Source organism: Aquila chrysaetos, chromosome 17 (genome assembly GCF_900496995.4).
Source record: "Aquila chrysaetos chrysaetos chromosome 17, bAquChr1.4, whole genome shotgun sequence".
NCBI classification, from domain to species: Eukaryota; Metazoa; Chordata; class Aves; order Accipitriformes; family Accipitridae; genus Aquila; species Aquila chrysaetos.
Window position 1 is genome coordinate 8,299,720 of NC_044020.1, and position 61,085 is coordinate 8,360,804.

Below are 61,085 nucleotides of genomic sequence, written 5' to 3' on the forward strand. Positions count from 1 at the left end.
CCTCCTGTAAAGGACTGGGCAGGAGGGGCGAGGTGTTGCTGCCCCAGCCTTTGCTTCCTTTCACAGACAGAGGTAGACCCCATCCAAAGGGCTCCAGGTGGCAAGGAGATGCTTTTGTCCTTCAGAGGGTGCTACAGCAGCCTCAGAGGTGCCCTGACAAGCTCCTTTCTAAAGAGCGAGGATCCTGGAGTTTTAATCACAGTAACAACTGAAGAGGAATTGAGAAGTAGAGATGTGTGTGGATCTAGCAAGGAACAAGCGTAAGCGGGGAATAAAGAGTGGATTAAATCAACTGCTTCCCAGAGAGAGAAGACAGTTAAAAGAGGGTGCACACTTTTCATTTTGATTGATCCCAACAAAAGTAATTTCTGTTTCGAAATCAAAATGTGAAGGAAAATGTCACAACAAAGTTATCTAGCCTAAAAAGCTGTTCCTTACCTTATGTTATTCCACACTGAGCGGATGCCGTAACCTCAGGAGTACTTCTTTTATTTCCAAGTTTATATCCCAAGGGATAGGTTTGCACCTTATGAAGATAAGGAGAGCACAGGGCTCTGGCAGCCTCCAACTTTTTATTCCCACTCTGTCTCTTGGCCCATGCTCCAGGAAAGTCAAGGCAAATTCTACGCCCAGCGTCAATGATTCCCTTTAGTTCTGCTGCATATTTCTTATGTTGCTGCAAGTACATCGTTACCTACAAAAGGCAACTGTGACTGCATCTACATCCACTTGTCTCCTTTCTACCCTAAACCCTGAGCCCCGCAGAGCCTTTTCCTTTCACAGGGCTGCTTGTTCCTTCAAAATCCAGGCTGAATGCTCTCCATGGAAAAAGGACATTTTGCACCCATGTCTACAATAAGCAGAACAACATACCTGAAACAGCAGCTTGGTTTTTCATGAAATTCAGACATATAGATTATCTAATAATTATTATTGCTCACGAAAGGGTTTTCTCATTTCTCCGTTTGGAGACTTGATAGTTTTCAGAAAGGACTATCTGAAAGAGACATCATCAAATTGGAGAACCCAAACCCTCCTGTCTAAAATGTCGCTTACTGAGGCTACAAGTAAGATTTAAAATATTTCTGTAAATGAAGGAAGCTAGGAAAAATGATTTTCCACTTTGGAGCATTTTATTTGTTGTCTACCCACAACACTACTGTGCATAACTAGTTGAATTGCTGTCACAGTATAGGGCCAGCATCAGCAGAGCATACATAGCTATTTTTTTTTAAATTATTAAAAATTTCAGGATCTAGTCCTTCAAAAGTGCTTTGACAAAAATGGAAAAAATTTACTTTGCAAAATTTTAGGAAGCTTAAATTGGCAATGACTCTTTAATTGGTTTTAAAACATTTAATAAAAGTTTTATGGTACAATCCTACCCTGGGGCCACCATTAATCCCTTATGGCTATGAGAGATACCAAGCAACCTATGAAAGTTGGAAGAGAACATTTTGTCCTTTGTTTCCCACCTATTACTCTTTACTAAACTAATTACAGAAGATTTAATAAATCATCTCAGAAAAAGTTGCTCCAAGCTCCCCTTTCTTGTTATGACAGGCAGCCCCATGACTTATTCTGGGTTCTAGCCCCAGCTCTGCCTCGACTGTTTTTCCAGTCTTATGCAAATGAAGCATTGTTCGTCTGCCTCCATTTCCTAATCCCAAATGGGATCGCTACCATTTGATTTGCAGAGATGCTACACAACGCCTCGGAGAGAGGAGGTTTAACATCATGCTACCTCATTGCACAAGATGACATGAGGCACAGAAAAGTGGTAGGGTAGAAGGACGGGCCTTTCATAAAAGGCAGCTATTTGGGCATAAGCTTGAATAAACCTGACAGTGAAGTTCAAATGGGCAAGGTGGTATGGAAGACAAGCGATAGGCTGGTAGAACTTGGCAGAATATGACAAGCGTGTTTCACAATACATCAGGAGATTTCCCAATCTGTCAATGTACATGTGAACATGAAAAATTCAGTGGCAATGTGGAAAAAGAAAAGCGGATGATGAAAAAATAAATTTTTTACCTCCGCTGCAAAGCAGACAAAAAGAATGGCCATCGCAAATTGAGAGGGTACCAAGAGGAAAAAATCACCCTGTGGTCAGCGTGCAGCACCTTGGTACTAAACATGGAATGAAGAGTTGAACGCAGCCGTAAGTCCCGCCAGCCCCAATAAAACCTCTTCATAAAGCACAGACACTCCAGTGGGACTTCGCGCCCTTTGGCAGCACCGCTCTGCCCCCCCCAGCGCTGCCCTCCTCCCCGGCTGCCGAGACGGTCCCCTTCCAGCATGCCAGCTCCAGGGAAAGGACTAACCCATGCAAAGACAAGCTCATCTGGCCTTTTAAAGCACTCTGGCACACTTTAAAAAGCATGAAGGTGGGCTAAAATGCATCAACGGGATGCTTTAAAGCCTACTCTTCTAAATTCCTTGCTCCTGCGTGCAGAGAACATTGCACGCTAGCAGGCTGCACCAGCAAAACCCACAATAACTTCTGTTTTTAAAGCATCCACAGGAAATACTTGCAAGCAAAGAAACCAGCAGGCTCTTAGACTTTACCTGCGGGGCTCTCTTTATAAGCTAATAGTTTCCTTCTCCTGACGTTGGCTCTGGCCCAAGTGAGATGTACTTCAAAGGAAGAGCCTCCCCGGTAGGGACTTGAAGCTGGAAATGCTGCGATCAATGGGGACTGGCCACTTTGGGACCCTCATCTCCAAGCCTGTGTTGCTTTCACCTTTTTGAACAGTAAAAGATAAGGGAAAGAAACCGCGAGTGCCTGTTTCCTGCTATTTTATCTCAAGACCATTTGCCAGGTGGTGTGCTGTGGAAAAACATTGTGCGTTTTGCACGCTGTCCGGACTGCAAGAAGATGCCAGCGTGGCTCTGTTGCAATTAGTTGGATGTGTCTGCTTGTTGCTGGAGGCAAGGAAAGAAACAACATGTCAGCAAGTCTCTTAAAGCAGGTAACACAGAAAACAGCTGTTTATCCAGCACAAGTAAAATGATCATTCATCAGAGCTGAACTAAGACCTCCTGTACAGCCCTGAGGTGGACCCACGGGAGCCGTGTGAGGTTACGTGTCAGGTAAACATGGGAGATGGCTGGAAGGGCGCTGGTGTGCTGAGGTAAGCCCCTGACCAAGCTCTGTATTAAAAGGAGAGAAGAGAAATCTCACGTTTTTGGAACACGATGAGATCCGGTGGTGTGTCTTACTCCATCCCAAGAGCCTGATTTGAAGTAAGGGACTCAGATGGGGCATAGCCCTCTCGGTGAGTCACTCCCACTGAATCAGGATTTATAAAAAAAGCAAAGCCCCAACTCCCAAAACACCTTAGTCGCATGACACGGGCAGTATCAACATCTTCCCACGGTGGCTATCCCTTTTTTTTGCGCGAGGAAGAGAGGTGACACGGAGGGAGCCACCACCGCTCCTCCGGCCCCGTTGCCTCTGTAAAGCGAGAGGGGCCGGGAACGCACGACCACCTCTCCTCGGGCTGCCCCTTCTGCCACCGCTTACTCAGAGCTGAGCGCAACGCGCGGGGTATTTTCCACCAGCATCGGATGGGTGGCACGGTGGAAATCATCGAGACGGGGCTTAGATTTGCAGGATGCCAAAGGAAAGGGCTTTATATTGGACAGGATCAAACAGCAGGCCAGAGTAACTGAGGTGAGATATGAGGACACTTACTCAGGGCCAAAGGTTAATGCCTCCCCACATGACAAGGGGCGGTATCTGAGGAATCCAGAGGCCACCATGCAGCTACTGACCTTTGCCCGTGGATCTGAGAGACAGTGCTCACCAGCTGCAGGGTCCTACATGTACCGTAGCAGAGACAGTCTGGAGCAGAAACTGAGATACTGTTGCTAGAAGAAAGTGATAACATCAGTAAACAGATGGGGGGGGGGGGGGTAAAGCTGGCTTCTGGCTTGATTTGTCACAAGCCCTGCTAACACCAAACTCGAGCGTGAGGACAGTGCCCAAGAGACAGTGCCTATGTAAATGACACTGGTAAAGAACTAGAGGATTACCTTTCCAAAAGATTAGGAGGATTACTTTTTCAAACAGAGCATCTCTTTCCCTCTCCCAACAGCTCCGGGTCCTCCACAGGGCTTTTCAGCCCGTCAGTAGCGCTCCCCGGATGCTAACAGAGCAACTCGGCACCTGAAGCGGACCCCAAAGGGAAAACGGGCACATTTTAGGGGCCGTACTGCTAGTGCCGGCCACCCTCCCGTCGTGCCATAGGAAACACGGTGACGGTGTATCAACAGCCCGGCTAATTTTGCCTCTGGTGAGATTTTGCTTCCTCTGCTCTCCGTCAGCTGTGGGGAGGGCAAGCTCTTCTGCGCGGCGGCCGCTGCCTCTGGTACAGCGTCCACCGCAGAGGCGTTTGGCTACTACGACCCAAACAAGAGGGTGGCGGGGGGGGTTAAAAACTGCTGAGCGGCCGCTCGCTGTTTGTACAACCACCCGCCCTGGCAGAGCACCCTACGGCACCCCGCAGCACCCGGCCGCGGCAGCGCGCGTTCGAGGTGACACGGGGACAGGGCCGGCCGGGACGGCCGTCGCCGGGTCGTGCCTCGCCGCGGTGCGAGCGCGGCTCCGCAGCCGCTGGGAGCGGTGGGAGGATAATCCGGAGCAGCTGCTGGCATTCCTGCTGTACCCCAGGAGCGATCAAAGCCCAGCAGTGGCCTGGCTTTTCCAGTGTTACCAGGAGCAATGGAACAGCGTCAAGGATACCTAGGAATTTCCCTTTTATCGCAGCTGTAGCCACAGAGCGTTTATATGAAGCAGAAGGGATAAGTGACCCAGCTGTCAAGTATTTTCCTAATTCTCTCCGCAGGCAGAAGTGGTAGGCGCATTCTCTCCCCGTCCTCATTCTCTCCCCGTCCTCATTCTCTCCTTAAGGATCCAGCAGAAGTGCTGTACCAGTGCTGGAAAAGTGGGGCCAGATGAGGTCTCTGGAGGTCAGGTACCGCTTTGTGGGTCTTGCAGCGAAGAGATTCACTAAAAGTGCACATATGTTATACTCCCGTTACTACGCTGTAAGTCAGACACAATTTGAAAGCAAACTTTGGGCCTTCAAAGAAGGACTTACCAAGAACAAGTCCTTACCAGACATAAAAATTATTTAAACAAACAAGAGCACATCACTTAAGTGTTTCATTGTTTGCCAAATGGTTTACACGCACCAGTGGGAGCTAGGGATAAAAGTGTTTGCATTAGAAACTGCTAAGAAGGCCTATTATATCGCACTTCCCAACAAAGCCCAGGCTGTTATCCCGGCTGTGATCAGCCTCATTGTGCAACAAACGCGATCAAAGGGAAAAGATCACAAATGCTTCCATATGAGAAACCCCTTGACCACTAAAGGCGGGAATCATGCAGGCAGTATAAGGTACCACTCATCTCACCGGGTGTCCTTGAGAACTATAACGTGACATACATGATGATAATTGGAATCTGCGAATAAAGAGTAAGAAGATGCTACAACATTTTTTTTCCAGAGCAGTGTTTTCCAGTTCAGTTTATACGGTTTGTTTCCGCACTGAAAAAGTAGCAAGAACTAAAAAAAGCTCACTTCATTTATAGTCCCCCTACAAAACACTACACAGACCTTATTTCTTAAAAAGTGAAACTAAAAGTTTTTCTTGATATGTATTAGTTTATCATATTTAATGCTAAAAAAGGAAAAGAAATATTAGTCATGCCACATGCTACCAAAATCTCTAAGCTAAATACTTGAAAATGTATATTATAAATAGATATTCCACATGCACAACAGACACATGCTAGTTTATGTGAGTTATGAAAGGACTAGGCTGAAAATATGCAGACTTCAAGACCGTGTTTTAAGAAATTTTAACTAAAAACACATGCAGAGTATGCATTCTAGCAGATAATTACACATAGAGTGGAGCACGGCTCATACAGAAAATAGAAACAGTGGAGCAACGTGCACTTTTTTATCTAATAGAGAAATAGATGTATTATGAAAGTACTTCCTATTTTCCTTTTTAAAAAAGCTAATTTTCAGGCACTACAGGTCACCCACCTCTAGAATCTCACTAATCTAATCTACAATGTGTAAACACAACCAGATTTACAAGATCCAGGAGAATACTATTTTTAACATCCTCCCTTATCCAAAACAACAGCTTGCTAAAAAAAAAGAAGGGGGGGGGGGGGGGGGGGGACGACGTAAAAATCTCAGAGAAAACATGAAACCTAGAACATGACAAGGCCAGTCCTTCTCAATTGACAATTCCTTCTTATTCCTATCTTTTACTCTCCAAGAACTGGGGAGGCTATATTTAAAGGCCTCACACATTTTCTCCTGTTCCCAGGATACTAAGGAATGTGAGATAAAATGAGTAAAAGGGTGACCTCTTTACTTTAAAAGGTTGCTGACAAGTTCTGTTCAGGTAAGGAGGCTGTTAAGTACTTTCTTTACCTGAGATTTCTGCAAGTTTTTAACAGTAAGAAACCTCAGATGTCTGATCTACTTTTCCTGTAAAATCTTTTATATCATTTTTCTTCATATTTTTTAATCTACTTTGTGCACGGATACGGGACGGGGAATACATTTAAGTATAAGATGCTGCTTTTCAAATACCTGCTCTTTACTTGTCTGAGATGACTAACGTAGCTATAAAACTCTGCACCATGAATCCAGGAATCGCAAACCTACCTTAGCTGCTTTTGAAAGTGTTTTTGTGTACAAGCTTTGTCGGAGACGGCGAACTTGATAGGATGGCAATTCTCGTTACTTGCTAGTAAGGCCAGGCTGAAACCTCATTGTTTTTGTTTCCTAGAGAAAGAACTGAGATCACATCTGCATTTTATAAAAGCTCCTGAATAGTTGCTGATCAACAACAACCAGCAGCCAAAGCTTTGCCTCTAGAAACTTGCATTGTTTTGCAGTTAGAGCTGCTAGATAACTGTGTCCTCGTAAAAAGTCTGGTTAAGTCATTTAAGCTCTGAAACCAAGAACTGTACTCCCTTGAACAGCTAGCAGAAATTGTTACGAACAAGAATTGTATGCAACAGGCTCCGGGCTGCATAATTCGGCTTCCTTTGTTCTTTAAAGGATACTCATCATCAGCTCAAAATCTGCTAGTATTTCTAGCTTCTATGAAATAAGGCTATTTTGAATTAGTAACTCAGATGTAAATGGAAAAAAATGCATTTTCCTATCTGTTTTCTGGGGTTTAATATAAAATCTGCAAAGGCATTAAAACAGTAGGCTAGGGAGCTAGAGCTGCTGTGGGAATTAAAAAAGTCGTGTGTATAAAAAGCGTTCACACTATTTGCTGTGGGTTAAGGCACAGGGGTTTGGGGAAGGACTTGTAAAACCCTCTGCCTCTCTCCAATTTCTCTGACAAGCACGTTGGCTGAATTTTATAAGGACTGGTCTAGCAGCGAATCTAGAAGAGAGGTGACTTTTGCCTGTTACCCCACGGCTGTCTGTCACCCCAACCCCACCGAGTGCTGGGGGCTCCTGCCTGTAGCAGGGCAGCGGTGCCTGGGGCTGCCCGGCTTGCCTCGCCGCGTAACGGACCGCTTTGCCCAACTGTTCCTAGAAGCAGGAGTTGTCCTCCTGCCCAAGCTCCCTTTTCTGTGAATTATGGCAAGTCCGTCAATCCTTCTTTCCCAGTTGTCGTTGAGGGCTATCGTATATCGGGCTGGTGTACTCCTGCCAGAGAGGCTCCTTACGCTTGCTCACTTGCCCAGGACAGGCTCCGCAGACATGGTCGTGCTTTGCTTAGCTCGGGATCACGCGCAGCTCAGGGCAAGCATTGCTCTGATGCCAGAGCACATGTGCGAGCTGGATGTGCTCTGAGCCTGAAGCAAAGGAGCGAGCTGTGCTATAAACCCCCCTGCAAGCTGCTGGATTGGGAGGAATTATGGAAAAGTGGGTTCTGGGGTAGACTTGGAGCATGGGAGCTCAGGGGAAGGAATCAGCCGCTGGGCAGCATGGCCTCTTCATGGGATACTAGTACGGGGCTGGGAATGGGGAGCTGTCTGAATGCCCTCTGCCACATCCGACTCTTCTCTACTCACCCCGTTTCCATCTCTCTCCATGCTTTTGCTCCTCCTCTGTTGGAAATACCGCAGAACAAGGGCTATGGCTCAGAGATGCAGCAGTCTATTCCACATGCTGGCATCAACTTGTCCTCCTACAAACACACAGAGCGTGCTTAGGGATGGATGGCATGCAGAGAGGAGATAAGAGCTTCTCCTGTAGCAAGAAAATGGTAGCCAGTTACATGGGAACAACAGGGACGCATGGAAGAGGTCACTGGGTTCCCTTCCTCCACATCACATGTAAATACCCGCACCCACAGGTACCCACAGCTTACAATAACATGTGGACGGGGTCTAGCAGGACCAGGTTGCCCGCAGTAACTACAGCCAGGCAGTAGTTTGCCCCACGTTCCCCCCTCTCCCCCAGATGAGAACCCAGACACCTTACAGCTAGCTCTTTGCATTGTGTTGCCCGGGTAAAGCACAGGCTGTTGGGAAAGCTTCAGCCGCCCTCAGCCCACCTCCCAAGGAGCATTTTACACCACAGCACACTATCTTTGTCCTGCAGGATGTCCTAGCTATCTAGTAATTTTGGGGCAGGGATCAAGTGGGCTTGCACTTAGTCATGAGCTGCTTGGCACGAACCTACCAGTAAAAGTGGCAATTTTTCCATCTTCACTGGAGACCCTTGCAGATATCTAACCTGTAACACTAAAAGGATCTCTTGGTAGGGTGTTCTCCAGGTAGGTCCTCAGCCTTAACAGCCACTAACCCTTTCTCCAAATGCAAACTAGTGCACACCTATTGATTTCAAGAACCCTGCAAAGATAACTTATCACGATGGATCCATTAACCCCTCTTGGAATTGCATAACCTGCTGAACTATTACCGTGCACAGAAAGCTAAGTGGGGTATTAGAGGAGATAAAATAATCTGCTAGGCAAAGGACATGGTTATGGCTGAGGAATAATGTTCTCCGAGGGCTTAATTTCAGGTTGATCTAGGAAGACATAGAAGACCATACACTTCAAAATCGAATGGGGACAACTCTGCGTAGACACAGCTGCAGGACACAAAGTAGCTGGCTCAGGACAGGGTCCATCTCTGCAGAGTGGTGTAAAGGCATAGCCCTGAGTGTTTTATGAGGGTCGGAAAGGACAGTAAGTGCTGCAGGTTGAATTTCGTGAAGGGCATTGTCCTGTTCTGGGATATCAGTGATAGGAAATACATACATTTTTTCCACAACAGAGCAGAACCAGACCGTGAGGAACTTGAGCCCATTCACTGTAATCTGGAACTCATGCTGAGGCCGAGGAACTATTCACCAGTCTCCTGTCTGGGATTTTCTTCATTCCTTCCTTGCCCCTAGAACAGTGGTTTTCAACCTGTGGCCTGTAGCCTTTGGAAAGGAGAGGTGGAAACTATCCCCGGCGGACACAAAGTGTCCTTGGTAACCCTGAATTTGGGGTTTTAAAAAAGGGGTTTACACCTCTGTGGGAAAACTTCCAAGACCTGCCGCCCCAAAGCGTGGGAAGCCCGTGCCCTGTTGCTGGGGGGGGGGGGGGAAGGACAGGGCAGACACCCCGGCAGAGGCAGGGGCTGGACCCGTCGCCGGCAGCTCCGAGGGGGGCTCCCTGGCAGCGGGCAGGACCCCCCCCCCCCCGGGTCCCCTATCCAGCCCCCCGGGGTGCAGGACGCCCCCCCGGCCCGCCTTGAATTTCCCACGAAGCAGCCTTTGTCCTGCGCGCAGCTTCTGCCGGAGTCACCCCGCGGGGGTGGCGGCAGGGCTCGGCGGGGACCCGGGGGGGGGGGGGGGGGGGGGTGTCCGCGGGGTCCGCGGGCCCGGGGCGGGCCGGGGCAGGGGGGGTCCGCGGGGCCGGGGCGGGGCGCGGGGCGGTGCGCGGCGGGGCGCGGTGCGGTGCACGGGCACACGTGGCTCAGCCCCCCAAAAAGGCACTCCCCGCCGGCGGGAGCGGGCACTTCGTACCTCGGTCCCTGCAGAGGCGCCGTCGGTCCGGTCCGGTCGTTGGGTGCCGGTGCGGCCGCGGAGCGGCGGCTCCCGCCCTGTGCGGAGGCAGCGCCGGGCTCGGGGCAGCCCCTACCTGCCGGTACTATGAACCTGACAGCCGAGAACCACCGCGTCCCGCTGAACGACGGGAACAGCATCCCGCTGTTGGGGCTGGGCACCTACGCCGACCCCCAGAAAGTAAGTCCGGGGGTGCCGGGACGCCCCGCTCCGCTGGCGGGGGCAGGTGGCGGCCGCCCTCGCCGCAGACCCCCCCGCTCTCCGAGCCGGGGCTACTCGCCTGTTCTGTTCCCCCTGCCTTTCCTCCCCTCCCGGCTATTTCTCTTTTTTTGCGCCTTTCCCCGTGCAGAGCTAAAGTCCGAGCTCTCCCGTGAGCAGTACGGGCGGCGCGCAGAGGAGGAAAAGGTGGGGAAAAAAGAGAAAAAAAAAAAAAATAAACAAATAAAATAAAATCCCACCCAGCTTGCGGTGCGCTGCTCACCGCACCCCGCTCCGCTCCGCGCCGGTGGGCGCACGGGAAGGGGGCGCGGGGGGCCGGGGGTCGGGGCGGTGGGAGCCCCGGGGCCGCCGCAGCCACCGGGAAGGGATGCGACACCCGGCGAACTCCGGCTCCCCGGCAGGGCGGCCCGGAGCCCGCGGTCCCGAGAAGCCCGGAGCTGGGGGGGGGGGGGAACGGGACGGTGCCGCCGGGTCCCCCCCGGGCAGTCCCCGCTGCCCCCTTCCCCCCCCCCGGCACTGCGCCGATCGCAGATAAGATGAGCGATTTCGGACCGTCTTGCAGCTGGCCCCGCCGCTTTCCAAGGAATGTTCCTGAAACAAAGACCCAAATTCCTGCATCCTGATTCCTGCGGCTGCCACAGCTGACTGCCAGCGGCCAAACCACTCTCAAATATTCTGCATCCTTCGGGTTTGCGTGACCCGGGCAGGCATCCCATCTAACTGTCCCTGGTTCGGCTGCATCGAGGCTGTGGAAGCACACCTGATGCTTCTTCCCTCTGCGCACCTGGGAGCACAAAGGCAACTCGCTAGCTGCTGCCTTTCGCTCTCTTAAACTGCCCGATCTTTCAGCGGTTCTTTTTTTGTTTGTTTGAAGAGTAGGAAAACAGATAGCGTGGCCAGAACCCTTCTTGTGTAATAGCATCAGAGTTGAGATGCAATATTTTGTGTACGACTCCACGTACCGCAAGGTAATTAAAAATACCTTTTTAAAGAAAACGCTCGATTAAAGCCATTTAACAACCACTAATTAATTGTAATATGGTGTATTAATAACAGTGTCAAAGATCTTCAATAAACACTGCTGCAGGCAGTGCATGAGTGATGCAGAAAGGGTGTAAGAAATCCCCAGGGCTGCCGATCCCCTCCGGTTAACAATGCTGGTTTACATGGGAAGAATTAGTGGGAATCTGCAATTTCAGAGGCTGGGCACTGTCCCCCACATCACTAGAGTTTCTGGAGATATTTTCAGCTAGTGCGTTCTTTGAATAATGGTTAGTGAAACAAAATTAAGCTCTCTAACAGGAGTTTTAATGTAGCATAGCAGAACATTGCATAATTCAGTGACAAAATAGCTCTGAGCAAACTTGAAGCATCTCTCTCCAGACTTGTATATCGTGCCCCCAACCCTCAAGTTGCAATCTTACAGTAGTTTTAAGTTGAGAAAAACGAGGCTGCCAGCAGAAGGGGTGCTCCTGCCTCGCTGCACTTCCCGCCTGCAGCCCGGATGAGCCGTGGCCCGATGCCGTGGCATTAGCCAGGCTCAGGCTGGGAGCTCCGAGTGGCAAGTAACCTGCCGGAGCTGAGAGGGGAGGCAGACGGGATTCCCCTTTTGGAGGCAGCTTCTCAGCCACGCTATAATCCTGCTGAGAGTTCATTCTGCAGAAATTCAAATGTCCCAAAATCAGCACAGCAACAGTCCTGCTCCTTCTGCCCCTGCCCTGACAAAATCCCGCTGCCTCCTTTGCCCTCCCGTGGGTCGAGGTGGACGGTGAGCCTTCGCACGGAGCTCAAACAGCCAAAATGAATCACTTTTAGGTAGGGCTGGTTTTCAGCCGAATCAGCCCCAGGTAGTGGCTTTTTTGCTTTTCGCATGTATCTATCTATCTCCTTTGTTTTCTGGTGACAGAAGAGGGGATGACAGGACGATACCAGCAGGGCATTGCTATGGCAACTCCAATTTAGAGCAGTTTGAAACTGCTGTGTAACTGCACCCTCAGTGGGGATGGGTGCCCGTACCCAACCACCCATTCTCTCTCCCTCCGCGTTTGTAGGAGTTTGATGTTCTGAGCTGTCTTTCTCTTTCTACACGGTAAACATGTTAGAAAGTTGTAGGTGGGAGGAGGAGCTGAGAAGAGGTAGAGAAAGCAGCACTGATAAGGCACTTGCAAAAGTCTCATTTTCGCAGAAGACCAGGTGAAACACAATGTTTATCTGGAGGAGCCGGGCTGAAGTTTTACGCTAGGATTAGGACCGCGTATTTGAGTCAGGGAACTTGTCACAGAGGACAGCTGGGGAAACACAGTAGCTACAGGATTTGTTGCAGAATTTTTAGCAGCTACTGGTCGGTGATGGGGCAGGATGTTTAAATAGGTCACGGCTTAAAGCTTGCCCATCTCAAAAAGGCTGCTTTGCTGACAAGGGAGGGGGAATGACGACACTTCTGTCAACACCTTGCGGTGGCAGCGAAGTGCCGCTTAGCTGGGACAAGCTGCTCTGCTGAGTGCTGACTTGTGCCTGGCGCAACTTCCACCGGGATGCCTGGCGAGGTTTCTGTCCTGTTCCTCCTACCTAGAGAGTTGAAAGGCTTTGTGGCAATTCGGGACCGTTTCAAGGTTTATCTTAACGAGTGAGGCTATAAACTAGCACTGACATGTTTCCCTTAAAATGCTTAGCTGTAGCCTTTTGTGGCTGAATTGCTTAAGAAGCAGCATCTGAGCCACCCATTTTCCAGCAGTGGGGGCAGGCAGCTGGTGGTAGCAACAGTGCCAGCCGTCCCCAGCACGCTATTTCTGCTCATGAGTCAGATCTCTGCGACTTCTAGTCATTTTGTGCTTTGATATAAAATACAGAGCCATTCATTTGTCAGATTATTCATCTTGCTCTTGGAGGCAGATTTTTTTTTTTTCTTTTCAAAGGTTATTCACCCTGGCACCTCCATGTCAGAGCAGCTTGTCCAAAACAAATCTGTTTTCTCAATCTCGCGCTATAGCCCAGTAGCTCGTAATGAGCCCAGAGTGTTCTTCCTGAAGTGCAGGAATGCGCTTGCTGGTTAAGCAAACCAGGCAGATCTAGTTAGCCACGGAGCAGGGAAATCTGCTTCTGCGATGGTCGGTTACAAGAAAACAGAGGCAGGAGGCCAGCTTTCATGTTTCGGGCTTTGTCTGGATAAACTGCACAGCAGTGCCTTCAGAATTGAAATGTGTCAGCAGCTTGCCTTGCTCGTCTTAAATAAGTTAATTGTTCTCCCAAAAACGACTTTGGGAGATAAGTCATGCTTCTCCAGTTGTGAAACACTGAACAAAAAATAAATATATCGACCGAAACTTGGTCCCATGTACAAGTTTACTGACTCAACGAAGTACATCATTCAACTGGAGCAGAGCTGGACTGCTGTGGAAAAAGGTCTATTTGATAATCAGATTAATTTTAATGGAACACTCTTTCCCCCTAGGTGCAAGAGAGCATTTCTTCTGCTTGATACAGGTCAGGATGACAAAAGTTCAGCTAATTCTTTGAGTCTGAAAACACTGGTAGTGCAATGTTGGGCGTTTCTTTTTGCTTTACTCTCCTAGCACAGCAAGAGCGAGCAACGAATCCATTTGCTATCAGCTCATCTGCTAGCAGAAAGACCAGTCTTCACTGGGTCATAGAATTAGTGATACATTTGGGTTGTTCATCAAGAAAAGCACTTAGAAATATTTTTTACTGCTTTAACTATTGTTTCCTAGCCTTATTTTTAAGGAAAGGTAATAATTGTATAACCGAAGAGCTTAGTTTGCTTTTTGGTGCTGATTTGGTTGAAGTTGGTTTTGCGTTCTCCTTCACACACACAGGGAAGGAAATGTATAAGTTGTATCAGAGTCTTGCCTACATAAATTAGGCTGTTTGTCCTAGCAAGGATGGACTCAAGTGAAACACTGAAAATCGCAGTCACTGACTCCTTCCCCTATTCTGTCCTCCCTTCCCCAAATATCCCCTCTCCTCATGGGTTTGGGAGGGAACCGCAGCAGGAGCAGGGAATCTGGACTTTCAGGGCCCTCCAGAGGGCTTTAAAATTCTGCCTCTGTCTGGCTCTGCGGATGCTTCTGGCAAAGCCCCACGCGTGGCAGGAGCCGCTCTGCCGAGGCTCCAGCAGATGTGCCGTGACCAGCTTTCCCTCCCCGAGGGCCCCCCGAGCCGTTGACCCGATTCTCCCAGGTATTAAATAGATGGGGGGGGAGGAGGGAGAGGGCAGCCCCACAGGGGAGGGTGGAGGAGGACAGGCCCCGTGATGAGCCTGTAGCACGGCCCTGTGCCCCACAGAGCTGGATCAGCCCCCCGCCGCCTCCCAGCATCGACGCTCAGTTCCCAGCACAGCCTGGCGAGTGGGACCGGTACTCCTCTGGAAGTGGATGGGGCGTGGGGATGAGCAGGCTTAGAGGGGAAAGGTGCTAAAAACACTCCTAAATCCTGGAAATCCTATGCCTCGTTAAAATTGCACTTGTGCCTGCTTCACTTTATAATTCATCCCTGTCAACACAGCTAAGATGATCAGCCCAGTACCTCCACATAAATACTCGCTGTCTCCCTGGAAGGTCAAGGGGCCTTGGCCGCAGCTCCTCTCCTGCCTTCCTGTTTTGACTGAGGGAGGAGAGGGCTTGGAGGGAAGGTTGTAGCAACCACACTGTACACAGGCGCTGCTTCTGAAACATTAGATTGGGCAAAGCGCTCAAGAATAGCACTGGGTGAGGGTTTTTGGAAAGTTGCGACTTTTTGCTAAAAATGAGGTTCTGAGGTAGCCAAATCCATTCATAAATTGGAAGCAGTTTTGTGGAATAGTTTCAGGCAAAACAAATGGCAAAGCATTTCATTTTGGGCACTGGCAGTACAAGCTGAGGAATCAAAGGATTATTAAAGCAGTTGGAGGTAGCAGTTGCCTTTCCTTGAATAGCCCGCTGGTGAGGGAATCCACACAGGCAGTGGGAAACCAGATTCAGTCCTCCTCTCCGCCTCCGGGGATTAAATTCGTATCACACAGCCCAGGGAAATAACGTGATCGTGGGGGCATGTGATAGCTAGAGAGAGGCAAGAAGAAACATGCACAGGCTGGAGCGGGAGGAGCACTCTCCCCACGGGAAAGCGTGCTGCCCACCAGCCCCACAGCTTTGGATGCTGAAGAACTCGGTATGGCATCCAGCCAGGAGGGAGAGAGACCCGTTTCCCCAAATCCTTAACTACCACAAAGTAACCCTTGTGAGCGCCCAGACAGTCTGGGTTTTGTTTAAGAAGAAATTGCTGGCTTGAATCAGGGGGAGGAAAAGTTCATCCAGGGCTCCCTTATCCAATCTAAGTGACCAAGTAGAAAAATCTGTTTCGGATAAGTAAAAACACTGTTTTGGCACCCTGAATTACTTTTTACACCCAAGCTAGAAGCTGAACAGAGTAACTTTTCGTTGTACAGGCCTAACGGCCCCTAGTGCTCTCGTAGGACCTTTTATGCCAAAAAGTTCCTCGCACAAGGATATGCAAGCACAAACTATTTCAATCGCTCTTAACGGTGCAGGCTGCGTCTCTGCTGCAGGCTGCCTGCCTTTGGAGCTGCCGTAGGCTATCTTTAAGTCAAAAGAGGTAATAAGTGACTTGTGCCCATGATGCTATCTGGATCTCTGAACAGCAGTAAGGGTGGATTACACACAATTTAATTCCCTCTGTTTTCCTCCTGGCCATCACCGGCTTCTGAAACATGATCGGCTGGAGACAGCAATGATTTCAGATGACTTTTAGAGAAAGTCACCTGGCCTGACCCAAAGCTATGAAATGGATCGTGTATTGAAAGTCCCAGGAAGGAGTGACACCTGAGATCTCTGGAGGCAGGGTTGAAGCTTAAAGGCTTCCACTTTTTGTTCTCTTTCCTACGAATTTCTCCTTCTCTGACTCAGACAACTGTCTTACTCCTTCCTTCTGAGGTAAACCTCCCACTCGGCTTCTAGATATTTACTTGAAATAGATAAGAGGCAGTGGCAAGAGCAGGAACTGCCCTAACATGCAAGTGTCCTTACAGCCTTAGCTTGCTTCCCACGACAAGCTATTAAAATAAATATATTAAGAAAATACCACAGTCCTTTTAACGTGAACAGTTACACATGAAAATGTGTTTGAACTCAGCAAGTACTGAGTCTGAAGTTAGCTCTGTAATGAAGCGATCTTTATGAAGCTACATGAAATCACCGCAGATGTAGGCCAGGGAGATATTTTGCCTTTTTCTTCCCTAAACAGAGCTGGGGGGAGTCACCTGGGATATTTGGCTATAAAGCCTCATGTTTATGCCCTGACCATAAGAAGCTAAGAAAGTTCCCAGAACGAAATTGTTTTTTTTAAAAGTTGTTGGGCTATATCCCCTGACCAGCATTTCCAAAGGACATTGTGCCCCTTTACAGTCCCTTTTGGTAACTGCCACTGGCTTTCTCAAGCCATTTGCTTTTTAAGCAGGAGTATTACCTCATGTGGTACGAATTTTTCTTGTCTTCAGGGAGCGCTTTAGAGCAGCGGAGTCACAGCTGGCCGACACATAGCAACACGTGGCCTTTCAGGGTTGGGATTTCTGAGATGTTTCAGAGGGTGGCCTTATGTTCCCTTGGTCTCTGAGGATATCCTAAAAGCATACGTCCAAGCTGAGATCTGTACACTTGAGGCAAGGGCAGAAGGGAAGGAGGTACATTGCTGCAGCCCAGGAAGAGAACTGTGCCTGATCTGCTACACGTCCTGGAGGGCTCCTTGCCTGCCTGTTAGTAAACTCTTTGCCTAGCCTTTGCGCTGAACGATATTTGTCCTGAAACCATAAATCTGTAGCCAGACCACTCACTGACAAAGTCGTGACTCAGTTTCACGCTAACCTAACTAAACCATATTCAGGTGGCGTGCCTTTCCTTTGGTGGCTGGTATCCTGGTGTTGAGTGATGCCCTCGTTTCTTAATCTCTCAGATTTTACTCCTTATCCCTCGACTAAGTCACAGCTACTGTCAAGACCCAGTTGCCAAGAGAGGATAAAGGCAGGATTTCTTGGTATTGGTCCCCAGATGCCTTGAGGAGGTGCAGTAGCGGGCGTCAGCTTTTAGCAGGTAGCAGAACAACATGGCTTTTGGGCAGGAGCATGGCTGCTCGCTGGAAACATGATCAAAAGCACCGTGAGTAAGAAGATATAGGAGGAGTCTGCGTGAGGATTCAAGAAACTGCAGCGACTCCGGGCTCTACGATTGTCTTAATCCATCCCTGCTGTTTGCTACAGAGATGGCAAATATGCCAGAGGGTGAAGGATGAACAGATGAACACTTGTGATACTGCTTTCACAGATTGGACTTCTTACGGCAAATAAGTGAGGGTACAGAGTAGAAGAATGCACGAAATCAAAAGTGTCTCAAATTCTGCTTTCATCAATGACTTTTGCTAAAAGCTTAACGTTGCATGACGCATTTTAACGTTCCCTTTCATATATGCTTTGATGGCACATTTACCACCTACAAAAAAACAGAGTTTGTTTATCTTACATTCGCCTTTTCTCCTCTGCCATACAAATTTTCTGTTCTGCCGCTGGAACAGTCTTTCCACATTTCTGTGCCTTCAACACTTCGTCTTCTTGGTGTTCAGCCATGACCTCTCCTCCCCTGCCTGCAACCACCTCTTGATGCCTCAATTCTTGCTAGCTCCCTGTAATCTCTTGTTATACAATGGAACATTTTTGGCTTGCATAAAGGCAAGATTGCATCTTTATCTCATTAAGAAAGGAAAATTAAGTCATCTAATTAGAAAAAACAGGTAATCTGAAAAGGTAGCTGCTTTTTTCTGAAAAGCAACAGGATCAAAAACTCCTAGCTTTTGTGTACGAACTGTACTTTAACCGTTAGTGTCGGATTTTAAAGTAGGATTTGACAAAATTACTTATCACTCTCTGTCAAGCTGAAGGAAAGATTCTTACATGCAACTTTCTTGAGGACACAAGCTCTGTTAGTATGACTTTGATTTGCACAAAACCCATGGCTTTAAGACACTGTTGAATTTGCAGAAATGCTCATTTACCTCCATGTATCTTCTCTGCTGAAATCTCTGTGGTTCTTCATTTCTATGAATCCTGAAGCTTAATAGAAAACAAATTGATAGTATGACTAATCTCTACTTTGTGCCAGTGGCTTCTGTGGTGTTTCCAGCTATGAACACAATTAGCGTGTAATCATGTGTGGCAGATTAAAAGCTGCATTTACTGAAATGGTCAACATGTAAAATTCCTGATGAGGATGGGCCCTGCCTTGTAGATGAGGGTGAATGAAAGACTAACTTCCTAGCTACAAAGTTCATCAACCTATGGAGGACTTCTGAGCTAAATGGGCATAAAATTGCTAGTCCTGTAAAACAGTGTATTTTTTAGTTTGCTCTGAGGAGTAGATTGTGCTCAGAATTACTCCCCCCCAAGCCTGAGCATGCCTTAAATTATAAGCCTTCAAAAAAACTCTTCTTAAAAAGATAGTACCTCTAACCTACGCTGACATCTCAGCTGCTATGTGAAAACATTTTCAGACAAGTCCAGAACAAAGAGACGGAGGACTTCTACTAATGAAACCATTGACAGCCAGATAATCGCCTGGCCCCGTGCAGCGATGCCTGCCTAATCCAAGCAGAGGCGCTGGCTCTTACAGCCAACCTGGCACCGCGTCACTTGGCTCCTGAACGCGGTACCGACACATGCGGTCTTGGACACTGCAAGAGTGCTCCAGAGGAAAATGTTCCCAGAGCAAGCTGACATTTAGGAGATGACAACTTTGTCTGGGAGTCGGTACAGCTTTCGGATAGTGGATATTAGATGCCAACATCACCCACCGAGCTACATGTCTGGCTATAACATAGGGTAGAATTGCGTTTAATCAGCCCAGATCCAAAACTAATAGAAGATTAATCCAGATAAGCTTTTAGGACAGTAGCACTACCCAAAACCTGTCATAGGGATTCTTGTTTGAAAAGTAACCAAACAGAAAGCAGACCTTTTCCATTCCATAGCTGTGTACTGCAGTGACAAGCGCTAGCTGTTTCAATATACCCCTCTTCCAAAAACTGCAAAGCTAGCTGTTACCAATGCAATAATACCAAGGCCAAATACTGGCACACAAAAAAATTTTTTTTTTTTCTCTTTTCCTCTGGCTTTCTAAACATGTTGGATTTTTAACCCTGCTCAAGAACCACAAGGAAAGCCCTCCTAAGTAAATAAAAGTTATGAAGATTGTTTTACAGAAGATGAGACAGGGAATCACTGGCATTGTTGACGGGGGGAAAAACTGAACCTCTACGAGTGAGTAATCTGAATTAACACAACTGAAAGATACGTTTTTTGGCCAGAACATTTAGAGCCCAGTTTTCCAGACAAACCTCCATTTTCTAAAACGTCCCTGACTGACTCTATACGTTAAATATGGCCGTGCTCTCCCCTGTGTCCCTGATTCCCCGCAGTTCTCTGAAGAACAGCGTAAGCATGTTCTTACAGTTCATGCGGGAAGCTAACATCTGGGTTGTGTCTTCGGTTGACCTAGGAGGCCGCATTTGTCAAAACTTGACAACACTGTGCAGAAAATGCCTCTCTAGGCTTCATCAAAGCCAACTTTTGTTGGTTCAGCTAACTAGGTGGTGGAATTCCCCAAGTTTTACATCTGCCTTTGCAAACACTTCTTCGAACTGGCGCCAGAAACCTCTCCCCTTTAACTCTAGGGAATGAAGTAGAAGAACTACTGGCAACCTTTTCTTTCTCCTCTGTTATTGCACAAGCTGGTGCTTTATCTTTCCCTTGTACTTCATGAATCCCTGGAATAATATTTCTTGTCTGAAGGGTGTTTTGATAGCGTCCGCCCTTCCAGTTAGATCCGTACTTTCCAGGGCTGGCCGGCTGACTATTGTGTCCTCCAGCTCTTCAGGAAACTGTCCCAGTTGACCCCACGGGCACTGCGAGCACGGGACCCAGGTGTGCACATCATTTGCTTGGTTTGCTTTAATCCTCTAGCTGCTGACAGAGAGGCACGGCAGCCCTTTAGCTTAGGTTTGCGTTAAGTGAATTTGCATCAAGTGAAAAGTTGCGGCAATCCTAAAACTGAGGATTCTGCAATCAAGTGGTAAAAATAACTCCAGCAGCCTCTGCCAGCTACAATAATAAGGCTTTCCTGAAGAAGCTTTGGCTAGATCCTAGAATAACAATGTCACAGGAATTCTAGAAATGCTAAATCTACAGTTACGCAATCTAATTTCTGTTGTATGGGCAATCAAACCTCACGCTTCAGGCCACTGACAGGACATAAGGCTAGAGGAGAAAGGCATCCCTTGTCCACGCTCGTTCACAGCGTGACACGAGGCAGCAAGCGTCACCGTTCCCCCCCATCTTCTCTGGGCGCATTTGCTGTCCTCCACTTTCTAAGGCAACATACCGCACAACATAAAGCAAAGCTCTGGGCCGGCACAGCAGCTCGTGGCCCTCGGCTGTGCTCTCTACCTCTGTTCTCAGCTCTACCTGCTTTTGCAGAAATCCCTTCGCCGGGTTTTGCTTCCTGGACGGCGGCTGCCAGTGCTTCCGGGGGATGAAAGCCAGGTTTTCCTGTGTACGAGAGAGAGGGATGTGCTGGCCGTTGCATTTTCCAAGAAAGAGGTGTACAGTACAGCTTCTCCTTTACAAGATTAAACAATTCTAAGAATGTACCCTTGTGTGGCTTATATCCTCTGGCTTTGTAAACTCAACCTGTGCTTTCCTGCAATGCCTTCAGTACACATGTTTTCTATGCTCTGTTCCTAACATCCTAAGCCAGTCCTCTTTGCCAGTTTGTCCGGAAAACAGGCAAATGGAAATAAGCAATTTGGCTTCTAGAAACTTGCATAAGAATCTGTGTGTGAGTGCCGAGCTCTGGCGAAGGAGGCTCTGAGCCCAGGAATGTACCTACTTTCTCCTTCCTGTATTTAGCTGACTAAGATTCCTAAACAGCGGCTCCACATCTTAAATTATAGGTTAGGACTGGAGCGCTTAGCCCACAGTTTGGATCTCTTGAGTAATTCAGCTGCAGCTAAATTCAGATTTTTCCAGGAGATGGCCCTGTCTCTCCCAACACCTCGAGCTCTTCCTCCCAGGATCGTTATTCCCAGCTGAGGGGCTGGATACCATTTGCACTAACCAGGTGAGGTGCTCGGGACTAAGGTAAACGGCTCCTTCCTTGAAGTGCTGCTTCCTCAGCTCTCACATGCTGCCGAGACCGGTGCGCCTCTGAAAAGCTGCCTATGTGAAATGAGGCAGAGCAGAACCTGGGAGCCTGAGCTAGACTGTTTTCCTTTACTGTATGCACTAATAAAGAATAAATGGCACTAGTGATGTTAAGACATTTATAAAAGCAGTACCTATGGTAGCTGTTCACATGGTTTTGCAAGATTACAATCTGCTGCTAATGTGTCCTGTTACCTCTGTCTTTGGAGGTAACCAGAATACCTCTTTATCAGCTGGAAAGCTGATGGAAATTGCTGACCAGAAAAGGATGCTATAGAAAAAACAAAAGAATTGGAGGGCAGCTGAAAAGCGACACTAAATAACAGTAATGAGTAGGACAACCACTAACACTGCTAAGCAAATACTGTTCTACTTGAGAGGGAACAGTAAAATTCATGGGTATGCCTGCACAAAAAAATATTCTCCTGTGGCTTGGTCACATGCAATCACGAGCAAAACTGAAACCGTACATTTTCTATGGTAGGGAGAATAGTTTTCGACAAAATGGGATGTGATGGAAGGTGTCTGGAATAAACATTAAAAAATAAAAAAGTTCATGGTCTCAGGGGAAAAAGAGAGCAGACCCTTTCAGACAGGCAGAACTGATGAAGGACATTACTTTTTCAGACTCATAAAATGTGGTAACTGGCCAGTTGGCTACTTCATCTATGGAGAAAGGGCCAAATTGCTGCTTCCTTTCTTTCAGTGAAGGTGCAAACGTGAGTCTGCTCCCCTGCCCTTCTGCCCGATTCGTTTACCATAGAGCCTGAAGGCAACAGATACTGGTTTAATCTGTCATGCGTGGTGGTAAATCAGCAGGTTTACAAGCTATTGATTGATAGAGGGAATAATTGCGTGTGTTGTTTCCTTAAACTCTATGATCTTAAAAATAACCTAGATGCTATTGAAGGAGTTATTAGTGACTGAGCGAGTGGTTCTGATCAACCAAGCAGTTTTTCTTTTATCATAAAACATGTAATAAATTTAATACCTTTTTTGGCACAAATTAGTGACTGACTGTAAGAGCACTGAAGATAAAAATCTGACTTGCAGTGTACAAGTGGTTATAAAATTCCAGTCCTTGATCAAAGTAGCATAGTTGCAGGGAACACTGATTAGAAGCTGAAACATTAATTACAGCTAAGGATCAGGCATACCTCTTATCTACGCTTAAATAAAAAGTAATAAAGAAGCAGAGATTTGTCTTCAGGCCAAAGCGTCCTGAATTACTACTGACAAAGCACAAAGACATTTCAGTACATCATCTGGCAGGTGCTGCTCTAAACGTGAGCCCTGCTTATTTGGGAATGGTGCAAGAATAAAGGCCTACCTGAAATGAGCAGACAGCACAGGTAACCACATTTTAGATAACGTGCGCTAGTGAATATAACCCGCAGCAAGGAGGAGGAGGAGGAGGAGGAGGAGGAGGCACTGCACCGTCAGCTGCTCTGACTGAAGTGCTGACCCTTATACAACACCACGAGATGTAAGAGCAGTCATAGCACAAACTTCTACCTGCACTTCAGTAAGAGCTGGTTTTCAGATGGTAATCTCTGATCTGGTCACTGCTAGTTAAAGACACTATTTCCATGAAAGACAGAAGAGATTAAGACCCCTCAGGCTGAGCAGCAGGGTAGAGGGGAAAGATACAGATTTGTGCCTTCTGTGATGGAAAGATGGGTGAGCAGTGGTGATCTGAGTCATCCAGCTTTGATATGGCCTGTCAAGAAACAATGGAATAAGATACGACACTTAAGGCAACGCTTCTAAAAAAGTGGCAAAACCACAACATGACTAGCCTGTGCAACTCATCAGCACAGTTTACCACAGCCCATTACTGCAGGATTTGGAAGGATTAGATATGTGAAATGCTAAAAATGATAGTTTCTCCATTAAAATGAAAATAAACATATGGTATAAAGTTTCCAGACTTGCAGATGTCCCAGGCCTTCAGCTGGGACAGTTCAATAGAGGCAGGATTTTCCAAAAACTGTTCCCTAGGTTGCCTTGCATTTTTATATGAAGCACCTTAGACCAGAATCTGTCAGAACTAATATACCACATCAGATGAAATGAACTAGTGCAATGAAAACATTTATATTTAATGTAAACCCAACTCCAGCCATTGGTAATCAAGGCCTGATCCAAAACAAGCCTCCTCAAGCCCCTAAAGAATAAGATTATTCCTTGAGATGGAGGAGTCTTTCACAAGATTATTTGTACAGATGTGTGTAAGTCCCATGCAAAAGACTAAGAAATACATAGAAGTTCAGCTCTAGCATAAGTTAACTGATTCAGCCAAAGGCAATTGCAGTAACTGCAAGCTTTCTCATTTTCCTCTATTCCACCCTCCTCCCAAATATGCAATTATACCATTCCCCGGTATGTGAGACTCTACCTTTCTTCATCTTTTCTTTCCGCTTCTGTTACTGACCAAACTGGCCCTGGTGTTTGAGAAAAGGTGCAACTTAATAATCAACATTTCCTTGCTTGGTTGAGTTTAGTTTACAGCTTCAGGAAACAACTGGGAACAGTGTTCATGCAATCTCTCAAGAGTGCAAAGAGAAGAGAGAGAAAATGCTAGGATCAGGTCCGCACCCTGTTTTCAGGCTCTTCAACAAAAGGGAAAAAGTTAAAAAAGAAAAAAGCTTTTATTTTTAAAATCTGTATTAAGGTAATGCATCACTGTACTCTAAACATTCTGCTTTCATATACTTGAATGATAGAAGTCAAATAGGCTGAAGCAATCAGAGTCACACTGTTTGAAAAATCAGGTTTCACAGAGAAAACACTGATTGCACTTTTAAAAATATATTTCTCTTTTGGATAACTAGTCGTCACTTAGACTTGAGCTCACAAGACCTTTAAGCTAAGCCCCGTTGCTCTGTGCTAGTCAGCCCGAGCTTTGCAACTGCGGCTACAGCCTCGTGCAGCTCATTGCCGAGACGGAGGTCTGAGGTTGCTGTCATCAGTAACTGCAGCCTTGTGGTACCCGTGTCAGAGCTTTTTGCCTGCTGCCTTCCTCAAATACTTCCTTGCAGGTTCAGGCAGGGACAAAGAAGCAAACATGTTGGAGGTTGTCACCGCTCCGTGCCTCGCGCTTCTGTAACGCTGCCCGACATGCCCTGAGTGAAAACTAGCCATTGACTGCGCCTGGAAGGCTTTTAGCTGCCGTGGTCTTCATTACATCCTAATAACAACTAGGAAAGGGCCCTGGCAGGGGCCGAGCATGCCTTTGGGAGGCTCCCAAATGAAAGCAGCAAAGCATTCAAACAAGTGTTTCATTGTCTCTCTCAATTAAGCAGACAATACTACATCGTCACTGCTGTAAATACTTTAGCGTGCCAAATTGTGCCGTTTTGCCTCTCAGCCCTCACTCACGTCTGTAATAAATCAGGGCAAGCGTGAGCAGTTTTACATTTTAAGTAACCTTTAGGCACTGCATGCTGGAGCAGAAAGTCCCCCCTGAGCCTCAACAGAAGTTGGTCCAGTCATGTCCGATAGCAACCAGCCCGGATGGGACACTGAAGAGCAGAGCAAGCAGGCTGGGATATGGTCCCATTACCCCAGAATAATCTGCCACCAGCCTATAGCTCTGGGACTGAAAGACAGAGAGGTTGACCCCCATTTGTCTTCAGCAGTCCTTCATAGATCTTTCTTCCACGAATGTGGAAGGGCAGACCAGCGTCCTTAGTCGCTGCAGCAACCTGTGGAAGTCGAGTTTCACATCTAGTTCAGCGGATGATGGAAGAACAGATGCTTATTTTATGGCAAACTCCTGGACAGCCAAGCCAGGGGCTGCTGCAAAAGGGCAGCTTGGAGGGACAGGAGGGAGACTGATTGCTGTGGTAAAAAGTGGTCCTTCTCAACAGCACCTGTTGCCAGTCCTGCTTGCCTTTCCTTGGCATCAGCAAAACCAACAAATCTGACATCCTCTTTTCATACTCTGTCTCATTTCCAGATGTCTCTGGCATCTGTTTTCTTCATAGGAGAAGCAGTATGGTCTTGGCCCTTCACTCAGAGGTAGCAAAATTCACCTCTTGCCATTTGGTGCTGGCACACAGCAGCACAGCAGAGCAGGTTGACTGACCCCATTCCAGTTTTCCTTTAAGCAAATCAGATGTCCCTGTTCCAGCAGAGCAATGCCTATGAAAAGGGTGGGAGAATAGTGTTGCCACATGTCGCTGAGAGCCCTTCACTACTACTCCTTAGAGCTGCCCTCTCGTTACGCAAAGTGTGGCAACAGTAAGATGTTTTCATTACAATTTCAGTGACCAGTCAAATGACTTCAGTGACCAGTCTTATGCTTTCTTCCTTGGTTTGGCCTATGTGTATTTTGCTTGCCACATTGGCTAACGGAAAATATGACCGTTCTGAAAAAACAAGCTTACTCTGAATTTCAGCACAGATGAGTAAACATAAGTGCAGCAGACAGTACAAAATTGCCACTTGGACTTAAGAGGTTTCTTGGGCTCATCTTAAACTGAAGCAGTAAGATGTATACAAATGCACAGTAAAGCACCTACTGGTTCTTAGCCACATGGTAAAGCAACTGTCCAGAACTGGGAATACTAGTAGACAGTCCTGAGTTATCACCCTTTGGATTGTGATACTACCAATGGTAAGCTGATTTGAGGAAAAAGAAGTCAAATCCAAATTCCTGCTCTGCTGAAAGCTCTACTGGGCCATTAGCTATTCAGACAGACTGATCAGGCAGGTCGCTGACCAGCTCTGCTCAACCAAAAGCCCCTCTTCCACTTCAGTAGGGGATTTTATCAAACGGCTGCTGTAGGAAAGCCCTTGCTCTCTACATAAGAAATTCTGAAATAATTTTCATATAAAATACATTCAATTCTCCTTTCTGAGGACTCTCGTACTCTCTTTCCCAGACACACAGAGAATTTTTTTTGCTTTGCTCCATTTTCCAGTCTAGTTCCAAATTCATGACAGTTTTGGAGAAAAGTGCACAGCACATTCTTATTCAGAAGTTGAAACACAGGTGTCTGGGGAGGTAAGGGATGGTTAGACTGGATGAACTACAGCACAAACCTTGTGCATATCTCAGGGATGCTACAGCATTGCAGGAGAGGCTAGCAGGAGGCTGAAACTATGTTTATTCTTTTTCTTCTCCCATTAGACTCCCAAAGGTTCCTGTTTGGAGTCGGTGAAGATTGCCATTGATACTGGTTACCGGCATATCGACGGTGCCTTTGTCTACTACAACGAGCATGAAGTGGGACAAGCCATCCGGGAGAAGATTGCTGAAGGAAGGATCAACCGAGAAGACATTTTTTACTGTGGCAAGGTGAGAAGCTGCGCTCAGATTATTTACAACAAATCCAGGATTTCTGTGAATGGGCCTTCTTAAGAATGCTGGTGGTCAACATCTGGCATGCTTCCAGATCCAACTTTATTTTTCTTTCCTAGTATTACCACAATGCCACAGAGCTTTATGAGCACTAGATTTCCTCTTAAGCACAGGAATCACTGTTGTTCTCAGTTTAAAGCTCTGTTGGCAACGGGAACCATGCAACATCCATTCTGTCTAGTACTGTAGGTACCTGCAAGTTTAGACCATTGCTACACTCAGTGGTGCTGCCTAAGCTGTTACTGTCCCACGTGTTGTGCCGGCATGCCCGTTTGTATAGTCACACACAGAGCCCGATCTGGACAATGAGCCTGCAAATGAGTTATTTTCTGTTAGAGCAACTCCCCGTACAGGTTTGCTGTGAGATTGCACAATGAAAGGGGTGGGAACAAGCACGTGCATGCAAGTGTCTGTGTATGGGAGAACAGCAAGTGCTTACATCAGTACTACTGCCAGAAAATTACTCATCAAACTACACCCTTAGTTACTGTATCACCTGTCATTAAAAAGTTCTATGATGATGAATCAACTTACTTGGAGAGAAGATGTCATCACACTTCTGCTCTAGAGCAATGAGGCTGGAGTAATGCATGAGCTAGTTAATGCTTTAAAGTCTTAGCTGTAAGAGTTGATTCTCTTGTAGAAGAATGAAATTCCGTGTCTGACAAAAGCTGTTACAACTACAGTGACTACATCCCAGGTATAAGAGAGAGAGAGCTCATTGCACATTGCAGAATAAAGATCAGATGGCCCCAGAAAATTCACGGTGCCTGTCCAGTTTCTAATGGAGTTTATGGCCTCAAGTTCCCCTTCCTGCAGTGCTTCTTTGAACATATCAGCTTCATATTTTCCCTTTCTCCTTTCCCAAATAAGACATAATCCACAAAAGTTACTCAACAGCCTTGGAAATAAATACCACGATTCCTAGAGTGAAAGATCCCATGGGATAAAAGGCCCATTTTACTGTGAGAAATTTAGTTAAGCATTATGATCTGGGAAACTAAGCTTTGGATTGGGTAGTTTGCAGACCAAGTGGATTTTCAGCAGCTATAGACCAATTTCCAAGTACAGCAATTTCCAATCTGTAAAATATGCAACTCTTTTCCAAGTTCCTTGCTTGGTCCTACTGGTAACAACCTTGCCATCCTGAGAAAAGCTTCACGTCATCAAATTTTCCACCTTTATCAGGGTAGTCTCTCAGGCTCTCATATGCCAACTATGTTGATTTGGATTGGTCAAAACATTTTGTTACAACTGCTTTATAGTTTCATTACTGCAAATTACCAGTAATATTTCAAATCAAAACCACAAAGTTGTGCCAGAAGGTTAGAACCAGATGTCCTAACAATTTTGAGTCTTTTAACTTTCCCAACTGCTTCCCCTGCAGTTTATTTTCCCATATAAACCTTTAGGTTCTGTGAAAGTGCTCTCTTGGTAAAATTTCCAAACTTACTTTATTTATTAAGCCTTTCTATATTCAGTTGTCTGATCTAATCACTAGATGATTTTCCTAGTTGATAATAACTACTTAAACATTGAGCCCTCTGTGAAACTACATTTGATTTCTTGATTGTTAAGTTCAGTTGTTCCCTAAACTGCAGATCCTGCAAGCCACAGGGCTGCAACGCACAGTACCATGAGAGTCAACGCCTGTGGTTCCAGCTTGTTTGTGACTGTGAGATGGGACACACGTCGATTTATCTTTCTGTTGTGTCTTGTTTGTGCTTGACAAAACTTCAGGCACTCAGGGTGATAGTTCATTAGAGCATCTCTGTGGTCTTTAAGGAGTTCAAAGGCAGAAGTGGAAAATATTCTGCAACCAATTCAATCCATCACAATCCAGAATTTTCACAGGTTTCACTGAACATTTTCACAGCAGTTCTGAACTCCCTATGAGGAGTGGGACTGGATGTCCCTTGCCTTATGAGCTTATGCATCTTTAGCTTTACGTACCTCATAGACTTATGTATCTTCTGAACTACAGGCAGGTATCAAGCCACGGGTAGATACATCAGCCATTGATTGGTAACTGACTGATATGAACTGTTGCATCTTCTGGGAAACACGGCAGATACAGCAGACCATTCTTGTAAGCAGTCTGCACAACAAAAGTTGGTTTTGTTTTCAGCCTTACTGACATCAGAAGTACTGAAAATTCCCGAGACCCTTCAGACTCAAGCCCCTCCTGCAGATCTTTCCTTAAACAAAGATGATGCAAATTGAAAGCTGGTCCATCAGCAGGACAAGAACAGCCCCGCCAAGTGGCAGTGTTACTGGAATAGTGACTTGGTGCAATTGGGCTGCATCTGCCAGTTGAAATCCTCAGCACTTGCACTTGGCTCTTGCTGCTGGCTGGCTGATCAGGCAGAGCAGCTCAGCATCCAGAAATTTTAGAGGTTTTATATCAACTGCCAACATCTCACTTGGCTTATATAGCAAGACCTTTTTGGTCTCCTCTTTCATCCCAGGATATTTCTTTCATTAAACTAGAAGTAACATTTCCAAGAAATGTGGTGTCCTGAAATGCCAAAGCCAGCTGGCAGCTTTGACTGCTCAAACGTCTACATGGGTTCTACTTAGGTAGATAATACAATAACTTGTACAAATCATGAAAACAGTTATGAAACTCTTAAGTTTCCATGGCATCTATGTATTAACATAGTACAAATGTTTGCTATTTCTAAAGGCTGTTTCTTTAGAACCTCTGCCGTTTTTTTAAAGAGAAGTATATTCACTGGCAAGTACTGAGCTCAATAGCACTGGACTAGAAAGGGCGCTCGGAAAAACTGCTTCTAAACTATCAACATACCTCAGGTTACTAAATTTCTAAAACACAGTAACGAAACAAAGTAAACATGAAGGGTATACAGACTCATTTCCTTACCTATATTTAAGTCCAAAACAACATCTTATTTTACATGTAAAATGCTTAATAACCACCCAGGCCAAAGGCTTTCAGGAAATCCAGTGGAACAGCTTAAAACTCTGCAGAAGGCCTGGTACGAATTTCCAGGTGCCAAACTCTGTTTTGGTTTGTCGCCTAGGGCAGGGGTCAGACATGCTGCTCTCAGTACAACTGAACTTCAAGATACCGTGTCCTTGCCTCTGCTGGCAGAACTGAGCAGATAGTTATTCACCAGGAAAACAATAATCTAGTTTAAAAAAAACCAAACATCTAAAATACTTTAAAACTTACCCAGGCTATGTCCTTTGACACCTATAATCATTATCTTCTCCTGAAAATGGCAATTCAAGTGTTTTGTGTCTCAAGAATGACTTCATTCTGTACGTTGGCATGTGGTGACTGCCAGCTTTGGTAGCAGAACTGGCTAGGCAATGACCGTACCAACAAACAGCAGATTTTTCCAGCCAATAAAGGTGCCAAAAACCTCAACGTGACTCCACATGTCAGTTTTATGCGTTGAAAAAAGAAGATAAAATAGCCCAGCTTATTGTGTGCAAACAAATGGCACTTTAAACCTTCTATCGTGTGTTAATTCTGATTTTTGTCAATTTTAACTGCAGCAATCAGTTTACAAAGAGCTCTTGGTTACTAATTACCATGCTATGGTTTTATTCTTGCAAGAGATTTGCATCAGCAGAGTTCAGTTAGAGACAGTACTGAAAGCTAATCAACTAAGCACACTCCATAGCAACCTCAGGGCATAACCCCCCAAGGAAGCAGTTGTGATTAAAGAGGCTGAAAAGGCTGTGCTTTAACTAGTCACACCTGCATTACAGCAACTAAACAACAATACATCTCTCAGTGAGGGGGGGTGGTATAAATTAAAACTTCCCTAGGTCAGGCAGTCACTCAGGCTCCATGACCACAGGAGAAAACCAAAAGATTCTCTTTGTGCCGGGTGCTTGGCTGTTCAACAGCTAACTCACATGATCTGAGCTTCTGCCTTCAAGCATAAAACTGACCACAGATTCCTTGTGGGAACAAAGTTTTCCAGTGAAAGCATATGCTTGGAAAGCTCAGAAAACAAAAGGAATCTGCCTAAGTTCATTGAGCAAGAGTTTGCAATACACTCAACTCAGAAGAACCTGTCTTGTAATAAACAAATAGGTAATGGCTTTACTGGGGCAGTCCTGGGCAAGGATTCCTGCCTTAACCTCTACATCTGCCTCTGGCAGAGGACAGGGTAATGCTCCTCACCTTTGTCTTGCAGTGATGTAGACCACAATGTCTCTGCGCTTGTGCTTAACTGGCTCTGTCAGAAGGACAAGAGTGTGTGTGTGTGGATGGGGTGTCAGCTGGAGGATGTTTACTGTTCCTCCTGGCACCCAAAAAAGAGGCTGTGCTTGCCTCCCCAGCTGTGGAATACCTGCCACCCCCCAGAGCTGGTGCGTCCCACGCTGGAGAAAACCCTGAAGATCCTGCAGCTGGACTACGTTGACCTCTACATTATTGAGCTGCCAATGGCTTTCAAGGTAAAAAGACAAATTGCCTGAAAAAAGTGCATGATTGGCTTGACCCAAGGTCTCCATCTAGCATCTTCCTTGCAGCTTCCAGTCCATGTTGAAAACAGTACCTTGGCCAGATAATGTTTGATATACACTGCATGCATACGTTTCTGTGCACTACCCACACAAAGAGAGGCTTATAGGTGGTGTGAAAACAGTTACTGACAGCTGTTGCACGGGGTCTCTCCACTAGAAGGACAGGTCTCCTAACTGGGGTTGAACACTCCCTGTGCTGAAGGATTACTGTAGCTGAAGCAGGACATGTGTCTTAATCCTCTCTGAGCCATGAAGAGGGAGTCACTGGAGGAAAGTGGTTATACAAAGCAGCGAAGGGCTAGGGGCAAAGTTTGGAAGGGAGAGGGAAAGAGGGAAAAGCCATCAAGTTGATTTCCTTACTCTGTCCCAAAACCCGAATAGCCTCGGTAGTATTAAAGCCACTGGGCAAATCGTGGTTATGATCATAATCTCCTCAATTCCAGTGCTCCCCTCAGACAACTTCAGTAGATCACAGCTGATCCCAGACACGGGTTGTCCATCTTTCACTCTCAAAAGTTAAAGCCTGATATTCCTTCAGACTGCTAGCTCTGGGCAACCTGTAGCCAAAACCTTTGAATGCAAGGAGCTCGCATCAGAGTTGCATGCCTCCCTTGCAACAAGCTCTCAGAAGTCCCCAAACTTTCTGGTTTCACAGCCATTTGTACCATGCTTTACAATTTTTCTCTGCAAGTACATGATATAAAGGCAAATTAAATAATACTGAAATTAGAAGAACAAGGTTCAAAACATATTTAAGTGGTTTTGAACCAATTAAATCCTTTTTCTTAGAGAGAATAGAGTCATGCAATTAGCTGGCTAATTGTTTCTGTGAGATGTTTAAGCTCTAAACTGGCCTCTTTTTGCAAGGCAGGTAGTTCTCTGATTATTAAAATTATATTCTACTACGGACTCCAAACTGCCAGAAGCATCAGATAGGAAGCAATTTACCAATGAAGCAATCACCTTAGACCTTTAGTTCCTTTTTTCCCCAAGGAAGCCATATCCCATTAAGACCTGTATAGAAGTAACTGGACTCAGATATTAAAACTATTTATACGGTCCCATGTATGGAATCCTTTTGGGTACATTTTAAAAAATTTCCCACCACTTTCAATTTCCTGTTTCCCTTTGTTTGTGTTTGTATTCTCTAGTAGTTCATTCTCCCACATAGCGAAGGTCATTGTCTCACAATATAAAGATATAGACAGCTGGCTTTAAAGTAATGTACATCTGACTCCCTGAGGCCTGTATCAACAATCTGAGTTGTTAAAGGAGTAGCAGTCCTAGAGATTCATTCACGTCCCCTGTGAGAGGAGAGAAAAAAAGAAGTCGCTTTCTGCCCGAAAAATATACATTTTTCTGTGCCAAATACAAAAAGGAAAACCCCCGCCCTTTTGCAGTCATGACCGGTTTCCTTCCTTTGCTCCCTTTCTCACAAATACACCCATCCCGCATGCGATGCTCGCCTTTGGTGAGGAGCATGCAAGCGTAAGGCTGACGAACCCCTACTCTGCCCTAGTCTGCAAACGTTGATGCTTCCCTGTCTCGCAAAAAGCCTTCTAGCAAAAGCAGTCTTTGCTTGAAACCAGTGAAGTACTTGAGACAAAATTTACGGTCCCAGTCTGAAACCGGTAAGAAACACGCCCCTGCGGAACCCAGCGGTGCAAGCTGTTACAGGGGCTTTTAGACAAAGTAAGAGGAATCTGTTTTCGGAGAGCACCGCTCAGAGGAGGAAAGCCCCACCATGCCAGCACTTTTGGGTGGATCAAGAACAGCTGACATCTGGGGTGACATTATTCACTGGCCTACCAACATTAGCCCACAACTCTCTATTTCCCTCACGCAGATTCCCCACCCAGGGGATTCCCCATTCCTCCCCTTAGCCCAGTGGTGGTGCTCAGCCCCTCTACCCTAGCAAGGCAGATGACCAGCAGGAAGAGATCTCCTCAGCGCCACCCCGTGCCCTCTGCCTGGGGAGCTCATACTGCCTGGCAGGTTTTCTAGGGGACATTGCTCAGGTCACTCATCCGTCAGGAAGCAGGTGTCTGTGCACTAAATGATCTCCAAATCCCTCCCAACTAAATTATTCTGTGATCTAGCAGGAAAGCCTTACATTGAACAAGTCTCAGCCAAGTATCATCTTGTCATTTTAAGAGAACAAATCAAAACAGACCAATGGCCTCACTATTTGACTTCCTATTGCCTTCTGTTCATACAACAGGCATTCACAAGTTGTTAAAATTGCTCTCTTGAGAAAGCCCGCTTGTCAAAGACCATTTTGGGAACACGATGGGATGTACAGACCTGTCTTCCTGCATCTATGTTGGTGAGGAAATTATTAAAATGGGAGCAGGTCTTTTCCTCTCAGTGGTTACCAACTACTGTGCTTTAAATACGCGAGTCATCTGGTAGCTTTTGGAGTGCCTCCGGACTTTGAACATGATATGATATGATGTGATCCCTGCATAGTGGCAGTGACTGTACGGTGTTGTCCCACTTACTTCAGTGCTCATATGGCAGCATGGTAGGAAGCCACCCTACGTTCAGTCTAAGGTGCATGGCTATCTCCAAGAGAACTCCAAGAGAAGAGAACAGCATTTGTGGGAATGACTGGTGAGGTGTAGTCCATGAGAACTCAAAGCTGAGAAATATGACCAACTTCTTTCAGACCTTTTCAGAGACCTAGTAACCACCATCCTGTCACCATCAAAACACTGCCTTTCTCTCAGCACTTTATCCCTCTTTATCCAACTGCAGACAGTTCTTCCATTCAGGAACTCCCTGGCATAAAAAGAAGGTAGCTTGGCAGAGAAAGTATTGCCTGGAGACTATTGAGCAGAGACAACTCTACTTCAACACCTTGTGCAGTTCCCTGGAGGCAGGAGGATAAAATCCACAATAGCTGAAAATCCACAATAGCTGGCACCACTTATGTCAGTCAAGATAAGTTCATCTTCAAGCACCACTCATCCTGATTTTGTTCGCTTTTTAGAACACAAGTGATAGAAATAGAGGAAAATGGGGGGATGATAAATTAGCTAGTATAATTGCTGTCTACTGACTACTATAAAAAAAGTAACGTTGAACAGAAGTTAATGAATTAGAAGCAGAACAGAGTAAAAAGGTCTTGAATTCAGACTCATCCCCTGAACACAAAGTCCAGCTGCTATGCACTGAGCTTGCAGTCCTTGGAGAGTCTGCTGGGATATCATGGGGATGAATGGTTTGTTCCAAAATACTGTGGGGTGGTTTTGTAAATAGGGCTTCTCCACCTCAAGTTATGATGACAAACAGTTTGCCTTCTATTAGAGAACTATACCCAACAGCCACCTACCCCCTTCTAGTCAAGACTGGGTTTTGGGGTCTTTTTTTCAAGCAAGTCACAGCAACAAAGGCAACAAGTCATCTTAGTGGAATTCATTGAGGAAAACCAGCACATTTGAAGGAGACAGGCTTATGACTGTAACTTAGACTTTGGCCTCTGAAATCTGAGGTTGTGTTTTCCTTAGTCTCACTTTTCCCATGAAATGACTTGAATTTGAACTTCTTGACTGAATTGGGAGGTGCCAGTTACTGATCATATTAGTCACAGCTGTGTGTTCCCAAGGAGTTACCACGTCAACATCTTGTACCCAGGCCTTTGAAATGTAGCAGTTTGCAGTCAGATCAAATGTCAAACAACACTGAAGCATTTTTTTATAAAAAGTGAAATTGTGATCAGACAAAAGGGAGGGAGGTGTTAATGCATTGCCTGCAACAGCAGTGAAATGACCAGCAAATAAGAGAAAGCTGTGCTCGTGAGATCAGCTCATAACTCATCTCTGAAGTCTTGTTTATAGGGTACAGAGATAGAAAAAAAGAGTTCCTACTGCCCACAGAAAGGGGGATAATGCACTTAAGAGCTCCACAGCCTGTACTATAGCTACACACATAGCCCTTTACTAGTAGTGAGTAGCTCTTGGAAATGGTCCCTCCAACTGTTGGGAGCTAGACTGAACTGGTACTCTTCCCAGGTGCCTAGAACAGCAGCAGGATCAGGGAAAGGGCTGGGAAGAAACGAGGGAAGAAGTGGAAGAGAATACAGGTTGATACCCTAACCCAGCCCTTTGGAAGGAAACTAGTCCTTTAGATGCCATAACGTAAAAGTTGAAAGTTTATTGAAAAACAAGGCCATCCAGGAAGTCCTGAGTGTGCGCTCATGTGACAGTTCAGAAGTGTATCCAAGGATGATCTAGCAGTGGAGGATGTGGTAAGCCCAGCATGAATGACCTGTTGAACTTAGGGTGTTTCAGAAAGCTTTTGAATTTTTTTGTTTGTTTGTTTGCTAGTAGAAACAGAGTCTGTGGAAAAAATCTTTGCCCTAAGAAGTGAAAATTTTTCTTTAAAGCACAAAAGTGTGGTTTTACTTTTCAGCCTGGAGATGCAATCTACCCAAAAGATGAAAATGGAAAAATTATCTACCATGAGACAGACTTATGTGCCACTTGGGAGGTAAGCAAACACAACATCCATCCATATACACTTTAAAAACACAGACCCTCATTCTCAGTTTTACTTGTGGCCTTCATAAACAGAGCTGAAGCATACTGACAGGGCAAATGGATCAAATTCTACTAGCTCCATGGATAAATTTTACTTCTATCCCTAAGGATGCTGCTTTTTGCTATCACTTAATTATTTTTATAACAAAATAAAACATTGTTGAAATATCTGACATCCACATTCCTTCTTTCAGAGAGTGCACTCTACATTTGCTAGTTGAGGTATCTGTAGGTTTTTACCAATCTCTCCTCTTTATCAGATCTTTACAGCAGGAGAAAGTTGGAGCCCTAAGAAATGCTCAAAAAAAGAGAAAGCTTTTCACCTTCAAGAAAAAAAAAACCAGAATTTTCCCTACAGCTCACCACAAAAAAAAAAACCAAACAAAAAACCCAAACAGACACAAAAAAACCCAACAAGAAAAAAAACCCAAACCCAAAACCCTTGCCATCAGAACAAGTTCACTCACTTCTAAATTTTATTATCAGATGAGAACACAAGGTTTTTCTTCTAAGAAAGCTTGAAGGGAAGTAGCATTTGCCTGAAAGATTGCATCCTAAATTTGTGATGCGCTCTAGTCCTATAGCCAGATGTCTCCTTACACCTGCTGCCACTTGGCTTCAGGATCTCAGGTGAGGCAGAAAGTGAGATTAGCAGTCTCCTCACGTTCCCGCCTTTTGAAGCCTTGGACACTCTAATTCATGGCCAAAGCTGGTCAGCTCCACCGGGTCTGCTGCAAAAGCATCACTAATTCAGCCCAGTTCACACCAGGAGTGATAACAAGGGCTACTACAGGCTTCGCTTCAGCTTGCGCCGTCCAGAGCCAGATAGTCATGTCTCAGTTTAGCTCTACTTGAGGTACAGCAGATAAAGATGGAGAATGGGTGAAATTCTGAGTGAAAGTTCAGAGTGGGAAAGAGCCTGGAGCGGGCTTAGGCTTTCCCCTGGCAGCTGAGCCACCCAGGCTGGGTCTCAGGGGGAACGGGGACTTCCACGTTAGCTGTTTATGTTACCCTTGTCTTTGACTGATGCAGTTCAGTCCTCTATTTCACAGCCTAGTTGCTCAAACGTTGAAAGCAACAGCAGTCCGAACACTGTTATGTTTTTACCTTCAAGCTGGTGCTTATTGTAAAGGATATATTGCAGCGGGTCGCTCTCTTCAGCTAATAAGCCAAGTGAAAAATAGGTGGTGGTCAGTGCCTGCAAATAATAGCATCAATCTAAATAAAACTGGCTAAACTCAATCCAGATAACTTCACTCTCTCCGTATGGTGCTAGCAGGCAAAAATGGCTCCAGATGACTGTATTTGCTGACTTGTCACTGAGTGATACAAAGCATATGAGGCCAACTAGAGGTCATCAAACACACGGTGCCTCTTACCTCCCTGCTTTCAGCTCCTGTGAGGCACAAAGGAATAACAAAACCAGCAGGAGGGGCATCCAGCTCCACGGTGTGTTCTGCTCTGCCTCAAACAGGCACTGAATCATTTGTGTGCAGAGTTTCTGGGAGCAAAGGGGAAGACCGTGGGAAAGGACCCTCTTTCCCCTTAACAACCCAGCAGATGAAGCTAATGAAGACCAGGGCATCTGTTCAGATGCAGTATTCATAAGGCTTTTCTCAGCTATTAGGATTTGTCTGAAGTGCAGAATATTTAGAATTCCTCTCTCCCCCCTTTTTTTCTACTTTATACTGTATTGGAAGTATTCTGTGCTGGTTTTGTGATGTGTCTTGCCAGATATTTAGGGGATATCACTGGATAGAGGCTTCATATGAAAAACTGTCATACAATCAAAAGGAATAAATTGACTTATCAGGAAAGCAATCTGTTTTGTTCACCCTCCCTTCTCCAGCTTTGAGGCAGTGCTAAAGCAGCATAAAGTAAGCAAAACTCTTTGAAAGCAGATGTCTGGCACTTAGTTATCTACATCTCAGATTAATCTTTCTGCTCTCCAGACAAATTCTACTTTCACAGGAGGTATAAAATATTAGGGTTTGTTCTGGGAGGTGAGTTCACATGGGAACGGAGTTTAGAATAGCGGGACAGCACCAGCCCTCATGCTAATAGAGCTATTAGTTTTGCTGCAGCAAAGATTATTCTGCAGTCTCAAGAATGGTCTATCTTCCACCTATCTCTAAACACATGCTCCAAGGAATCAACTCAACACGTGGGACTCTAGTGGTCTTTGCTTTCTTTGCAGGCTATGGAAGCATGTAAAGATGCAGGCTTGGCAAAGTCTATTGGAGTATCCAATTTCAACCGCAGGCAGCTGGAGATGATCCTGAACAAGCCAGGACTTAAGTACAAACCTGTCAGCAACCAGGTATGAGGTTGGGGCAACCCTGCAAGGTGAGGGCAGTGCCTGCCCCGGTGCCACTGCCCTGTAGGGAACGCAGAGGCAACACGTAACCTAAGCCACCGTGTGCAGAAAGGTGATGTATGCTTTGCCACAGATACTGCCCTCCGTACTGCCACACTTCCATTTCTACCTTGAAAATATCATTCATCCTATCTAGGCTAAAGATAAATATTTGAAGGTGCTGGAACGATCACTCTCCTCAGTTCCTGCTCCAGGACTATAAAACTGGTGCCTCTGTGCCAAAGCTCCGTAACAGGGTTGAATGCTGAGTCAATGCAGATCTTAAATCTCTGCCATGGACCTTACTTCAAGTCCAAAAAATTCCCAAGATAAACCATTCAGAGCTAACTAGTCCTCAATGAAGCCATGTCTACCTCAGCTAACACTGAACCAAAACAACCCTAAGTATCAGGAATCCTGAGGCACCCTAAGTTTCCCAAGTTTAAAAGACATTAGAAGTAACTCCTAAATTTCCTGTACTTGCTCTCTTGTGCCTTTCCTATAAGACATCAGTAAGAGTTAGAGAAAAACCTAAATTAAAGAGGAGACCCCATTAAGCAACAGACTTGAGCTGAACAAGCCCATGAAGATGATAGGCTTGTCTGACTTGAATTACAGTAGCGGGGCTCAGAGAAGGGGTAAGTGGCAGCGACCCACCTGAATGCCCAATACCTTTGGCGCTGGAATTTGGCAGGTCACTGCATTTCCTAGAAATCTTCTGACTCATCTGGCACAAACGAATATCCACATTAGCAATATCAGAGAAGAGGCCAGAGACCAACTGGGAGCAACTTCCCACTCTCGCTGCGTGGCCTGGAGGGCTGGGATTGACACGGGGCAGGGCAGGGCAGCTGGCCATAGCTTTCATTTCTGTCCTTGGCCTGCAGGGAAAGGCAGCCTGTGAGAGGAAGAAATTCCAGCACGCTTCACTGGTACTGACATGCTCAGCGGGTGCGAAATGCAATTGCTGTTTCTGGCGCGCCCCTAAGACTGCACTGAGCATTGCTGCTGCTGCTTCCTGGGGTTGAGGAAAACCAGGCAAAAGATTAAGCCCAGCTTAGGGCAGCTAGCCAGCAAGCACAGATGTGCCAGCTAGCTTCAGACTGCCTGCAAACAGTGGTTGCTCTGTCACCTTGTAGACATCCCTTTCCCAGAGACAGAACACAGCCAGAAAATCCCTGCCTGTAAGGGAACAGTGTTTGCAATGTGGGAGGGCAGAGCTTCTAACAAGGTCATAACCATTATAGAGATGTCTCACCCTTTACACATCCCCCCCTCACTTTTCTATCTGGGACAGCTTATGCCAACACTCCCCCTAAAACCAACATCAGATTAGTCATCCTGAATGCAAGGGGCAGAGGAACAAAGATCTGACCCACAGGAGGTGCTTTGCCTTCTCAGCCTACTTCTCTAGTGAGCTTCCCTCCCCTCCATCCCCCTGACTTATTGCCACCTTTCCACTGCGGTCCAACAAAAATTCCCTGCAGCCAAATTATAATCACAGATGTTGATCTGCTGTCCACCAAAAAAAAAAAAAAAAAATCCATCACCCAGCAATGTACAATTAGAACAGTAACCACAGACTGAGTTTCCCTATTCCTTAAATTACACGTATCCATTCCTGAAAGCATCACCTTGTCTGTAGCTCCCACAAATATTGGGGCACCATCTGCTTCTGTATCTAGTCCTGTTGATTAATCATTCTTTCTACGTTATTCTTATAGGTCGAATGCCACCCCTATTTCACCCAACCCAAACTCTTAGAATTTTGCAGACAACATGACATTGTTATTGTTGGGTACAGCCCGTTGGGAACCTCAAGGGATGAAACATGGTAAGTCCCCCTGTTACTTTCTAAAAGAAGGACAATATCCAGGAAAAGAATAATACTTCTCCATTGCTGGGTCTCTGTGCAAAATACCTTTGTCCCCATTTTTCACAGTAGTTTTGAACTTCAGTGTCCAAGTGTTACTGTTGTGAATGTAAACTCACAACACTCATGTTAAGTGCTGTCATCAAAAAATGCCAGGTGTCTGTATAGGAGGTCACCTTAAGTCTCCTCTAACAGAACGCAAGTGTCTGTAACTGGGTATGTTGACGCTTAGGTGAGGAAGTAGAAACTAAGTCAACGTTAGGACATCACATAGGAAGTTGCCTTTGACAGCCCATCAACCTAAATGCCACAGCTTTTCTCCCATCTTTTGCACTACTTGTCAAAAAGGTGCAGTATTCTGTCCACAAACAGGTAGATTCCTCTATGTTTTGACATTAAAGATAAGGAGGGTTTTTTGGTTTTCTTTTTTTCCAATTTTCTTCCAGGGTAAACGTGTCCTCTCCTCCTTTACTGAAGGATCCTGTGCTGAATGCCATTGGCAAAAAGTACAGCAAGACAGCTGCACAGGTTGCTTTGCGTTTCAGCATCCAGAGAGGGGTGGTGGTCATCCCAAAAAGCTTCAATCCACAACGCATCAGAGAGAATTTCCAGGTAAACTTGTACTCCAGTGCTGCATGGATGAATCCACTTACATTGGCTTAGCCCCTGTAGAAGGTGATTTTCCCATTTCTTTCTGCAGATATAAGACTTGACCAATGTCAAGCTTTGCCACATTCGATGCTTTTTGTACCCATCACTGAACGGTACCATGATATGACAATAATAGAGCAAAGTAGAGAGGAAATTTTGGTGGGTTTTAACCCTCTGGAGTAGCTAAAGTTCCCGCTGGTGGTGCATCCCAGAGCACCAGTTGCTGCAGTGAGCAGCACAAGCAAGATGAAGTAATTCAGTAGGTCAGCAGCACAAGCAAGATGAAGTAATTCAGTAGGTCAGCAGCCCAAGGTTGCTGGCTGTAGGTGTTCAGGAGTGACTGACTTGTTCTGCCCAGTCTTCAGGTATGGGGCAGCTTTGTTTGGGAAGGGTTGATGCATACAGGTATGCCAGAAAGGCTCATAACCACACCATCCGAAAGCATCTGGCTTGACCACCACACCCAAGTAAGATGAAAAATTTGTTCCCATGTCCTTTGCAGCGCTCAGTACCCACGCTGCTCCCTGCTTTCCCTGCCAATGTATTGCTTTCAAAGCTGGTCACCCAGTACTTGCCAGACTACCTTTCTCTTCTTGCAAAAGAGTATAAGCAAATGTGACTGCACTTATTCATGTCCTCAAGACTTTCCTATAAATGCAAGCAAGTACCGATTTGTGGGGGAGACGGGGGAGGAAGGGAGATTGTACTTCTGAAATCTGGAATATATGAATGTTGATGATGACAAGAAATGCTAACTCATTCCTAATATCTCCTTCCATTAGATCTTTGACTTCTCCCTCACTGAGAAAGAGATGAAAGAAATTGAAGCCCTGAACAAAAATGTTCGTTATGTGGAACTGTTAATGTAAGTCCAGAAGGAAACCTAGATCCTCACAGACCATTCCTGACTTTTCAGAATATTTAAAGAAAAAAAATCACTTCCTTTTAATGTTAATTTTGGTATGAACAACCTTATTTTAAGGTAAGGCTTATATATGGGAGGTCTTTAATGCAACCTGAGTATGCTCCTGGACCCATTGCAAAAAAATAAGCGTGCAATACTTGCTTACAGCTCAAATGTCAAAAGCCCACCTAGTAGAAAGTGACTGTATCAAACTATTCCATCTCTTCTCCACCTCCTTAAACACTTTCTGCTATATGTTGTAATGACAGTGTGAGCCACTGACAAGGTGTAGCATTGCCCCTGTCTAGCAGTGTGGATATCAGAGCTGAAAGTCAAATAGGAGCACTCCTTTGTCTTTCCCCTTCTTCTCACCTTCATTTCCAGTGCTCAGAAGCCATGTTGCTGCTCGAGTACAATGGCTTATGGATTATAAACCTAGCATTTCCAGAGGCAACTTGTCCTAAATTGCCATGTGGAAGGCTAAGAATTAAGAACACTGCTACGTGAAACTACAGGGCTAATTTAGGGAGAGCTCTGCTCCTTCTCGCTTAATACTTTGGTCAGAACATCAAAATTTACCTACCCAACTTCCTCATAAAGGATGTTACATCTTGGTGACCACAAATGATCAGAAACTTTATTTTGGCCTTTCCTCTGACGTGGTCTTCTTCAGCAATCTCCCTATCCTGCTGTCATGTTGAGTTGTACCTTCTTATATGAAAAGCAGAAAACCATGCAGCTTGTTTGACTGCTAGACCACTTCCTAATTATCTCTTCTGAGAACTAACAAGGCTTGATCTCCTGCTGCTTGTGATGTAAAGCTTATCACCCAATGTAGTTTTGCTTCACCTGAAGGCTGCACTACCCCAGAAGGCTCAGACTGATGCAACATCTCCTCTTCTAGATAATGAGGCCATTTGTTTTTCCTTCGGCCTAAGAGCACCTACAGTTTATGGCCAAACTTTATGCTTTCCCCTTTTCAGGGCACTCAATGTGTAGCCAAACGCTAGATTTACTTCCATGTATTTCTCTTGTTACCTCGGATTATCTGTGTCTTACCAAACTGTAGTGTGCACAAACATTAAAAATAATGAAAAGCAGGATAGCAGCATCAATAGCACTCTAAAATGTTGACTGTTGCTCAAAAGATTGGGGAAATGTTTCAAAGGAACAAATAAAGCACTTACCGTGCTGCATAAATATGATAGGAAATATGAACTAAGTTAAAAGCATCATAATGGAGTTCATCTTTCACATTTAAGCTCAGCCAGGTACTCTGAAGCTTTAGTTTCTGAAAACTTAAAATAGCCTTCCATCAATTAGCAGCACTTAGTTCCAGAAGGCGTCTCACAAATGGCCTAGCAGATTCTTGTGTGTTTTGGTATTTGAAATTGTTTGGGTTTTTTCATAGCTATGTTGAGCTATAACACCACTTAAATTTTTAGTGAGCATATACATGAAACGTAACGTTGGTGCAAATGCAAGAGCCTTTTCCAGAAGCAAAGTTAAAGAATGCAATTGCCTACAGGAAAAGAACTTTCTAAGTCACTAATCCAAAAACTAATAAACGAAATGCTTTGCTTTATTAGACTAAATTTAGTCACAGGAGGCCACTGAGGACAAGGAAAAGAGGATGCATAGGATGGACATTGCCAGCTCTATTTTTCACAGGAGTGCCATGTTTGGGGAAAATGCTTAAATACAGTCTGACCGCAACTGTGAAAAATGCCTTCTCAGACAAGTGATGTTGCCACGTAAGGAGTAGCTAAACGTATATCTTCAGTGTGAGAACACATAGTAGGCCATGTCTGGAATTGACACTGCAACAGATGAGTTACCAGCCTAAAGAGATTTCTTATTTCATCCAGCAATATGTAGCTGAAAAAGTCAAACCATCATACAGAAAGACTTCTGGTTAGTCAACTTCACACAAAACCTTCAAATGCCGTGATGCAAATGCCAGCAGGAGTGGAAAAATCCAGCTTTCCTCTGGCTCTTCCAGTTATCAGCTACCATGGGTACAGTGTGCAAATCTGTTGTTCTGATGGTGTGAGTAAGCCCGTACAAACAGGATGCTGCAATCAGTGGAATGAGTTAGTAAGTTAAGCATCTGAGCAGAAAATGGAAATTTTGTAAAAATACAAGTACTTCAGGAAATCTCAGTCTGAAAGGGTTTCTTCGCCCCTTGGAGAAATCTAGAAGTATTGTGCTGGGCAAGTTTTATGTTAATCTGTCTGCTTGATTTATCTTGTGCTCCCAGCCTCTGCTATGGATATTCTTCCTTACCATTTATTCCAAGCTGCATTGACTCCTCCGAGTGAATCATTTTCACTCAAAGGACTCAGAACTTTGAACACGCGAGATCTGATTAGCAAGCATACTCCATAGATGGAAAGTAGAGATTATGACACTGGCAACTCAGGCACTGTCAAATTATACTGAAACCAAACAAGCCAAAGTGCTGTGGCTTGGTTTGGTTTTTTTTTGAACCAACTCAATCTGTTAATGCACAAACACTTCAGCTTGGCTGAATATTGGAATGAAATGTTTTGACACAACCAATTCAAAATGTTTGATGCCTTCCAGTTAGTTAACTTCAATATTGTGAAATGTATCCTTCCCAAACTGGAACGATTCACAGCTGGGATAAATGCCAGTATTTGTTGTGCTCTGCTGTAAGGCAAGGCAGCCAGCTGCCATGGTGCACCTGAGAATGCTCTTCAGAAAGTTTTGATTTTGCTAGTGGAAAGTGTTTGTCAAGCTAGGGCTTGTGGTTTAGCATCATCTCAAACAAACAAGAAAAGCCACAACAAAAAAACAACTACCTCTCAAGTCTGCCAGTAATGGGCAAACACAATATTATTTTTTCCACCTGCAGTTGACCCTGCAAATTTTCTTCTTGCCTTTTATAATAATCCTGGATTGTGCATCTTCCCTGAGCATGCAGTTTTTAAAATAAAGCCTGAAGTGTCTCTACCTGTGATAGTATGCAGCCATGAACATCCCTTCCTCCCCTGAACTGGGTCACCCCAAAGCTTCTTTGTAAATTCTCTGCCACTGGTGCTATTAACCTGGCAGAGCATCTACATCTAGGCTGAGCTAGAGAACAACCAGACCTAGTCTAGACATGGCAGCCGCTTGGAGAAAGCGCCATACCAGACCCAGACCTGTTCATGCCAGCTCTAAGTGCATAAGCCAAAGTAGTAGAGTCTGGTGTCTCCACTTCTCCTTCAAATATAGCCCTTATTTCTGAGGGTCTTTCTAAACATCTGAACAAAGAAGTCTTCCCCTTCCACAATGCACACATAGTGAAGCCATCCCCCTTCCCTACAACACTGCTACTAATACTAGTTAAATATCAAGAATAGCTGCCATCTAAACTCTTGTTGGTTTTTCCCATCTGTCCTTAAGGTATGTGGTCTGTGGGCCTGAAAAATGGTCCTTCACTGATCCTCTCCTTAAATGCACAGGTTTGCTTCCAAATCTGCAGGGAAAATTATTCGGGACAGACAGCTTCTGAATAAGCAGAAGAGCCTTCCATGAAGGCCACCTATATATCGCAAGGAAGAGGTTTGCTAGGCACAGGACAACTGCATCAGTGATGTGATACCGTGCTTCTCCCGAGAAGCTCACTTGTTCAATCTGACCTATCCACAGGTGGCGTGACCATCCAGAGTATCCCTTCACCGATGAATACTGAAAACAAGGTGTGTTCGGGCAGGTTCCTAACTTGGTGCCATTAGGCTTCGCTGAAAGAGACCCAGCGTGTGGTGCTTTGACCTCATGGGAGACTGTTCAAACCAGCATTAAAAACATGACATTTACTTCCTCTTGTCTTGTCAGTCTCTTATTGCTACTGAAGAGCAAATCTATTTAACTGATTGAGTCTCTGGTTTTGGCTTCGGAGGCTTTAACCCTGAGCACTGAAGCTTCAAAATTTGACAGCTGATAAAACTGAAGATTCCTCTTGAAAACAGGCTTACTAGTTCAAGCCAAATCATTTTCACTCACATTCTTCACTGAATTTGAAACAAGTGCTGCTTCAGTATATGTGAAGCAGTATCATTTTGTTTCACAGCTCAAGTGAGATAAAGTTAGGAGTGGGGAACTAATTGGATTTGAGATTATATATGTGCATACATATATTGATATAGATAGATATAGAGATATTGACTGCTTTATGCAGTGAAGCCTGTTTCACTCTGACCAGAGTATTCTTCAGCTGCATGCAAGAGCCACGTTCCATAGGTACACCCCAGCTGGCTCCACATGCAACAAGGTCAAGCCCTAAAGCATTATAAGCATGTTCATATCACCCCCACCCACCTCAGCTGAGGACCTCAGTGAAGCACAGGAGAGTATATGACTGTATTGCATCTATATTTGAGCTGCTATATGAGGATGGTATTGCATAGCATTGCATATGCAACCTGGAGCTAGCACTATGAGAACCTCATCTCACGAGACTAAAAATCCCTTAAACTTCTTGCCTGCTCCACAAACTAATACTCACCCAAGAAAATTTCTGTTCTCCTTAAAATTCTCAGTCTTTTGTATAAACTCCTGACCAAGAAAATACTGAATTAGGAAGCTAAGTTTTAAAGGAGAAGAAAGTTGAATTTTTTTAAATGCCACTTTGAGGCTTTTAAATACCATGCTTTGAGACTGCAGAACACCGGCAGGTCCAAGAAAAGGTTTGAATCAGGCAGAACCTGGACATTTCATTCAATCTGTCCTCAGCTCTCTGAAACACGGGGGCAGAAGCATGCACACCAGAGTAAGGAAGACTAACTCCTTCAGCATGAATTTCTTTTTCAGACCACTTGTTTGCTCAAGAAGTTTTGCAGCCTATAGGTGCATCAGCCTATACCTACATCTGCAGAAGGCTACTTTCCCTCCTGTGCCCAAGCACTCCAGTTTCCACAGGGGGGGTACACTATAGAGGTATTGAAGAAGAAACTAAACAATACACAGAGTATTTCATGTACAAAAACATGCATACTGCCATTGGAAAATGGCTTATACATAATCTTCAGTCTATAGCATCTGCTTTTATTTATTACCATTGCTATATATTATCCCTGGAGTGACTGGAACAGGAAAACACCAGAGTGTACGGTTCAGGGACACACTTCTCTTGGGCCAGGGTGTGCTCCTCAGAGCTGAGGCAAAGAGGTACAGGGGTGACCATTTCACAGGAGTAGCAGGCAAGGCTCCTGAATGGGTCTAGTGCCAACACATCCCTGGATGAGCTCAGCGGGCACCACTAGACAAGTCAGACCCCTTCACCGGAGGTGGCCTTCACATAGCTTTATAACCGGATTTATAAATGCTATGTCAACAGAGAAGCATTCTGCTTGCTGGAGGTTACCCAAGGGCAATTCCTATTTTATTCTATTACCCACTTAGACCAGAGAGGGAAATAAAAAAGATGGGGGAGGTATAGCTGAGGGAAAAGACGACACATTAGTAATCTGCTGGTGTAGATCTAAGGACAATGCCAAGGTCAGGTGGAGCTCTGCTCCCACGGGTGGTCAGAACCACTACCACAGCCCTGCTTTGCCCCTTTGCAAACAGCTGAGGTCCTGGCCAAAAACCTGAATGAAATCTTAGTTTGAATTCAAGCACCAGAGAGGAGCAGAATTACCACCCTACCCAACGTGTTATTCCAGTTGCTCCATAAGTACAAGCCTTAAATAATGCTATCAGGGCTCAACTGCTTAACAGTAGCACTGTACGAATTTTTGCACTGTAACTTGACCAGGTGCAAGTCTCTGGCCACGGCCAACATTCAGGCCAGGTTTGTCAAAGCTCCGTTTCCTACGCTGCAAGTGTCAGCTAATGCTCATCTTAAATGCTTACACCAGTCCCTTCATAGACATCTGGTCTTTCCAGACATCCCCCCCAGAAGTTAGTCAGCACCTGAGGTTCTAATAAATCAGGTGACCTTGTACATGCGACTAAGGGAGACAATATGCTGAAGCCTCTCGAACAGGAAATACGCTATAATCAAGTCTTCAATCTGTACTGTCTTAACAGGCAGGACAGATTGTGAGAGTTCCTCCAGCCCAAGTCATGCCAGCAAATCCCCTTCCCCGTCCCGCCCCCTCAATTTTAATGGAATCTTCCTCCTCCTCCTTTGCATTACCTCATTTGAATCTGATGAAAAAAAGATTTAGCTTCTTCCCAGGGGCAAATGCTCCCATACTTGTTTCCATCGGTTATGAAACTGCTACTGACGTCTAGCCTAGTTTTTCCCCCGCTTTGCTCAGTTTCAGACCATTGCTCCCCATTGTTCTCCATCTTGCCCTACAAAGAAAAGGTTTAGAGAAGGGAAAACAAACAGGCCTGCAGATGGGGGCTTGGGAAACGCATTCCACCAGCAACTGCACAAAGAGACAGAAAAAAACCACCAAACCCCGGCCCCATGTACAATCTACTCGCATCTAGCAAATTTCAGAGGCTTATTGAACTCACCGCCTGGTGTGAAACACGTTTCTTGCAAGCACCGCATACAGCCCTGCTCCAGCTGGAAGGGTCAGGCGCAGACAGAGGGGGCTCCAGCACCTCCTGCTCTGATAGCAATAGCACATGACAAGAATAGACCTAAAGTTGTACCAGGAAAATTTACTCACTTTTACCATAAGTAACCCAAGTAGTTTGACTCTTCCTGTAGCTGCAAAGTAAAATGAAATCCAGACCAAAGAAGTTTGCTTCAATTATGCACAAGTGACTTTGTGGCAAAAAGAAGAACAAGTGATGAGGCATTTTAGATTCTTTTTGCAGCCCAAGAGCTGCTCTGGTCTGGCCAGCAGAAAACCAGATGATACGCTTACATGCACAGCAGCAAAGCTGCTATACATTAGAGCATGGGCTTACCTGGCTGTCGGAGGAAGAGGCATTCCCTGTTGTTGCACAGGCTCAGGGCAGAGCACAAGGCTTTGGAGCTGCAGCAGCTGGGCCCTTCCTTGGGCACGTGCATGCTCACATTTAATAGGTGAAACAAGGCAGCACTGTCAAGCAGTTATCATGCAACATGCTGACATTAACCCCCACCCTCCACTACATGGTTAGCTGAATTTGTTTCCCCATGGGGAGGCAGAGCTTCATCTTCCCCAAGACTAAATATCTGGAATAGGACTCCCTCAGAAGGAACATGCATCCAATTTTCCTTGATGTTGTGCAGGTGCCCTCAAGAGGGATAGAGAAAATAGTAAGAGCCAAAGTGGGATGGGCCCTATGTACGTTTTACAGCCTTACACTGAAGAAGGTCCTTTGGATTTATAGCGTACATTTTTGTGCCACAAAGCTACGAAGAGGTTTTACAAGGGTGTATAATGTGTCCTGTGGAGGAAAGGGTGAGTGACCATACCAAGCCATCAGCCAGAACCCGGACACAGTTTTGTGTAGACAGAACTGGGCACAGGGGAAGGGAAGGCAGTACCTCCCATTGGTTTCATCCCTTGCCTGCCGTTAAGGCCTAGGTGACACAGAGCTGGGTGCTCTGCAGTAAAAATGAGATCTCTCTTCTCCTGACCAAAGCATAATGATAACCAAGGACAGAAAGTGAGTTTTGCAAACAGTAGGAGAGGATCAGAGGCCACAAAAGACAAAGCCTTTTGTTACATAGAGCAGGGTCCTCACCTGATGAGACTTCCTCACTTCATTCCTTTCTTGATCCAGCAAACCCCAAAACCTGTTCACGTCCAGACTGGCAGGATATTTAACCATCACCACATCCTTGGGACATGCAAAGGAATTCAACAGCAGAGAGGCTGCTATTTTGCTTAACTAATTAAGATCACCTCATAACCGGAATCAAAGTTAATTCTTCAATTTAGTGTATGAATCATTTAAGTGCGGAAGGAAAGCCAGTGTTGTAGGGACTCTTAGAGGAAAAGAAATCACATGCCTGGGATGTGCAAGACATCTCTCAGATCTCTGCAGCAAGCAGAGAGGACAAACGCGGATCCCTCATGTACAGTAAGGCCGATTTGTAGATTTAAGATGAGATACAACCTTCCTCACTATGAGTAGCACCAAAGTCCCCTTGTTGCTATCCACCAAATTGAAACACTTTGAAATAAATCTGTTTGGTATTTGCAAGACAATTCCCTTATTTTCTGGGGGAGAGGAAGGGAGGAAGCTGCTGTTTCCAGACATATTTTGGCCAGCTCTCAACAGGACACATCTAGAGGGAAGCACTGAGGTGGAAAAGAAAGTCTGCAAGAGTGACATGTTAGAATAAGATTCAACATGCTTATTTCACTTGTGACCTAAACTGCAAACACATTTGCCTTTGGGGGTGGGATAATCAGCACGCAGTTGGGTGCTAGCATAGTTTTTATACCAATTGATTCTCAGCAGTGCCATATTTCAGCTCTTCCCAACATCCTACTACCCTGGAGCAAAAGCCCTAGCTTATAATAAAGGGCTTAGAGTGTGAAAAACAAAAAAGTTAATTTTAATTTTTCAATGCCAGACAGACTCCTCAGGGAACCTTAACTCAACATGCATGAGCAATACTCACAACAGGACAACACATTGCAAATAAAACGCAAAGCAGAACCAAATGGAAAAAGAGGAGGGAGAGAAGGAGCTGGAAAGAAAGACAACGCATGTGTGTGTAAACACATACACATGCACACAGAGGGGCACCACTTGATGAAGCTGCTCAGTTTTTGTTCTGTAGACTGCAAAGCTACCTGGATGGAGGCCTCAGATCAGCCCAAGGTCGTTGAACATAGCGAAGGCAAAATCCTGCACTGGGACAAATGTGCACTCAATTACAAGTTAAATGAGAGATCGTGATGACCTAGAACACGTCTTAGAGCAACCTCATGTGTAACGAGGAAAGGGCCGTGCAAGCGCAGGGTGCCGAGGACACTGGATAGGATCTTGCTAACATTTCAGCACATGCAAATCAGGAATGACTCTGCTGACTCAAGGTTTACGCCTGTATAGGTGCACAAAACAGACTCCCCACACCCTCAGTGTGAGGAAACTCATCTTAAATTTTCCATGCACCCGATTAGCCCGATCAACATTGTTCTCCCAGGTCAGGGCAGACCCTGGGGAAAACTTGCAAAGAGTATTTTGTCTTTGTGATCTCTTAGGAAAACTGCTTTGCTCCTCATGCCATGTCTCGCTTCCACCTACAGGGCAACACCCAGAGCTCCTCACATGTGAAACAGGGAGGTTTCCCAGCAAGGTGACCCCACCAGCCCACATATTCAGTATTGATGTGCCCAGGCAGTCCAGAATAGCCCAAACCAGCTGTTTGGCAGCATACTTTGCACACTTCCTCCCTGCTTTTCCACAGTGGCGGGACTGCAGTCCTGCATTGCTTTTCTATAGGATGGGGAGGAGATTGCCTTCACATTTCATTGACCACATTGATCTGTACTTGAGGAGCTTCAAAGAGGAATCTCCAACATCCAGAAAGGTTCTTCGAAGTCATGGATCAGAAATCCACACCCTCATTCAACAAGCTAGTGCTAACTCTCCGGTTCCCTGTGAGGTACACTCCGCCCAATATGGAGTAGAAGAAACAACAAAGCAGGAAAGTAAGAGGTAACATATTAGAAATACCCACATGATTTAGGATTTCTACTCATTTTTTTTCTAGGCATGGTATTTAAAGCACGCAAGCAGCCATGAATTCCCTTGGCAATCTATACCTCTCCAGGCCTGAGACCACCAAGTTACTTGGCTCATGCCCCTGCGTCCACAGAATTGGTCTATTGGGTGTGCACAAGTTTAAGGCAATAAAAGTGCTCTCAGAGAACACGGTTGGAGGGAGGGAGGCATTATAGCTGCCTCCTCTCAGCAGTTAGGGCACTGAGAAGTGATGTGGCAAGTCAGGTTCAAATCTTTATGGGGGTTTAAACCTACATGTCTCACCTTATCCAGTTACCATGCCGTACAGATTTCTGGAAGGGATCTGGCTCCATCCACCCTACTTTTCAACCTTGCATGAGAAATTCATCATGGTGAAAGGGGGAAGGACTTGGTAGCTGAGAAACATACTGTGCTTTCTTGGGAAGGAGGACACTTGCAGTCCAGCCCTCACTCAGGTCACTGCTGCCTGGAAAACACTCCCACAGAACAAGGATCAAAACTTCCCCTTTGTACTATCGTTCATTCCTATGCTGTGCAAGTCGCTCTCTCTGCTGTTTCTTTTGGACGCAACAGCAGTTATATTATCAGAGAGGATTCTCTGTGTTGGAAAGGGTAGTGTAAATACCCCTTCTATCACAATATGCGTAAACATGAATTTCACTGCATTTCTAGGATTTATTACTATAGTGAGAGAATCACTTAACCAAACACCCCAGCAGGCTGCACAGAGATACTACAGATCCAGCTGAATTAAGACACTGATTTGTACCTCCCTCTCACCCAATTGCTCCAGCACTCCACAGATATTAGTGATCGACCTTGTGCAGACATTAGTGATTGACCTCGCGTGATTATCTTTGCCTCCTCCAAACGTTATTCCTTTGACCCTCTTTGCAGCTAAACACATCCAACCAGGTTCTCTGCTCTCTCCCAAGTTCCATTTTACCACATACCTGAACAACTAATTCAATCAAACTTGACTGCTGAGTGAGGGTACCCCTCACATGCTGTCACTCCCTGCAACTTGTCCCCCCTGTTCTTCTGGTTTCCTCCCATCCACTGAGGAAAGAGGCCTTGTCACGGCCCACCTCCAGAGAAAGATCACTCACCTAAGCTATTTCCCAGCTCTGGTAAAACTCAGCATTTAAAAAGAGCATCGGGTGTGAAGTATGTCTTTCCTGTGGCATTTGTGATGGAAATGTGGATAGGCTGTGCTAGACCATGAGAATTACAAACCAAAACTAATTAGGAGAAAGGAAGCACAAGGAAACAACATTGTGCACCTTTCAGTAATTTTGACCCTGTGAAGGACTGTGAACTTTGTGTGGAATAAAGGCCTGATGTGCCCCACAGAATACAGCCTCTGGCAGAGTCAAGACTGCAGAAGGTTAAAAATGGTAGTGGGGAAGCCAAGGAAGCCAGCTGATGGGTTATGGAGACTGGCCTGTTTGGAGTGGTACGGAAAGAAGCAATAGTCTCCTTTTGCAAATCATATAATAAGGGAGATGCATTAACCTCTACATTTACAGCCTATATCATGGTACAGGAATGAGAAAATACACAAAGAAATCAAAAAGCATAAGATGGGTCTAGATATGAGTTTTTAACTATGCGGGGCCACTCTCTGGAATTCATGGCTACAGCCATTAAAGGGCCAAACAAGGGTGTTCAGGTTTGAACCTAAAGGCTTGTATAACGGCCAGCGTGTAATACCTCTGTATCAGATACTGCCTAGCTAGCTGGATAGGAACGTGATGGGAAGAGGAGAACTTTCCCACCTCACCCTGCGTGCTGCACACGGGATTATACTACCAAGGACTCAGAATTGTCTAGTGCCAGGGTCACACGGTGCTCAGGTCTTAATACTTTCAAGTCACATTCAATAAAAGCACTTTTTAAAAAAAAAGTAACTCCAGTGCTCCAAGAGAAAGGCCAGAAAACACAGATATTTGGAGGTTTTCAGCCAGGAGGCTGAGTGTTTATGATTACAGGCTCGCATGGGCATGCACACACGCACACAGGGGCTAGGAATCCTGCCCACTGCAGGGTCCTGCCACGCATTTCCACAGGGAGGTGCTAGGATGAGGCACATCAACTTTCATAGGCACCTATAGCACCTCATCTGCTACAGCCATACATACAGCACTTGGCTGGCACTAAGGACCCACAGGCTGAGAGTGGCACAACAGCCTAAACCCAACACTTGCACCACAAATACAGCCTCCCAGGGACCACCACTGGGGTCTAACAAATAAGACAAAATACTTAGGTCCTTTGCATTAGCTTAGCACCAGGTTGATATTAGCCACAGTTTAACGGGTTAGCCCGCAGTAGGTTGTTTCACACCCACTTCGCGTTGTAGCTTGACAAAAGCTGTTCACAGAAAGGTTTCTCATAAAGAGGCCTGAAGCAAAACCAAGAAGCATATTTCCCCCTACACTCACCCAGTCTTTTTTCAATTCCTCAGAAATCACTGCAGCATCCTACCTTGCAGACCCATCCTCTGACCAGGGAGGAGGCAGGTTCCTGCCTCCCCAGTAAGATCTCAGCAGCCCAAGCTGCCAGAGCAGACACACTTCACCTATCACTTTCTTCCTATTTCTTTCCACCCCCCTGCAAGTGCAAATATCTTACCTGAGGGAAGGAAAAGGTGCAGTAAAACTAGCAGCCCCCACCTCAGTAGCTTGAGCCAGAACCAAGAAAAAAAACAGGCCACCCTTACATCTGAGGGAGCCAGAAGCTACGGTGAGCTTATGTGGTGCTAATTTAAGAAGTCACAGGTGCAGCTAATCTCAGTTACCCCACCCTGAGAGGAGGAAGAGGTAGGAAAAAAAAAACCCTGAGCAAGTTCTGTGCTATATTCTTGGTGTTGACTAGGGCTCAGGCTGTGAGGTAAACCCCTGAGCCTGGGAAAATAACAGTCTGTGTATGGCTTCTAACTTATTTTTTCTTACCCGACATATGAAATTTATCTTTACTGTTTCTGGGTCATCAGTCTGCAGATCTGCCTTAGTCATCTGGCTAGGGTGTTCACAGAAGAATAAATAAATGAATCACACTCTTTGCAGGCATCACTGTAAAATAACTCCCGGCCCCTTGACTTCCCTATATTTCCCGAGCCGAGGAAGCCAAAGCCTACAGCAGCCGCAGTGAGCGTGCTTTGGTCATCGACTGTCTCACCGGGCAGCTTTGCAGGAAAGCAACCTGTGCACAGCTTTTGTTTCTGCCTGTATAGGGGGGCAGCTCGTGGGCTGTGTCAGCCCCACTGCCTGGTCGGGGGCCTGGCCGTGCCCCCGCAGCGCCGGGAGACAGCGGGTGAATCCATGCCTGTAAGGGTAGCCCAGTATAGGCAAACCTCTCGCACATCCCCTGCTTCTGGATGTCTTTGTATTTGCAGTTTCCCTCGATCTTGAAAATTAAAGCAGGCAGGTAAGAAAAGGCAAAAAGAGAAGCTTGAGATGATAAAAAACATTTAACACCCCAAATTCCTCCTACTTGTGCCTCTAGGGGGCTTGACTCTATGCTCTGCATTGGGCCATTCAGACACGATTTGGGGAGTCATCCTACCCAATGTGGGAGAGCAGTAGGTGGAAGGAGATCTGTTACAATCTGATTTGATTTGCAGGGTGAGGGCCTTGGATGGTGCAGTGCCAACCACTACAGCACCGACTTTTTGTCCCACAACGTTTGTGACTCTAAGGTCGCACCTGGGGCTGCAGTGGGCAGCAGGACCTCAAAGAGCCTGCAAGGGGCACAGGTGTCAGAAGAAAGTTCAGAGAGGAGATGTAAGCCTTAGTCTACTTCCAGGGTGAATTAAACACTAATGTTTTGTTGTAGGAAGGCTACCATTTCCAATTTACGTTTCTCCTGGAGAAAAACATGAAGGTTTTCCTTCTGAAAATCCAGAGCATAAGTATTTGGCCTTTCAGAAATTCAATGAGAAGAACAAAAGGAATTTCCACCACCCTTTAACCAACTCGGTTCTCCAGACAATAAGCAGAGCATTAAGCAAGGCCATAGAAGACCTTGGTTTTCATCCTGTTTTGACCCTAAGATATTTGCTCCCCTTGACATTTTTGAGGGAAGTGTCCTAGCACAAGGTTTCAGGAAAGCTGCTGAACCCGTGTTTCCACAACTCTTTCAGGTTATGTGGTAAGTTTAGATAAATCACGACAATCTCTGATGGAGAACTCTTGCAGCCTTCTGAGCAATCGAGTTCGGCACTTCAGTTCATTGGGAGGGTTAAAGTTTGCTTTTCTTTAACTGCCTACTGTTTATAGCAGGAAACCCAAAGAGCACTCCCAGCATCCTACGAGCAATTGCTCTTGTTCTTGTAACTACTATGATGGATTAAGATGGGACTTTCCACCCATCTGGGGATCACTATACTTCCGTCTAATTTCCCAAAGAGTGCATTCCTGCTGAGATCAGTCCCCCCTCCAAGCTGCTCCTTGTTGAAAGCTCTTGACAGGACAGAGTGCTATGCAAAAGAGATTTATGTGCAAAGTGACCTGATTTTTTTTTTTTCTTTCACTGATTTTTTTTCTTTTTCTATACCATAAGTGATCATCATTAAAAATTGTATTTTGCTAGTTACTGAGTGTGATGTTCAGCGTGAACCTTCTGTGAATAAATTAGTTCAGATCATTTCTCTGAACAAGCTCTGAGATGAGCCAGTTCTCAGGACTTGCCCACAGTTAGTTGTTTTCTGCATTTCTAGTAATTAATGGAATAAAATTACTTGGCCTTCAGTATTTTAATAAAACTTTCCTCTTCCAAACAAGGTATAGAGGTTGTTGTTATGTTGTTACAGCTCCACAGAAGAATTTTTTCCTCCAATGGAAAACTCCTCTGGAAATATTTCAGCTTTGGTAGTACATGTATAATAAAGTTATACATTTTTATTTCTTTATGTATGTGCTTAGAATTACCATTCTGTTTATCACTTTATGTATCCACATTTCTCTTCCATGAGTTTGTGTTACCTTTTAGTATCAAGAAGCATTATATTAGCACAGTGTAGAGAGCAGTGCATTCACCCAGTGCCTTGATACTTAGTACTATCTTCATTCCTCATCAAGCAGAGTCCTGGTATTTTAATTAATACTCAGTATAATTCTAGCAAGTTAAAAAAAAAAAAAAACCAAACCATAACTGAAAGTCCATGAATCCTTATGTATAACAAACATTCCTAACAGCCTAAAATAAGCAGTCATTTGTCTGTTCAAGTGATCAAATGAACAAAAGACAGCTAGCCATAACACATGCAGTCTTATTTACTAGTTCCTATTCCTGTTCCCAGCTATACACACAAATGGATCTCTAACTTTACCAGAGTGATTCATTCTACCAGTGTCAGAAGAGCAAAATACTGTAATATTCCTGCAAGGCTCTCAGGGCTGCGTCCTCTTGAAGCTGCTTGTGTGTTCTTGGCATTCATGGGTCCCTGTGCATTGACCTTATGCCTGTCAGCGAGCGGAGACTCCTGGATCAGACATCACAAGTGTTTCCACCTTTATGAGAATTGATAATCAATGGAAGCTTTTGGAAAATCTGTGTGTGGACAGTGGGATAGGTTTGAGCATGGGTGGGACAGATGTGCTCCCAGAAATGGGTAAGGTGGCCCCCAGACTGGTTTGGGGTGTTTAGAAAAAATGAGGTGTGAAGTCATGATCCAGCTAAACTCTTTGAAAGCCATCGTTTCAGGAGATGCCCAGGGTCCCTGTAACTTCTGAGGGTTTCTTGCGCCTGTGGATGAGATCTTAGATAGATGATGTTCCAGCTGCTATTTTTTTCCGCCAGTCAGAGGTTGTGAGTGCTTTGTACGACAGTCAGGGAATGCTGTTTCAGAGGAAATGGTTCAAAATTGTTTCAGAAGTTATTTCTGTAGATGATAAATCATGGTAGGAGAGGAAGAAACAGCTAACAAATGTTTTGTGATCTATAGAAGAATTATGGAAAAGAATCTTGTTAGGACCACAGAAGGCTATCCAACCCCAGGATGAAGCAACCGTGCCATTTTGACAGATATTCTTAAAGACTTTCCTGAATGGGATCCTCACTTCCCAGCTATCTGTAGCAGGGCTGAATTGTCCTTATTGGTAAAAAGGGTTTTACCTAAGTCTAAACCAAATCTTCCCTTGCTGCCTTGCACAGTCTCTGCCTCGTGCTCTGCCCAGCAGGGACTCAGCCCTCCTGGTGAGGGTGCCCTCACTCTCTCCTGTTCCCATCAAATAACACAAGACAGTTGCAGGGCTGGGTGTTTTACCACAGACCTCCAGGTTGTCTTGAGGGCCTTGGGAAGCTTTCTGAGCTACTTGGAGTACATGTTCTACGAAGACTTTTAAACTAAACATCTACAGCTTGCTAGCAAAGGGGGATGGGTCTCAATGACTTGCCCATCTCCTTCCAGCTCCGTGTTCTGGCACTGAATGGCTCAAGTTAGACACCATTTCCATTTCGAGTCATCTGAGCAGTTGAGAAAGCTATGTTCCCAAAGCACACAAACTGCCATGTCACATCAGGTCATTTAGCAAAAATAGTAAGAGAACAACTATGGGAAAATCTGTCTGTTGGAGAAATTTTATTCTAAACACCCATCAGGTACTGGGCTGGGTCATGCCTTGAAATGGTGAGGGAGTTATACTGAAAGGTGGTTGATGAATATGAGAGGGAAAAATATTGCTTTGGATTAGCAAAAAAAAAATATTCTTTCCAGCAACAGGAAAAAATTTTAATAGGATGAGTTGTCAGCCTTCTGCTAATTAAAATGAAAGAACATTCCTTAAGGGAAAATTGTTTCAAAATGAAACAAAAAATGTTGTATTTAGAAAATCTAAACCATTGTAACTTTCCCCAGCTTGCTTTGTTTGCTTTAGCTTAAAGCAGTCTGGATTTGTAGAACACAAGCTCCATCACCTACCTAGGCTGTCCATCCTTTCTCTCCCCTTTTTCCTCATTGGCTCAGTCCATCTGCAAATGGTTTCCAAGGGTCCTGCTTCTTCTTCATGCAGTTGGCACTCTGGACATGGCTCGTGGAGGATGTCCTAGAGAGAAAGACTCCAAAGACATTGGACAAAATGTAGGTAGAGCGTCTTCCCCAGCTCAGGAACTTCACAATTCATCTTACATTTGCTGCCAGCAGCTGCATGCACCCTAGCTAAACCTCATAAAGACCAAAGGTAGAAGGTTGTATTAGGTCATTTACCTTGTTCTTCACAAACTGACCATCATGCTATTTAAGTTCAATGTGAGTAGGGTGTCCCTTTTTTCTGATCAAGTCCTTTAGTCCTGCAACAAGGTCAGCATTCATTTAGATGCCACAGTCACTTTGCAGAGGCGAGGAGGCTTTGACAGTCCAGGCGATTCTCACTGGTTTTGGTGGTTCCTCATTACTGCAAGATGCATGTATTTCCCAGTCTTGAATGCATTTACCCCCACAGCATTCATCTGGGTCAAAGCAGTGACCCCACTTTATGGGATGGGAACTGAACCCCAGAGGGAACAAAGACTGGGCAAACATAGGTCCCCACATTTCTGCCAGGCTTCCCCAGCTCCCGCTGTCAGGACCACAGCTAAACATTCACGTGAGGTCCATATCATGCTGAGGTCCTGCTCACACAGTTCAGCAGCCCGAGATCAGCGTGGGACCAGAGCAGCAGTGCTCATTCCTTGTTATGGAGGAGGAGACAATGGGGAAGGAAGAAAAAAGACAGACTTCTTTTTTTGGTGATAATCTCTTGACCGCTTTTTCACTGAAGTATTAACCAAGAAGCTCCTGCTCTGATACACCGTTCCATTAGGTTTCTTTAATTGTCATTATTTGCTTGAAGCGCATAGCTGTAGATGGGCAGTGAGTTTTCAGTGCTGAATCGTAGCTGGCGTAGCAACAGAACATACACACTTGTATGTCCATGCAGTGGGTGGAGGACGTAACACTGACTACTGCTGGGTTGCCTCATCCCTCCTATTCTAACACCTTGATTTTCACCGCAGCTAGCTTTACGTTGTGTAAATATTGAAATTTTCCATGTTGGAGAGCTGCTTCCGTGTGGTTATTGTTGTTATTTAACAACATTTATATCCAAGGAACATTATAACATTTATTCCATGAGGAAAACTGTGCTTTGTAGCAGAACATCAAGTCTGGCAGAGCAGCAGTTTTCATGGCAAGGCCGTGTCTGTTGCTAATCCCAGGAAAACCTGCCCAATTTGGTCAGTTTATAAGTCTTTGCAAAATTACACTTCACAAATGTGCTGTTGAAATGCCTTTAGACTTCTTGGCAGCCGAGTTCCCCTATGGTTTCTCCATGTTGTTCAGGCATTTGAACAGCCAGTCCTTGGGACTGCAGCTCAGGCAGTCTTCACTACCATCACTTCTGGCCTTCCCTTGCTAACTTTTTCAAGAAATCACTTTTGTACTCTCAACAATTTCTTTAATCTGATTTTTGTGCATATGTAATCGAGTAGAGGCAGGCTATCTCACAGCAACAGTCTGTACTGATTTAAAATGATTAGCGGACCTTGGCAGTAGATGCTAGAGGAGTATGAAGTGTTCATACTGCATCTATTTGCTTGTAATGCACCTTTGCCAGAGCCATAATTCAGTTTATGCATAAGGATCAACTTTTTAATACCTTCCAGGAATAACTATTGTCATCATTTTATGTTTCAGTGTGTGTATTCAAATAGAACATGTTGCAATTGGATCAAAAAGGTTGCATCCTGTTTTGAAAAGTCTCATTTAAAGTGAATGGGTTTTGGCAGTTTCAGAATAAAAGTCATTTTAAAAGTTGTGATGTAGCAGTCTCACAAATACATTTTTGCAAAATATAAAGACATATATTCCTCTGTGTTCTTACAGAATTTAGCCTAACGAAGTGTGATTTCGTTTAGTAGCTTTCAATGATACATACATATATATACACATGCATATGCATATGTATATATAAGAAAACATAAAGTCCACAGCTCTGTATGTTCCAAATTATTTTTTTGTGATCTTACCTAGGACTATTTGAAAATTGTAATTATTGCTTTTTGACTTTCATTTAGAAGCACATTCTGGTGCAGTTGCAAGAAACTGCTGGAGCTGTATGGTAAGACGCATACATTAACTACCGTGTAGGCAGGTACAAGCAATACGCTGCAATCCCATACCGTTCCTCCAGCTGCAAGAAGTGCAGTCCCATGCTTTTCTCATTATTTTAACTACCGAATGTCAAAATATTAAATAACCACCCCTTAATAAATCAACGCCAAAAAATTTCTGTAATAACTACTTTCTTGATGGTGAAGGAGTGCTGCCAAAATCAATAAACTACTTGTCTGTGGTAAAATTTGTCAGCACTGCTATGAACCGTAGAAACATGTTATCAGTTGTTTTCTATAGACGCGTTTGCTTTTTTATTTTTTTAATTGTCAGCTGAAAATTGACCTTTCAGTTGCCCATGAAATGAATGTTCATTTTCAGAGACAGCTACCTGTCTGAGATCGCAGACACCCCCCGACCCCGCCAGCCTAGATATGCTGTCAGGAAGGAGTCCTCTTTGCACAACAGTCATCCACCAAGCCCGTGTAACTCCTGTAGCTTCTGTTTGTGTCCACGTACCTGACTCTCCAAGGTGGATGCACATCTGGAGTGAGCACTAGTGCCAATCAAGCCTTGACTGTGTCCGCTATCAGGTTCGCAGAAGATGCTGCTGGAGAACGCTATGGCTGCCGTGTTACAC

At 45.2% G+C, this 61,085-nt stretch overlaps 1 protein-coding gene and 1 long non-coding RNA gene across 2 annotated transcripts; one reads left to right on the top strand and one right to left on the bottom strand.

Annotated features, from left to right (window-relative positions):
* Positions 1-6,016: 6,016 nt before the first annotated feature.
* LOC115352447 lies at positions 6,017-9,484 on the bottom strand. The gene is made up of 3 exons (XR_003927158.2): positions 9,268-9,484; positions 8,072-8,187; positions 6,017-6,818 (listed from the first exon to the last, which is right to left on the bottom strand). It is a non-coding gene; the product is annotated as an uncharacterized LOC115352447 (long non-coding RNA).
* Positions 9,485-9,933: 449 nt separating this feature from the next.
* Positions 9,934-45,557, top strand: AKR1D1 (aldo-keto reductase family 1 member D1). The gene is made up of 9 exons (XM_030040609.2): positions 9,934-10,241; positions 26,672-26,839; positions 31,223-31,339; positions 35,822-35,899; positions 38,147-38,269; positions 40,030-40,139; positions 40,625-40,790; positions 41,612-41,694; positions 45,391-45,557. Exons 1-9 carry the CDS (start codon positions 10,149-10,151, stop codon positions 45,431-45,433), a joined length of 981 nt encoding a protein of 326 aa, XP_029896469.1. The 5' UTR covers positions 9,934-10,148; the 3' UTR covers positions 45,434-45,557.
* Positions 45,558-61,085: the final 15,528 nt, after the last annotated feature.

What these genes read in the sequence shown, in the direction of transcription:
- AKR1D1 (XM_030040609.2), top strand. Translation starts at nt 10,149, where the DNA reads ATGAACCTGACAGCCGAGAACCACCGCGTCCCGCTGAACGACGGGAAC. An exon ending in ACTTATGTGCCACTTGGGAG is followed by an intron (nt 35,900 to 38,146) that starts GTAAGCAAACAC and finishes CTTTCTTTGCAG; the next exon opens with GCTATGGAAGCATGTAAAGA. An exon ending in GCATCAGAGAGAATTTCCAG is followed by an intron (nt 40,791 to 41,611) that starts GTAAACTTGTAC and finishes TCCTTCCATTAG; the next exon opens with ATCTTTGACTTCTCCCTCAC.